This window comes from Suncus etruscus, chromosome 1 (assembly GCF_024139225.1).
Source record: "Suncus etruscus isolate mSunEtr1 chromosome 1, mSunEtr1.pri.cur, whole genome shotgun sequence".
Classification (NCBI taxonomy): Eukaryota; Metazoa; Chordata; class Mammalia; order Eulipotyphla; family Soricidae; genus Suncus; species Suncus etruscus.
Window position 1 is genome coordinate 193,144,866 of NC_064848.1, and position 68,924 is coordinate 193,213,789.

A 68,924-nucleotide genomic window follows, 5' to 3' on the forward strand; every position below is an offset into this window, starting at 1 on the left:
ATTCTAGCTATTAAAATGCATCGTAAAGAATATAAAATAAAAACATTTTCTCTGGGAGCTAGAGTGGATAAAGTGCTTTGTCTTGCATGCAGGTTCAATCTCTGACGCCCCATACGGTCCCCCCAATTCCTGTCAGGAGTGATTCCTGAACACAGAGCCAGGAGTAAGTGCTGAGCACAGTCAGATGTGGCCCCCAAATAAATAATAAGAAAACAAAGATGTATTTTGTAAAATACAAATATCTGTAAAGAATAGGCATCCTCTTGGGTGCCTGCTAACAGAGACTATTGTGATGATCAATTGTGACTGAGTTCACATCGGGCAAGTTGAACCCACAGCTAATAGGTCACCTTCTTCCCCCATTTAGGAATCCCATCAGGCAGGTCTTCATCATTATTGCAGGCTTCCAGAGAACATGTGAGTCCAGCCTTCCCCCAAGATGCTGAGTCCAAGTGATCCTTGCTCTTTTATGGAACCCTAGAGGCTTCCTAAATCTTTCTGATATAAATAACAGTGCAGAGAGCCAGAGAAAGAGCACAGCAGTAGGGCATTTGCCTTGCACACGGCCGACCTGGGACCGACCTGGGTTCAATCCCTGGCATCCCATATGTCCCCTGAGCCTGCCAGGACTGATTTCTGAGTGCAGAGCCAGGAGTAAACCCTGAGAACCACTGAGTGTGGCACAAAAAAAAGTAAAAAAAAAAAAAAAAGCAAAAAAACAAAACAAAACAAAAAAAAAAAACAGTTCAGTCCTTACTTTATTGAGCCATTTGAAGAGGATAAGACGGGGACCTTATCTTTATCTTTGGAGAGAATAATATGAGGAAGGAGCTTAGATGGAAAAGTACTTGCAAGAGACTTCCTTATGTGTGGGTACTTTGTTCTATTTCTGTATTCTAGAGACTTAAAACAACAACTGTCTGTCATCTTGGTTGTTAAACAGGTGGTTGAGTCAATAGACTCATGCTTGGAGAGACAATGAATGGATGGATAGATGGATGGATGGATGGATAGATGGATGGATGGATGGATGGACAGATGAATATATGGATAGACAGGTAAGTGGATGGATAATAGGTGTGTTGAAGGAAGGAAATACTGAGGTATAAAGGATGAATGGATGGATGAGTGGAGAGTTGAATAGATGAATTTTGGACAGTTTAGTGGTGAATGGATGGAAGAATGAGATGGAAGGTAAAGTGAATGGACAAACACAGGTGAGTAGACAGAAAAATGTACAAAAATAGATGCAAATGTATGCATAAATGTTTTTGTCCAGAATTCAGGCATAGAGCGAGAAGGAATAAATGAAAGCCTTCCAGCTTCCTGGAGCCTAAGTCCATGAGAGTTGGTCAGCAAAACCCGGGTGTTGAATGCATTCCACTTATAATCCAAGTTCTACCCTCTTTGCTGTCATTGTGATCACAGGTAACTTTCTCCCCTGAGCCTTGGTGTCTTCATCTGTGCAATGGGCACAGAGACCCTCACTGCAGAATTTCAAATAAGATCCCATCTAGGTGCCATTCAGTGTGTCTGATACAAGCCCAAGCATCAGAGCATTTGCTCACTCCTTTTTTGGATGAAGAACAACCCCAAAGGCCTAACACTGTCCCCTGTTTGCTTCCTTCACTCTTGTATCTCTAAAAGCGTCAAGCTGTTCCCTCAGATTCTGGCATCCTGTGGACAAGAGGAAAAGTCAATGAGTCCCCTTGGGCCCTTCTACACATCTAAAAGCACAGAGAGATTCAAGGTTGGGACCTGCTGACAGTGCCATTGGCTACAGTGCTGTGGACTCCATCCAGCCTCCATCTCTTTCATCCTCTGCCCCTTCCAGGACCCAAGAACTGCATTGGGGACCAACTCCCTTCCCATTTCCTCCACTTCCCAATGACAAGGAGATGGAACCCCGGGTAGAGACACAGTGACAGCTGCGTTTTACAATAAATCCCCGAAATTAGACCTTGCAAACAGCGAGGCTGTCGCTATCCTGATAGATGGTAGGAATGAGCTTAATGTCCCTGGCAACCAATTCTTGGACTAAAAATAGTTACCTTGTGGGTTTACCTTTCCCAGCTCAGCTTCCAACCTCTGCTTGGCCCCGGGAGGGATAAAGCCTCAGAGCAGCTGACCCCCAGGTTGGGTGCCACTGTCCCTGGCTGTTGCTGACGAGGCTGTCAAGGAATCAGGCCTGAGCTGAGGCAGACAGAGGCCCATCCTCTGGGGGGCGGGAGCCGGCTGCGCTGGTTTATTTTCATCCTCAGTCTTGTTGAGGAAGCAGCTTCTTCCCAATTCCCAGTTTTCCCACCAGAAAGCTCACTTCTTCCCCCGTGTCCCTCACCTGGCCAACATGAGAGAACCAGGAGGGGTCCCCGTGCCATGGGGCACCAAGGCCTGGTCATTGCCCTCTGGCTGGCAATTAGCTTTTCTGCAGCAGGATAGATGGAGCGAGCCCATCTGTGCAATGGGCTGCCCAGTGTCCACCAGCCATTTATGGGATCTGGTCCCCCATCCTCAAAAATATTCAGGTTCCTGGAATGCCAATTCCTCCCTCCACACCAGGCAGCACTAGACCCAGGCTGTACCCTGTGTTACATCTCAGGGGAGTCATTTTATCCTGACTGCCAAGCTCTAAACTGCCCGGTGCCTGTTAATGGCCAACAGTGAGACACGGGCCACCCCTAGAAAATGGGCAACTCGGAGCAGGAGAGATAGCATGGAGGTAGGGCATTTGTCTTGCATACAGAAGGATGGTGGTTCAAATCCCGGCATCTCATATGGTCCCCCGAGCCTGCCAGGAGCAACTTCTGAGCATAGAGCCAGGAGTAACCCCTGAGTTCTGCCGGGTGTAACCCAAAAACCAAAAAAAAAAAAAAAAAAAAGAAGAAGAAAAGAAAATGGACAACTCTAGAATGCATATTAGTTAGTCACATTTTAGTATAAATTATCTAAAGACTCTTGTCCTAGATAACAAGGAGGTACATGGTGAAGTTGGGGGCCATCATAGAGCTGTCAGGATATTGGAAGTTTCTCCACGGCCCCAAATTCCCTTTAGGAAACCAAGAATTCTATAAGTGTGTCTAGACTCACTCCAATCTCTCCCAGTTAGGCTGTTTCAGAGCAGAATCCCACCTAAGAGGACTTCCCCCTTCTTCCTTCCTTCCTGGGTAGGCAGAAATCTTACTCAGAGCTGAAAGCACAAAAGCCAAAGTCTCCTCAGTGCTGGAAGCAAGACCCTTCTTTAAGGTGTACCTGGAACCATGGCTGCTTGGTTCAAGGAGCCTCCAGTTAAGGAATGAGTTATACCAGGTCCCCAAAAGCTTTGGACTCTGACCCATGAAAAGAATTGCACTTTGGAGCCAGAGAGATAGTACAGCGGGTCAGGTACTTACCGTTTTAGCCTGGACAATGAGAGGTGGGAACTGTCAGCCTAAACATACCAAGCCTCGTTTCACTGACAAGGTGGGCAGCTCCTTTGGGCACATAATATTCCAGGCAAGGAGTGGATAAGTGCATACTCCTCATGGGGTATTGAACCCATCCCTTGTGGCTGCCCCCCCCCCAGTGCTGCCCCATCTCCCCTGCCCCCCAGAATCACCTCAAATACAGCATTTCAGAGGAGGAGTCTAAGGGGGCTGGTTGGCAGGAGCTGGGGCCTGGCCAGGGGTTATTCATTCATTACTGCTTCTGCAGATGTTATGGGGGTGGAGTGACCTGGTACGGAGAGTGTGGAAGGAACAGCAGACAGTGGAGTCCAGATAGGGGCCAAGGCTTTTTAGAGGGGCAAGTTTAGGGTTAGATTTCTAAAGAGAAAGCCAGGCATTTTTAGCGATGAAGCCTAATGGGTGCTGGAATGTCCAGGGCTTGGTGGCAGATTCTAGCCCCAAATGTTTGCCTCGGGGCCTCCTTTATTTCATCTTCTTACAGTAGGCTGGGACTCAGCTGGGCTGACTCAAGGGCAACCAGCCTTCCCAACCAAGATGGAGCCGTTGTCAGGATGCCAGTCTGGCTCTCTGGAGCGGAAGTGCGCTTGGCGAACTCAACCTCTCTGGCTGGCAGCCTTGAGATTGTGAACCTGGCCTTGGTCTCAAGCCCAATCACATCAACTCAGAAATTTTGCGTGAACTTTTAATCCTCTCTGAACCTCGGGCTCCTCTCCTCAAAGTAGCAACTGCACGGAAGACACTGCCTTCAAGCTGTTGCTTGTAAAATTGCTTCCTTGGTGCTTGAGTGTTTACACAGGCTAGTGGCTTTTTCCACATGTGAACATGTCATTTAATAGCTGATAAAAGCATCCAGCAGGTTTCCAAAGGATGAGCAGATGAGCCAAGTGAGTCTCCGCTCCATTCTGCTCCCACCTCCATCCTCAGCTATCCAATTCCTTTTTTGAAAACAACAATGATAACAACAACAAAAATCTATCTCTTAGTTTTGATTTTCCCCACAAAAGAAAAACAAAAACCTTCTTTCTATTATCAAAGTAACTCATGTTTAGGGGGAAAAAAATCCAGCCTAAGAACAGGTGTGAAGGGGAGGTCATGGGCATATTGCTAGGGGTGAAAGTATTGTAACTGTTTGCCAAAACCATCAGAGATAACACAATGGTAACCATACGACATAAACTACAATAAGACTGAAAAAAATCTTTTTCTTTTTTTTTTTTTTTTCAAATTCCAGGAGCCATACTTCACAGGGGTCAGGATCATCCACATCCTAACTTGAAGCACATAGTTCCTTTTACTTTACAGTTTCTCTTTTCTCTCCTCTTTACTACTTTAAATTATTTGGCTTTTAATTTTTTTTAATAAACCCCTCCCACCCCAGAACAGAAGAGGCTGGAAGGAACCCAGGTTCCTTCCCACAGGAGCGTACACCCCAGCAAGAGAAACTCTTGTTCTTTAGTCTGATCTGGCACCTTTTGAGAATCTGCTCGGGGGGGCCGGAGTACAGACGAGAACACTCAGGATTAGTCAGGGAGTGGGCAGAGGCGGCAGCAGGGGGTCTCTGGGGAGGGTACCTGCATTCTTTTCTCCTTCGAGGGGCACATGGATCACCCACCTGCCCACTCAATCACCCACATCCCCCCTCCCTGCTGGCTGGCCCTCTGTGGGGGACTGAGGGAGGAGAGGCCCAGCTTTTTTCTCTAAAGGCTTGAGCTGTGGACAGAGCACAGACTTTATGGGATGTCTACTTCTCTGGACAAGAAAATGGAGCTGAAGAGAACAAGGTTTAGGCAATCAAGGCTATGTGCTAGGGAAAGGTCCCAGGCAGTACTCAAAAGTACCTTGTTTAAAGGCACAGAAGAAAACAAATTGGAGGCCAAAACGATAGCACAGCGAGAGCACAAAACAGTAGGATGTTTACCTTGCACACCACCAACTTGGGATAGACTCCGGTTTGATCCCAGGCATCCCAGGTGTCCCCTGAGCTTGCCAGGAGCGATTTCTGAGTGCAGAGCCAGAAGTAACCCTTAAGCACCACTGCCACCAAACCCCTCCAAAATTAAAAAAAAAAAAAAGTAGACAAAATCTTCTTCTTCTTCTTCTTCTTCTTCTTCTTCTTCTTCTTCTTCTTCTTCTTCTTCTTCTTCTTCTTCTTCTTCTTCTTCTTCTTCTTCTTCTTCTTCTTCTTCTTCTTCTTCTTGTTTTTTTTTTTTTGAGTCACACCCAGCAGCACTCAGGGGTTACTCCTGGCTCTATGCTCAGAAATTGCTTCTGGCAGGCACAGGGACCATATGGGGTGCCCGGATTCGAACCACCGACCTTCTGCAAGCAAGGCAAATACCTTACCTCCATGCTATCTATCCGGCCCCCAAAATGTTCTTCTTTTATTTTATTTTATTTTATTTTGGTTTTTGGGCCACACCCGGTAACGCTCTGGGGTTACTCCTGGCTATGCATTCAGAAATCGCTCCTGGCTTGGGGGACCATATGGGATCGAACTGCAGTCTGTCCTAGGCTAGCGCTGGCAAGGCAGACAGACACCTTACCTCTAGCGCCACCGCGCTGGCCCCCCAAAATGTTCTTCTAAACCACTGCACCCATTACCCAAACTCTTCCACTTCTGGCCACACTCACCATGTTAACATCTGTTAACACTGAATGGATTCAGAGCAAACCCAGTCCTTAAGTTCACTTCAGACAGGTTCATACCGAGAAGTCAAACAAAAGCAGCCATTGCTGCACTTTCCAAACTCTAGTTCAGAATCTGCATTTCCAGCAGGCTTTTGCCCAAAAACCTCAAGCACTGAGCAGCTGCCTGACCTCTTCATCTTGCTCTGGGGTTTGTGGGTGTCCATGAAGGTCAGAATGGCTTCTCTTTGTGGATTTCTTTTTTTGTTTTGTTTTGTTTTTGGGTCACACCTGGCAGCGCTCAGGGGTTACTCCTGGCTCTACGCTCAAAAATCACTCCTGGCAGGCTCAGGGGACCATATGGGATGCTGGGATTTGAACCACTGACCTTCTGCATGCAAAGCAAACGCGTTACCTCCATGCTATCTCTCCAGCCCCATCTCTTTGTGGATTTCTTGAGGCCTGCAGGGACAGCTCCGGGAGCTGCAGGAGGGCTCTGTTTGAGAAGAAATACTGACCAGGCTGGGCTGAGCCACAGGGTTGCATTTGTGCCACCAGATGGGTCCCCTCCCAGAGCTGAGACCTATGCTCAAATAAGGGGCCTGATCGGAGTGAGAAGAAACTGCAGAAGGATCTGGTCTGGAGCCTGGAGCCTGGGGTCCGGTTCCACATCTTCCCCCACCTCCTAAGCCTCCTCTTGGGAACACTGACCCTTAACTAAGATGCTCCATTGGCATCTGCTGAGCTCACAGTGTCTGCCAGGGCCTGGAACTGCTGAGACAAAAAGGCTGCAGCCTCTGCCAGCCAGAGCTCCCAGCTCTCGGGGAACTGCCAGGCATGGGATGTATTTGACCTCGAGACTTCAATGTGCTTGTCAAGACACCAGAGTCACTCACGAGCTCCTTCTCTATTAGAGCAGCAGCTTCCTGAGTCTTCCTCCTTCTAAGTGGTACTTTATGAAGGGGGTGAGGGCATATTCTTCCTCTAAGAGAGCTGGCAAGAGGAGGGAGCAAGAATGTCCACAGAAAGCCCGGAGACCACAGGCTCTGCCCACTGCCAGCTGGTGACCTTAAGCAGGACCAGCCTGCCGTGGGGCCTTGGTATTCGGGAAATGCAGGAGTGTAGAGTCCTTGCCTTTCTGGATTTGCAGACAGAACAGAAGGTCTGAGCCTCAGGGAAAGCAGGGAGGGCAGTCTGCTGTTCTGTCACCAGCCTGAGGCAGCAGGAACCCCACCCCAGGGTCTAGGAGACCATTCCAGAACATTCTGTGGAGAGGCATATTGTTTCATTGGATGTGTGGAGGAGTTGGGCTACATCCAGAGTGCTCAGGCGCTACTCCTGACTCTGCACTCAGGAGTAACCCCTGATGGTTGTTGGGGGTGGGGGGGATGGCTAGAAGGCAGATGTGGTTCTAGAGATAGACGTCAAAGCTGAAATCACTGTGCACCAGGCACGTGATTTTCCTCTTGTACCATCCCACCTGCCCCTGTGGCATGCTCAACAGCATCTCTGGCTCTACCCAGAAATGTCAGGAGCACCCACCCACAGCACTGTCCAAAGTGTTTCTAAAAGTGGCCAAGTGCTTCCTGAGGGACCATTCAGCCCTAGGTGAGAATGGAGGCGATCTGAGGGTGTCTGCTGCTGGAGATTCGTGTGCCCTTTCTTTCACTGTGCATGTCTGGCTGGCACCTCTCCTGTTTGCACTTCCAGAATGTTCCCAAGAAGTAAAAGGTGCCAACCCCTCTTACTCAGTGCACCTTTAAAAAGTTTCCTTAAAAGAAAAAAACAATGGTGCTCCTGGCCACACTTAATACATGCAAAAATAGGTAGTGGTGCCCTGGGCAAGAGCACTTGGCCTGGATTCAGTCTTGGGGAGAGGAGGCAGGAAGGGAGAGAGAGGAGAGGTAAAAGAGAAGGGGGAGGGTCAGGGGGAGGAGAATGAAAAGGGGAGGAGAGGAGAAAAGGGGAAGGGAAGGGAAGAGGGGATTTGAAGAGGAGGAAGAGAAGGGAAGGAGAAGGAGAAGGAAGGAGGAGTTAGGGGAGGAGGAGGAATGAAGAAGGGAAAGGGAAGGGGAGAAGGACTGTGAAGAAGAGGTAAGGGTGAAGGGAGAGGGGAGGGAGAGGAGATGAGAGGAAGAGGAATGGAGGGAAGATCAGGGGAGAGTGGGCGAGGGGGAAGGGAACCCTCAATGACTGAGCAGCCCGCCAGTACCTGCTTTCCCTGCCAAGCTCTGTCCCATGCTTGCGTTGCTGCCTTGTCTACCCTGTGGAACAAGAACAAGGAGAGGTGGTTCCTCCCCAGGCGCAGAGCTCCTGTGGGGGGCTGGACTCAGGTCACCTCACCATCCTGTACCCTGGGAAAGCTCCAAAGTAGGAGCTGAGGCTATGGAGCAGGTTCCAGCCTGTGCTGAAGCCAGGGTGTGACCTTGGGCAGGGTATCAAGCTCTAAACTCAGCTTTTCTGCAGCTCACCCACGAATACCTCCCTCCTGGGCTTATGAGAGGAGTTCAATGAGAAAATGTATGTCAAAGCTCTATGGTCAGCGCAGAGCCGGGAAAGAGAGTGCCCTGCAAGTTGGTCAGCACAAAAACAAAACAACACTGCTCTGCACATTGTAGTCAGCAAGAACAACACCACAAATCCTAATCTCCATTATTTTTGACTTTTGCTGGACAACAACCAGTCGTGCTCAGAGACTACTCCTGACTCTGTGTTCAGGAATCATTCCTGAGAACTTGGAGGAGCATGTGGTGCCTCTTAATGCAAATCCTGTGCTGCAATGGAATGAGTGGCCTCAAGTTCTTGAAATCTGTCTCAGTCCCATAACTCTGCAAGCCTCCCCCAGTCACTGTACACCGATGACCTGTCCCCATCCCGCCTACATTATGTGTCTCCTCCAAAACCCCATACTGGCTTCTCCCATTGCCTGAGTGAATCTCCTCTTTGGAGGTCTCCCTCTCATCTCACAGCCACACCCCTTTCCTTCTTGCTTCCTTCCCAACCCGCCCTCTTTCTCCATCCTTTGCCTGACAAAGATGTAGGTAAGGTCACTTGGCCTTCATCCAGCCTCTGTTGGGACCTCCATAACCTGAGCCCACATCAAGCACAGTGCTGGGATCATAATCTGGATACCATTGATGCTGATGGTGACAGTGTTAATGATACTGATGCTGATGGGGAACTGATGGTAGTGGTGGTGCTGTGACGCTGTTGGTGGTGGCAAGGATGGTGATAACGGTGATAATGGTGGAGTTATTGGTGGTAAAACTGTTGGTGATAATGGTTGGGGTGGTGATACTGATGGTGATGGTGATGCTGTGGATGGTAGCAGTAGTAGTGATTGTGGTGACGAGAGTGATGCCGCTAATAGTGGTGATCATGGCAGTGATGTTACTTGTAATACTGATGGTGGTGAGGGTAATTCATTAGATTTTATCATTTAAAAATGCTAATACTTCTGAGGCTGGAACCATAGTGCAGTGGTATGGCACTTGCCTTGCAAACAGCTGATCCAAAACAAGAAATAAAGCCACATAGCATTATTAGAGTATATGGGGGCATAAGAACACGTCCAACAATACCCATGACTTGGTTCAAACATAAAAGCATTAAACTGAGGGGCCGGAGAGATAGCATGGAGGTAAGGCATTTGCCCTTCATACAGGAGGTCATCGGTTCGAATCCCGGCACCCCATATGGTCCCCGTGCCTGCCAGGAGCAATTTCTGAGCCTGGAGCCAGGAATAACCCCTGAGCACTGCCGGGTGTGACCCAAAAAGCACACACACACACACACACACACACACACACACACACAGCATTAAACTGAGGGATTCTTTCACACCAAATTTCATATTGAGCAGTTCACAAAGAGAAGATAAAAAAGGGGGGGGGGATCGTCACTGTATAAGAAAATATTCAGCAAAAGTTATAGGCGTCAAAAAAAACACCCATAAAATGTTGAAAAGACATACGTGTCCTTTTTATGCCTTTTGGAATAGTTGCTAATTCACCCAACTTTTAATTACTTATTTGAATGGTTATTTCCCTGACAGTCTGTGAAGAATCAAGTTATAACAGGCCCGGATGCTGTTATATGAATCTTTGTTAGCCTTCCCTTCCAACAATGACTGGGACATAGATTTTACTCGTTAAATACAGTGTTAAATAAATACACAGATGAATAAAGTAATTAACAGCACCCCCTGATCATCAGATAAACTGCCCGCCCCCCACCACCAAACCCAGGAGGCCATTCCTGACTTCATACCTCAGCAGTGCTCTAGACCACGGCTATTTTGAGTATGATCCATTAGCAAAATATCTGTTGTAGACAGTGAAAGGTAAGTGCAGAACTGAGAGGAAAACATTTTAAAATTTTTAAGCAATTTGTCAGAACAGTTTTATGCCCGATGAATCTAGTGGTTTTTATTGTTAAATGGGACTATATTTTGTCTGTCTTTTTTTTTTTGCTAATGATTTATTCCCGCTGCACTTTGCAATAATAGCAGTCTCCAACAGATTAGAAACTTAAAAAAAATTTTAAAACGGGCTCTTTGATGGTCTGAGAAGAAAGCTTCCAGACAATGTCCTCGTGGCCTTTCTATGGAGAGACCCAATGACTCCCGCTGGTAGAAGGGGGCAAGTTCAGGATCCCTCAATGAGTCCCACTTTCGCTGCTTACCCTCACTAGCTCTTTACCACTTTGGAAGGGGCTTGTTCTGGCCTGTCATTTCTTCTGTGCTCCTCACATTTCTTCTTTCTTCCAAACCTGGCAGGAATGAGGTTCAGGCATTGAAGGCTGACTCAGTTTTGGACCTGGAAAAAAAAAAAAAAAGAAGAAGTAGGGACCAGAGTGGTGGCACAGGTGGTAGAGCATTTGCCTTGCATGCACTAACTTAGGGCAGACCTAGGTTCGACCCCTCAACGTCCCATATGGTCCTCCCAAGCCAGGAGTGATTTCTGAGCGCGTAGCCAGGAGTAACTCCTGAGTGTCACCGAGTGTGACCCAAAAACAACAACAACAACAAAACAATGTAGTTCAGGAAGAAGTGTACATCTGGAAAGGGTCAGGTTTGGGGTCCTAGGCCAGATGAAAGGGAATGTGGCCTCTTCTGCAGAAGGAACTTTAAGCACAGAAGCTTCTAACCCCCTAAGACAGAAAAGGCTAAAACTATAAATAAGTGGGTCACAGAGCCATGCAATGTTCCTGCCCCTGTCTGCCCCCTGGGAGGGGGAGTGGAAGCTAAATTGGTGAAATCAACCCAGACAGCACAGGAAGGTTGAAATGTGCCATCCTGTAGGTGCCTCTTTAGAAAGAGAAGGTCTGGATCTGGGGCTAAAAAGCTAGGAAAAGCAAGACTTGATTACAGCCCAATCGATGGCATTAGCATATTTAAAGATCATGTCAAGGGGAAGGCCAAACTGAGCAGTATTTATTAAGCAGAGCTAAGAACCTGGAAATCTCTCGCCTCTGCTAGATTCAGCTCCAAGATTGGACAGTGGTGAGAAGCAGGGTCCCTGCAGGGTCTGCACCAGCCTCTCCTGGACCCCCACAGCTTCCTCTCCTCTAGTTCTGTGGCCTTTGCATGGAGAATGGCCTAGAAGGAAGAAGCAGGATGTTCACACTGCAGCCTCTCACCCTGAGGAGGAAGGGGAGAAGGAAGGAAAGGAGAAGGGTCCTGATTCTAACTAGGTCCTGGCCAGGCTCAGGTTCAAACCATTTACAGATAGAAATTACTTCCACTCTCTTACTAGCTCTCAACAGCCCTGTGAGGGAGCCCTACCCCCTTGCAGAGGTGCAAACGTGGAGGATCTGGTCAAGAATTTCCCTGTTCCGGAGCCTGAGCTCCACCAGACCACTTGTACCTCATTTGGCTCAGGATAATAAATCGTCAATCTGGTCGGTGCCTCCTTTGCTTGGGGAGAGTCAGTGCTGACTCAGCACGGCTGTGTGTGTGTGTGTGTGTGTGTGTGTGTGTGTGTGTGTGTGTGTGTGTGTGTGTGTGTGTGTGTGTGTGTGTGTGATAGTTCGAATCTCTTAAAGGATTGTGAGTCTCATGTAGAAAGAAAGTCCCACCCTGGGTGGCTGATGACAAGGAAAATACATCCCCAACACACACACAAGCTGCAGAACCCCAGGCCCTGGCCTTGAATAGGGAAGGGAGGCTGAGTTAGGCTTGCTCCTGTATGCCTCAGTTTCCTTCACCAACCAGCTGCAGTGGGGCACATTTCCAACTGCAGGGACCCCCTTCCTCTCTCAGTGAAGACTGGCTGGCCAGGCTTAAGGATACTGCAGGCCTTTCCTCCCCAGATGGATCTCAGGTGATAGGAAACCTCTATATTCCTTTTCTTGGGGGACGAAAGAGTCAAATCTTCGCACCTGCTGGGAAAGTTGGGGGAATCCGAGGAAGGGGCAGGGATCCCAGCAGGAAGAAGGCCTCCAGATCTGGCACCAGACCCTGGAAACTCAGCCGAGAGGGGGTGCTGTATCCCCACCGGCTCCGGGACTCTGCAGCCGCCCCGCTGCGCGCCCTGCTTTACCCCCAGCGGGGCTAATACATCCTGCAGGGCATAGCGGGCTCCCCAGTGCCCAAAGGCTCTCTGGAGTCCAGCCCTTCTGGGGTGGGGGACCCAGCAGGACAGCCACTTTAGCTTGCTGCAGGAATGAGCAGCCAGAGGAAAGAAAACGAATGAATAGACGAGGGGGGGGGGCTTCCTTCCTTCTCCGCTCACCCCACCCCAACGCGCAGAGCTTTGGCATCTCTGCGCGCGTCGCGTCGGGCGCGTCCGTGCCCAGGGGCGCAGGGGGTCGGGCCCGACGCCCTACGGGGCTGGAGTGGGGGCGGCGGCACCTGTGCCTGCCCGGACGCAGTTGCCAGCCAGCCTCGCAGTTGGCACGGCGGCTCTGCCAGTGTGCGGGCTTGCCGGGTTCCCCCCCCAAAAAAAGCCCTTAATTGCCGCTTTCTCGAGCCCCCTTCCCAAGTCCCCCCGAGACTCCTAGGCACTCCCAAGCCCCTGGACCTCATTTCACGCTCGCGGGAGGCGGGAAGCCGCTTCATCTCCCCGCCCCCCAAATCTCCAGCATCTGCCCGGGCTGCTGCGGCTGCTTCTGCTGCTTCTGCTGCTGCAAACCCGGGCGCGGGGGGAATATTTAGGGGGTCAGCGCGGGAGCCTTGCGGGGGGAGGCCGGGGGTGCGTGGAGGGAGCCCGGGAGAGGGGAGTGGCGAGGACGCAGGCGGTGGGGGGCAGCCCAGCGAGGCGGGCACCGGGCTGAGTCCGGAGGCGGAGAACCAGGAGCTCCGAGCTGCGGGGCGGTGGAGACGCGGAGCCGGGCACCTGCGGGCCTCGGAGGAGAAGGAACTGGGCGGTTCCCCCGGGGACCCCCCGAGTGTCCCCCGGCCAATCGGCCCCTCTGGAATGCCCAAGGGACCCGGGCGTCCCGCACCGGCACCGTGAGCGAGCGAGCGAGCGAACCCCAGGATGGGATGGAGCCGCCAGCCGCTCCGGCTCGTCAAGGTAAGAGCGAGCGGTCGGTCGGTGCGGGGATCGGTGCGGGGCGCGGACTTGGCAGGGCAGGGCAGGGCAGTGGGGGGTACGCCTGGGAAGGCTTGCAGAGGTTTTGGGGGGCTCCCAACTTCATCTCTCCGGCCACCTAAAGCGGCTGCGGGTGGGGGAATTCTGGTTCTGGAAGGGGGACCGTTCTGGTGCAATGGGAAAAGGAAAGGGTCCGCCCACTATGGGGGTACCAAGCTCTCTCGGAGTCGTGCGGGGCAAAAGATAGTGCCACCTGCCACCCCGACCACCTTGCATGCAGCACCCCCCACTCCCGGCCAGGCCGAGTCGCTCGCCCCCAAAACCCGCTTCTGGGTTGGGCCGCCCCGCAAGCCAGCCAACCCCGCAGCTCCTGCCCCCAGTTTAGGAAAATCAGGATCCCCCGCGCCTCGCCTTGGGGCCTGCGATTTCTATCTCGGGAGAGGAGGCTGTAGGTGCGGTGCTTTGCGGTGCTGTGCAGGGGTGCTGGGTGATGTGCCTGGGCCCGGACGGCTCCCGGGTACCCGCACTCGAGGCTCTCTGGCGCCCCGACTTTAGCAAAGTAACGCGGACGCGCGTCCCGCGCCTTGAAGGCCGAAGTTTGGGGGTGGGGTGCGGCGAGGGGCTGCGGGGTTCTGGGGAGCTCCCGGAAAGGGCTGGAGGGGGTCGCCGGCCAGGCCAGTGCCGGAGACAGGCGATGCCTCTCCAGGGCTGAAGCAGCCGGAGCTGCGGGGCTTGTGCGGGTTAGGGAGGCGGCCCGGCCAGGGAGAGCCCGAGGTGCCCAGCCGTGGCGGTGCAGGCTCCGGGGAAACGCTGCAGCCACCACCACCACCCCAGGCAAGACCCGGGGGAACCCCAGTTCAGCGCATCCTGGAGGCAAATGCCTTGGGGAGAGGGGCGGGCTTCAGCGGATTCGATGTCCCTTCAGTTATTACACCGGGTCCCGGAGTCCACCTGCAAGTTACTTCCAGCCTCTCCCTCCCTGTCCCAAATATTTAGATCTCTTGAGATTCTGTTTTTAATAAATGCTTGGGGTTGGAGACGGAGAGATAGCACAGCGGGTAGGACTTTTGCTTTGCATGTGACCGTCCAGGGTTTGATCCCTGGCATCCCATATAGTCCCCCTGAGCCTGCCAGGAGTGATTTCTGAGCGCAGAGTCAGGAGTAATCCAGGAGTGCCTCTGGCTATGGCCCCAAAATTTAAAAAAATGTCTGGAGTCAGTATTTGGACCTTTCTACTGTCCCTGGGGGTGAACCCCAGGGATTATTTTTCTGGGTGATCAAGAAGGTAGGAGAGAGGAAAAGAGGAAAAAAGAAGGTTGGATAAATGGCATGAAGTGAAGATTTTCCGAAAGGGCGGTGTGTGTGTGTGTGTGTGTGTGTGTGTGTGTGTGTGTGTGTGTGTGTGTGTGTGTGTGTTAAATCCGGTCTGAATTCAGAAATGAAAATGAGTTGATGCTTTTAAATGGACTCAAAGGACTGAATCCTATGATTGTTTACATTTGCATGGTGATAGGTTACGTGTTTCTTCTCCAGTCTTCCTTAAAACATGCAAATCTTGGCATACAATTTTTCTAGAAAAACATTTCCTGGTGTGTGGTGTGGTGTGGGGTGTGTGTTTGTGTGTGTGTGTGTGTGTGTGTGTGTGTGTGTGTGTGTGTGTGTGCATTTCTCCTAGGTTTAAGTAAATGCCCTTTATAAAGTCTGGCCTAATGAATTCTGAAAGGTACTCAAAAAATACACAAAGAGTGAGGCAATGATTGAACTTTACCTTTTGGGGGGGCGCACCCAGCTGTGCTCAGAGGTCATTCCTGGTTCTGTGCTCAGAAATCACTCCTGGCAGGCTCAGATGCCAGGGATGGAACCCAGGCTAGCCACGGGCAAGGCAAATGCCCTATACACTGTGCTATCTCTCTGACCCCAAATGTTACCTTTTTGTTTTTGGATTTACAAAGTATATACAACTTGCTTAGCACATACCATTGGATCCTCATATCAGTCCTAAGATGTGAGACTTAGTACTCAGAGAGACTAAGATGAATTATTGTCATAGAGCCAGTGAACCAGAGGACCAGAGCCCAGCCTCAGGGGCTCAGTCACTTCATTTATTAGTTTTCACCCCAAGATACCAAGTCACTTAAATCTCACCCCAGGGCTCTGCGAGCCAAGAACTTAGGGGAGTTTGTTAACATAAAAGTATGACTACAGAGGCTAGAGTGACAGTACAGCATGTGAAGTCTTTACCTCACATGTGACCAGTCAAGGTTCAAACCCCAGCACCCCCATGGTCTCCAAACCCTGCCAGGAGTGATCCCTCAGCACTAAGCCAGAAGTAAGTCAGAACACTTCTGGACATAGCCTAAAATTTACATGATGTGTGTGTGTGTGTGTATGTATGTGTGTGTGTTATTTAGTCCAAGTGAAGCTCTGTCCCCAAACAAGTAACCAGTGCTAAGAAACGCAACTGGCCCTGCAGGGGTACAATGCCCTGAGGAAGGGATGTGAGTTCTGGTGTGTGTATGTGTGTCTACGCACACATATGTGTGCACGAGGTGGATATGCATGTGAAAGTGTGTACAGGAGGCAATTGTGTTTGTATATGCATATGGCGTTCTTGGATTCAAAGCAGGAGACAAAATTAAGGCCTCTCCTCCCAGTGTCCAGACCCCTGAACAACCAGCCCAGCAATCTTAGCTCCATGCTGCGAAGTCCAATGTTACTACCCGGATGGCGAAGGCCTGGCTACATGAGTTTGTAAAGGAGAGTTCTGGGAGAAAATTGGTTTTATTGCTTTTCATATTATTATTAAAAAAAAAAAAAAAAAGCCTGGCGATGTTATTACAAAGTCTGGAGACCAGAGTGGGGAGAGAATTAGGCTCCTACCTCCCTGTACAGCTCCAGTTCCCACTGTAAGGACAATCTCACAGGCCCTTGGTCACATCTGCTCTCAGGCATGTGCCCTTTGTCCCAAACAGGTGGTGGCAGTGATGGCAGCTGCCTATAGCTAGAAGTGGACAAGTTTCCCTAGAATGGTGCACGATAGGGCTTGTGTGCCTGGTTCCTTTGACAGATAATATGGAGTCAGGTTTTTGAGAGCAGCATTGGCAGGAAGGCTGAGGAGCAAAACAGTGTAAGCCCATGAGAGCTGGAGTGGTAGCACAGTGGTAGTGAATTTGCCTTGCTCACAGCTTATCCAGGACGGACATGGTTCGATTCCCAGCTTCCCCTCTGGTCCTCCGAGCCTGCCAGGAGTGATTTCTGAACACAGAGCCAGTAGTAAGTCCTGAGAGCTGCCGGGTGTGGCTAAAACAACAACAACAACAACAGTGTGAGATTAGGTGAAGCTACATCCCAGCTGCCTTGTGGTACGGGGAGCCAGCTGGAGAGAGGCTGAGGCAAGTCTTCAGGATTCATAGGACTGCCCCACTCAGCGATCTGGCTCAGGTGGTCCAATTCTGAAGGACACAAAAGATCTATACATCAGAGTCCTGAGCCAGAGCTGACAAAGTCAGGCTTAAGTGGAAAGAGATTCCATTTCATACTCTCTCTCTCTTTCACCAACATTCAGCTCCCTAGAGATACTGCCAGTAGGGTCTAGCTTCACCAAAGAGCCTAGATGTTCCAGGCTGCCCCTGGGCACTACCCTATGTAACTATAGTACTTGCCAGGCTGAGGGTCCCTGGAATGGCAGACAGACTGGATTGGATACAGAGCAAATAATTTCATTCGTGGTATTGGCAAACTCTCAGTACCAGCAATGCTTCTAATCTGCTGCGTGACTTCAAGCAAGTCACCTTCCCTCTCTGAATTGCAGTTCGTTTGTGTACAAAGATATTAGCCAAGATCACCTTTCAGAGCTCTGTGAAAGGTCTGGAGGGCCAGGAAAAACAGATGCAAGCTCTGCCCTTTCTTAGGGAGCTCAGTGTCCTCTGTCAGACAGACATCCAGCCATAAAGGGCAGGGGGGGCCAGAACTATAGCACAGCATGTAGGCCACTAGCCTTGCATGCAGCCAAGCAGGGCTCAATTTCCAGCACCCCATATGGTCCCCAAGCCTGTCAGAAGCAATTTCTGAGCATAGAGCCAGACGTAGCCCCTGAGCACGGCCTGGTGTGCCCTGCCACAAAGAAAAAAAAGAAAGAAAGAAAGAAAGAAAAAGAAAGGGAGGTGGTATCTACCTAGCTCAGAAGGTTGCAGCTGGCATAAAACAGATAAAAAGATACACCACCCCCCACTTCAACTATCCCAGAGTTGCAGCCAAAGTTGCAAGCTCCAGAGGTCCAGGCCAATAGCCCATAGCTTATTGTGCACTCTAGGACAGACTCGCCTCTTCCCTCCTTGGCAGCACTGGCACTCATCCGTCAATGTGACTATTGCCTCTTGCCACTGAGGCTGATGTGGGCACTGTAGCCCCATAGCTTCAACACGACATGCCCAGGCCATATCCTAACAGAGAAGGCTGAGAAATGCCAAAACCAGAAGGCAGAAAAACACCTGCAGACATGGGAATCCACATAGCTGGCTGGTGAAGAAGCCTCAGCCATTCCTATGGTTCGGGGTGCTGCTAAGAGTGGGGAACTCCCATGGAACTCCCACCTAGGAGTGTTTAGAGGGGGACAGTCTGGGAGCCTGGATCTAGGCCCTTCCACATTTCTTCCTCCGTGGAAAGGAACTGACATGGTCTCTCCCAGCTCATGCTTCAGCTAGAGAAAACAGTGAGTCCCTTCCGGAGCAAAGGTCAAGTGGCTGCAGTTTCAGATCCAAAGTGGAAATTGGTTCGTTCTGACTCTGGTCTGCTTAAAGGTTCTGTCAGCTTTTGAGAGGCCCTTGGAAGTATCTTCAATGCAAGCTTGTCTTGGCGATCACGGCTCTCCAGGCGCCATCCGAAAGCTTGCATCACCCCCAACCTGCAAAGCAGGACCAGCAAAGGGAGCAGACGTGAGCTTGAACCCTGACTATGCTCTGACGCTCTGGGCCAGTGAGACTGCCATTCTCAACCTCTGCTTCTTCATCGTGATCATGACTGCAGGAGATTCTGTGAGAGATGGAGCACAGCCACACAGTGCCCGGGGCCTCATGAATATGAATAAGTGCTTCATAAATATTAGCTGTGTAGACACCCAATCTTCCCCAGCGTTCTGCATCCAAGGAAGACCATCAAAAGGAAGTTAAGGAGAGAGGGTGCTAGGCGGTGTGCAGTCTCCTCCTGCCCCTGAATCTTGGTCACAGTTCCGAAGGGGAAAGGATGGGGTCACCTCCTTTGGGTTGACCTAAAAGGTCAAAGGTCAAGAGCACTCACAATTTCCTCTGCCATGAAAAAAATAAATGGATAGTAAAAGCAAGCTATGGAGGGAGATTAATATGAAACTCGGAGCTCTGATGGCTTTTTTCTGGATTCTATTAATCGTTAGTTTATTTACCCCTTTTTTTCCTGGACAGATGATATCTGAGTGGCTGGGGGATGAGAGGGACAGGAAGCCGAGAAGGCTGAGTGGAACCCACATCCCTTTCCTGTAAAGTGGGGTATGCTGAGGGGCAGTTTGAGAGATGGGCCTCAAAATGCAGAATTGCCTGTTTCAGGGACTGGAGAGATAGAGTGGAGGTAGGGCATTTGCCTTGCATGCAGAAGGATGGTGGTTCAAATCCCGGCATCCCATATGGTTCCCAGAGCCTGCCAGGAGTGATTTCTGAGCTAGAGCCAGGAGTAACCCCTGAGCGCTGCCGGGTATGACCCAAAAATAAACAAATAAAAAGAATTGCCTGTTTCAGGGCTTCCACCAGTGTTTTCTCTCTTTGGGGATTAAGCCCCATGGCCATGAGCTGATCTTAGGACAGGTGACCATTTTCATGAGTGTTTTTCTGTCCTTTACGCCAGGACCCTCAACCTCTTGCACCATACTGCAGTCCCCAGAGAGGTGACTGGGGGGGGGGGTTGTTCCACTCACCAGCTGGTGCCCTGACAATCCTCCCCACCCCCCAGAAAATCTGGCCTGAGCCAGGCTCCTAGGTCAGTGTCTATGACAGAAACTCACCAGACTGGTCCAGTTGCTGCAGGGAGGGGGCTTTGTTCTAGGATGTTCTGAGTGCTTTGCCAATTCAGCACTAGATCTAAGAGGGAGGGGCCACTTTTTTTGGGGGGGGTCACACCTAGCTGTGCTCAGGGTTTACTCTGGGCTCTATGCTCAGAAGTCGCTCCTGGCAGACCTGGGGGGACCATATGGGATGCTGGGATTCCAACCACCTTTCTTCTGCATGCAAGGCAAATGCCTTATCTCCATGCTGTCTCTCCGGCCCCAGGAAGGGGCCATCTTAAAGCTGAGCAGGAACCTCTCTGGAATCTTCCGTGCTTGTGCTCAGGGTCCTTCTGAGCATGGGAACAAAGTACCCTGAAGGGCATCTGGGGTTCAGCAGCTTAAAGGGGAGCTGGTAAGGGACAGGCTGGGGCAGAAATCGCGGCTTGACTTATCCACTGGCCATGGGACCTACATTTTGCCTGTTTCCTGTTTCCTTGAGAGTACAAGGTTTTGTGGGGGCAATGTCTATGATCATTGCCCTACCAAGGAGACAGATGAGAGGGTGCTCTGAGCAGAAGGGGTGGGGAGTATCCCAGGTAATAGGTGGAGCTGTTCGAGTAGCAGGGGGCTCAGGGATCTAAGAGGGCTGGGTACCTTGGGGAAAGGTTAGGTCAGCTCTGGGCGGTTTCCCAGGCCCAGACAGAGATAGACAGTTGTAGGGAGCCAGTGGGCCGAGACTTGGGATTGTGTTAGTTTGGATCTTGCAGTGGAACATGAGACAAGGGAGAATCTAGAGGGAAAGGCGGAGACTGGCACTGGGAGATGTTGGACTGAGGGTAGGATGAATGGAAGTGTCTCAAAGAAAGAGGAAAGGGAAGGCAGAGAAAATGGATGGCTGACAGAAAAGAAGATATTTAAGCCTGCTATTCTTGCTTGGTACCTTCTCCCAGCACCGCAAAGACCCTGTGCCCTCCTATTCTTACAAGAGCACTCCACTTACACTCAGATAGAAAGCAGGGAGCAGTGACAGTGGTGGGGGAGGAGCGCCCCATGCCTGGACTTCCACGGGCTCAGAGGAGCCTGTAATCTTTTTGATCTTTTATTTTATTTTATTTTGTTTGGGGGCCACACTTGGGTGTTGCTCAGAGGTTATTCCTGGCTCTGCACTCAGGGATTATTCCTGGCAGTGTTTGGGGGACCATATGAGGTTCCGGGCATCAAGCCCATGCAAAGCAAATGCCTACCTGCTGTGCCATCACTCTGGTCCCGAACCCTTATAAAATTGGAACCCCAAATTCCACTTCTCCCTTTCTTCCTTATCCCCTTTTCTCTTATACATGCAGACACACAGAGTGTGGGAGCCACGGGCAGCCTCATGAAGCAGCTTCAAGGAAGCAGAGGCAGAACCTGGGCACCCTCACCAGACTCCGCCTTGCATGAGCCCCCTCCCCCAAGTTCTGGGCCTGACCCCAGAACCATTGCCTGCTCAGAGAGTCCAGAGTGTGGCCTGATGGAGAGGTCCAGTACCCACAAGTTTTAAGGAGACTCTGAGTGGGGTAGAGGAGTGTGAGGGGAATGGGGAGAAGTTAGGAGCAGGATGCAGGTTGAGGGCAGCCCTGTATCTCAGCCTTTTTCACAGCATGTGCCTCATGGGTGGGAGGTCAGAGACCTCCACTTCTTGGGGTGGAGACATATGGGATGAGAATAAGCACAAGACCCAGTGCTGGGCAAGTCTTGGGGAAATTCTGGGCTTCAGAAAAGGGACAGAGCACCCAGGAATCCTGCCCTTGGCAGACACCCCAAGAACACAGAAACCCTCACTGGAAGGATACACACATGACTCTGCCGGTCACAGCACTTCTTCCAGCAACTGAGATGGGAAACCACCATTCCCTGGTCTGTGAGCAGAGATAAAGATGTGGGCTTGGAACACAGCAGCTCTGCACTCCTGGAAGGAAGGAGGAGATCCCGCCTTTGCTGCAGCATGGATGGAGCTACAGGGGGTGTGTCCCGTGAAATTAGAGGAAGGACAGATAATGGGTGAACTCACTCACCTGTGGCAGCTACAAAGAACCAAGCACAGGGAGAGCCAGCATCTGAGACAATGACTCCTTGAAGTCTGAACATGGAACTGGATTACCAGGTTGTGGGGTGGAGGAGGAAGAGGTAGGTGCGCTAGAAGTGACATCAGGACCCCAGTACTCAGCGCAGGTCGTGGACATGCTGTTGGAGGTGGAGGGGCAATATTTTTGTACATCACAAGCATAAGAAACACTACTGAAACCATGTACCTGGGATGGGAGGAAGGAAGGAAGGAAGGAAGGAAGGAAGGAAGGAAGGAAGGAAGGAAGGAAGGAAGGAAGGAAGGAAGGAAGGAAGGAAGGAAGGAAGGAAGGAAGGAAGGAAGGAAGGAAGGAAGGAAAGGAGGGAGGGAGGGAGGGAGGGAGGGAGGGAGGGAGGGAGGGAAGGAGGGAGGGAGGAAGAAGTAAAGCAGAAGCAGGGTGCATATGTGAGGATTTCACTCCATGCTGCCCACCCCAGACCTTTCTTTAGCTCCACTCTGGAGTGTGGTGAGCACTGTGGTAGCAGCTAGATAAAGATAAAGAGCTTCTAGAAGGCAGTAAAGTGGGGGCCATAAAGGAAGCTCACCAACATGTCCCACAGTCAAAGGGGACAGAAAGGGAAAAATCCTGTATTCTCCTGTCCAATGACTCCATTGTTCAGTCATGACAACACAGGCTCCACCCTCTGGGAATGGCCTCCTACCCCACAGAGGGCTGGGCTCCAGTCCTCATAGCCCCTGGTTGGGGACAGGTCCCAAAAGAAGGCCAGAATTGGGAAACATTTAGGGCTAGCTCCTCCTCCTTCTCTGTAGGCAGGAGAGTTTTCTCCCCGCTTTTTTTCTCTTTGCACAACAGTGATTTAAGTTAATTAAATGGAACAATGCATGATTTCTCATCTGCCTAGAATAATTTTTCTCCTCTCACCCACTTTGGGGGAATGCACAGATTCTGGCAGCGGTAGGCACAGACTGTGGCTCTATGAGGCCACGGATCGGAGGTACTGGCTGGGAGTAGGATGGAGACAGGTTCTAGGCCACCAAAGGGTCTGATTTGCTGTTCTTTGTCCCAAGCCAGAGCTTTTCTGCAAGCACCAGTAAGACCATATTCACTCTTGACCTGGTGGACAAATAGCACAGGACTCCAGCCTCCAGTGCTGAGCCCAATCTTGGCTCCTCTGAACAAGACAGAAACTTCACTATTGATGCCTTTGCTGACCTCAATCACTCCTCACTGCAGACAGAGCCCCTAGAGGCAGGCAGGTCTCTAAAGAGCTAATCTCACACACTTTACTTCTACAAACTGGATCTTCATCTTTACACACAACTGGAGACCCAGATCTTTCAAGCAGACGACACTGGCAGGAAGCTCCTGATTTCTCCTCTTGATTTTTGCCTGAAACAGTTTTACCTGATCTGATGAAAGTTCATATTCAACCTGTCTACAGGACTCATACCACTTGGCAGTGAAACAAGCACAAACTATTCAATTTTTAAAAAAATAGATAAATGGCCCAATTCTTTTTTACTTTTTCAAAAAAAAAATGGACGGTAAAATCAACAACTAGATCCAAGACGTGGTGCTTGATCTCATTCACAAATCCTCAGGGACATGCAAGTCAAGACCCTTTGAGCAGAAACATGTGCGAACGGCTATTGTCAAAAAGACAAATAGCCACAAATGTTGGGAAGGTTTGGCGCAAAGGGCATTTGAGTGCACTAAAGTGGGAGTTGCAAATCGACAGAGATACCAGAGAAACAATATGAAAGTCCCTCAAAAAAGAAAACCTAAGACATAGCAAAGGATCTAGCAGTTTTACTTTGAGGCATATATCCTAAATAAGTGAAATCCTTATTTTTCTTTCTTTATTTATTTATGTTGATTTGGGGGTCACAAATGGCAGTGCTCAAGAGTCAACTCCTGATTGCACTTAGGAATCACTCCTAGAGGTGTGCAGGGGACCATATGAGATGCTGGGTATCAAACCCAGTTTGACAGTGCTCAAGGCAAACCTACCCCTTGCCTTGCTTCGACCCTAAAGTTCCTTTTAAATAGCTCTGTTTCTATACACACACTCTCTTTCTCTCTCTCTCTCTCTCTCTCTCTCTCTCTCTCTCTCTCTCTCTCTCTCTCTCTCTCTCTCTCTCTCACACACACACACACACACACACACACACACACACACACACACACGGAAAATCCTGCCAATTGCTATAGCACAGACCTCAAGAGCTATGTTAAGTAAACTCATTCAGAGACAGGCAACTAGTGTTTTAGATGTTTTCTAGAAAATAGGAAGCTAAAGAGTGGACTGATGTCTCCCAGGCCATAAGAGACTGTGTGTGTGTGCAAGTGGGTGAGGTGGTCAAAGGTTTCTAAAGTGAGCAAGTTCTGAACCTCTGGGATGGCTCCATGACTCGAGATGCCTGTTCGTCCTCCAAAATTGAAAATGGCTCACAGAAAAGGATTAAGATTTTTGCTTGCTTTGTTTTGTTTTTATTTTGGCACCCACCTGGGAGTGTTCAGAAGCTACTCCTGGCTCAGTGCTCAAGAATGATGCCTAGAGATTCTCAGGGGACCATGCAGTGCTGGGCTTGAACCCGAGCCTCCTGCATGCAGAGAGGTGCTCCTGTTTGTTGAACCTCTCTCCAGCCTAAGAGTAGATCTTGGGACTATATGAGATAGCTGTGCAGTAGATGTGTGTGTCACAACAAGCTCACACAAACTTATGTGTGAATCCAGAGGCAAGGCTGGTGTAGGGCAAAGAAGTGTCAGAGTGGTTCTGGATCAGCTCTGGGGGTTGTGGGGTCCAGGGACCCAGGAGGCAGCAGCCTGCCTTTGTTGACCAGCAGATGGCACTGCTCCCCTGGGGATTCCCTACAGAGGGGGCCAACAGGGGACCCTCTGGCTCTCTTGAGGATGAACTCCCAGTCTCCCAAGCCTAGGAGAGCAGGCAGCAAGACCCAGGCCCTTGACCTACTTCAAGGCCTCTCCCAGGCCACCCTTCCCCATGCTCTCTGGGCCTCAGTTTCCATACTTAGACCTGAGACAGTCCACGAGCTCAGGAGCCAACTGCCGAGGCATCGCCACAGACCCTGCAGACCTTGGGAACCCTCAGGGCCCCGCAGTGCCCCAGCTTCTCCACAGATGCCAGTGTCCAGTCCACCCCTGGGAAGCACTTCCTGCTCACCGTCCACTTGGCTTCTTCCAGCTCAACCTTGAAAGCTAGGCCCTACCCAGTGCCTGCAAGTGAGTGTGTGAATGTGTGACCATGTATTAACACATGTGGAGCATGTGTTTGTTGTGTGTGAGAGTGTGAAAGTGTAGGTATGTGGTTGTGTGTTTGTGTGTGAGTGTTGTGTGTAAGCAAGTAAGTGTGAGGTTGTGAGAATATGTGAACATAGGTAGGCATGTGAGGTGTGAAAGTGCGTATATTTTTGAACGTGTGTCAGTACATGTGAGTGTTTGTGACTCTGTCTCTGAATGAGAGTGTTGTGTGTCTATGTATCAGCATGTGTAAAAGTCTGACTGTGTGAGCACACGTTGGAGTGTGTGAATGCATATGCATGTGTGTGAGAGTTGTGTGCCTATGAATGTGTCTATGAGAATGTGTGTGTATTGTGAAAGTATGAGTGCATTTTTGAATGTGCAAGGGCTTCTGTAGTGGTGTCTGAGTGCATCAGAATGTACATAAGGCTCTCATCTCTCCCAGCCCTTTGGGTTGCTGGGAAGATTCTAGGCACAGAGCTTTGGACACTGGCACTTCGCTGACATTTCACTGTGTCCCTCGCTCTCTTCCCTTGGACCCAGGAGTGTGGTGCAGGTCAGGAGAGGCCCCTGAGACACCCCAACTGGGCTTAGAACCCAAACTCTGAGAGAAGGCATCTCACTCCCCTTGGCCTGGCCCCCACAATGGGGGGGGGGTCTTTGCCAAGATCACCTAAGATAGGGAAGATCTATCTAAGATAGGCCTAAGATAGGCCTATCAAGATAGACCCCTTCTGGGCCTCTTAGAACTCCCAAGAGGTAGAGGCAGCCCAGGGGAGCCTTGGGGGGGGAGGCTTGTCTCTCACCAGTGGCCCCCGGGGCCCTCCCTGAAAGGTTAATTACCAAATCATCCCATCAGAGAAAATTGCACTTCTGTGCCCTCAAGACCAGGCTGTGCCCAGCTCCGCAGTTATTTATGGTCTGTAATAAGCATTTCCCGGGGTGATTAACCTTTATGCCAGAGTCATACTGGGAATGGAGATGCCGCTTCTATTCCAGTCAGGAATAGTCAGAGTGTGTCCCCTCTCCTGTCTGCCCTCTCCTCGTGCCTGTTTTAAGCTCCCACCTCCACCCCAGCCATAGTCTGGGGCCTCCACTGTGCACAATAGAACATGCAGTGCAGGTAGTGACTCCATCTGCTCTGCATCTTGATTCTCTGTATCAGAAATCTATGCCCCAGGGATGTTGGATCAGTAGCTGCACTCTCAGGTCCCAAGGACCATCTGAGGTGCTCCGTGGTGAGTAGGGAGACTCACATGAGGTTTGGGGGGCTTTGGGATACCAGCTCTGATCATAGCTTCCTTGTTTGGGGATGTTAGTCATTGCTGGGACTTAGGAGAAAATGGTTTGTTGTTTTTTTTTTTTTTTGGTTTTTGGTTTTTGGGTCACACCCGGTGGTGCTCAGGGTTACTCCTGGCTGTCTGCTCAGAAATAGCTCCTGGCAGGCACGGGGGACCATATGGGACACCGGGATTCGAACCAACCACCTTTGGTCCTGGATCGGTTGCTTGCAAGGCAAACGCTGCTGTGCTATCTCTCCGGGCCCGAGAAAATATTTTCATTTGAATCAAGAGCCCTGCAGCAGGCAGCATTGAACCTGGGGGTCACACCCTGCTTTGTGGGTATGTCAACCTCAAGCAGCACTAAGTGGGGAAGGACATGGCCTGGAATGGGGGGAGCTGCAGGGAGCTGGGAAAGGACAGTCAGTGAAGGGAGAGAAGGTGCAGCCAGCCCTGCCTCCAGACAATGACCTAGGGAAACCTGAAAAGCCCTTCCAGACCCGTCCTCAGGGCAGGCGTGGGCTGGCACCAGCTGCTAACAAGCTGTACGATGGAGAACAGACTCTCAGTGGCTGAAAATGGCTTTATGAAACCATGTAAAAGGGACATCACTGACAGTCTGGGGGGACAAGCAGGCCAGGGTGATAGGCTGGGATGGCAGTCTGGAACAGACTTTACTGTGACAGGCAGACTAGGATGACAGTCTGGGGGACAGGCAGGCCATGGAGACAGGCTGGGGTAACAATCTGAAAGACAGGCTTGGTGATAAACAGGCTGAAGAGGGGACAGGCAGGTTAGGTTGACATTCTGGAGGATGGGATAGGTGACAGGAAGGCTGAGGTGACAGGATGGGGTGACAGGCAGGCCTGGTGACAGGCAGGCAGGGTGACAACCTAGTGACAGGCTATCTGAGTGATGGGCCACCGCTGAAGAGATACTGCCTCAATCTCTCGGCTTTCAACTCCCTGACGGGTCCCATGTGTCTGCACCTCTGGGGGCTACAAGACTTTGGGGTTTGGGCTAAGACCCCCCCTGGCCTGTGTCTTTGCCATCAAATGGGAAGCTTGGAGCTGGGTCCCCAGAGGTGGGTTCCACACAGCAGAGACAGGGCCTAGCTCAGGTCCCTGAGTCCAGCACAGACATCCTGCAGTCACAGGGCCTGGAACTGATTGATTTATGGGGAGAAGGGGTGGCTAAACCCCGAATAGGCAGAGGTATGTGGGGAGGATCTGTGACTTGGGGAAAGCAGGTTGGCATCAAATGGCTTCACTTGGGAAGGCTCGTCCTGTCTTTAACTGCCCCCCTGAATGAGCTGCCCCAGGGCCCCCCACTTCCTATATGTGTGTATATGTGTCATGTGAAGTGTTTGTCTGTCTGGGTAACATGACTTGTGGTGTCTTTCTGGGAATATGGCTCATGTGTATGAGTAATGTGTCTCGATAACGTGACTGTGTGTGTGTGTTGGGGAGCCGCAGGGGCAGGTGGGAAGTTGGGGCTACAGTCCTCATTCAAGGCAGCCACTGTGGTGGCACTGAGGATTTGGCTCCACTTCTTGAGCAGCCCAGCTGGCCCAGGGACTGGCCACAGCATTTCTCCTAGACGATGAGGCAGAAGCTCTTTCTCTGGCTCTCTAGGGCTTCCGGAAGTTTAATTACTGAATAATAAGTGTTAGAAATTGCTTGGGGCTGGAGAGATGCACCAGAGTGTTCTAATCACCCCTGCGCCCTGAGAGCCAGTTAACCCCAGCGGGCTGGTCCAGTAGTGCATGTGCCTGACTCAGGATGGGGTGCAGGGATGGGCTGCATTCAGGGCCTGGAGCTTGACCTCAGGCATGATCACATGCATGAGATCTTGCATGACCACATGTAGAGACGCCCAAGGACATGCCAGATATATGCCGGGGAGGAAAGTGTGGCTCTGTGAGACAACGTGGGTGAAGGGTCGAGGGTAGGAGACACTTCCTGCAGGGAGCAGGGCAGCCTCTGGCCCATGTGGAGTCCATCTCACCCTGGACTGCAAGTGGGCAAAGGGGGAACAGATCTGCCTCTTAAAGGGTCAGGAAAGGAAGGAGGGGATGCCAGGGACCATGAGTGTGTGCTGAGGGACATTAGTGATCAATAAGCCCAGAAAATTCAGCCCTGGAAAAGGGCAGGTTAGTGGCCAGAGTGATAACACAGTGGGTAGGGTGTTTGCCTTGCACACGGCTGACCTGGGTTCAATCTCTGGCATCCCATGCGGCTTCCTGAGTCTGCCAGGAGTGATTTCTGAGCTCAGAGATAGGAGTAACACCTGAATGCTGTTGGATGTGGCTCAACCCCCCCCCCCCAAAAAAAAGGCAAGCCAGTTTGCATCTAAAGAGGGGGGTTAGGACTGCTGCCCTGAACAGATGGGTAGGGAGAAGTTCATGGCAAGGGACCCTATAGGTGCATTCATAGTACATATGAGTGCATGCATGCATATGTGTGTTTACATGAACACACATGTCTTGGCATTCTGTGCACATGTCTTTGTATTGTGTCCATGTGTGCATTTGTATGCCTATGTATTTGGTCATATGCACCTTGGTATTGCATAAGTGTGCCTGTGTGTATATATGGGTGTCTCGTGTAGACATATACATACTTGTCTCAGCATTTCATGCATGTGAATATATGTATGAGTCTGTCTCATACATGTCTCATATTGTGTGAATGTGTTATATATCTGTATGGATACATGCATAGATATGTGGATACATGTCTTGCATTACATATATGGGTATCATTTGTAATTGTGTCTCAGAATGTCATACATGTGTGTTTAATACATGTATTGTTGGGTGTGGGCATTGTGTACATACATCCCCCACCCTTTCTCCCTAGGTAACTTGACCTTACCTGCAAGACCTCGCCCATTCCTGGGAGGGGTCTTGGAAAAGGTAGATAAGGCCTTTGACCTAGGGGATTAGGGATCTGGCGCTTCTGGTCTTTGGCCAGCATGGAGGTGAAAGGGAAGATGGCTGAAAGGAGTTAAGATGCAGGGCAAGCTAAGAATAGCAAACGCTTAATAGGTTATGATATAGGCCACACATGTGGTGAATAGGGCATGAATAAAGTTGATGCTTCTTGATGCCTGTCTCTGGATGAGTCTGATTCCGCCGTTCACCTAAACCTGGGACCCGCCAGCTGGATGGGGGTTGCGGAGCCACGTGGCATGGAATGGCTTCCACCTCCATCCAGCACCATCGTTAATTATTTAATGCAATAGTCTCAGCATTTCATGCATGTGAATATATGTATGAGTCTGTCTCATACATGTCTCATATTGTGTGAATGTGTTATATATCTGTATGGATACATGCGTAGATATGTGGATACATGTCTTGCATTACATATATGGGTATCATGTGTAAATGTGTCTCCGAATGTCATACGTGTGTGTTTTATACATGTATTGTTGGGTGTGGGCATTGTGTACATACATGTCTTGGTGTTGCCTGCGTGTGTGTATATGTGTGAAGATGTGTGATACATGTCTTGGCTTTGCCTTACAAACCTGTATGTGTGTGGGAGGTGGCTTGCTCAGTCATGTTCTCTGTCAGCTCTCTAGCCCCCTGTAGCTCCTGACTTTCCTGACCACAGGGACATGTGGGTGGAGGCAGGGAGTGTCTGGAGAGGGTGTTGGTGGTGGGAGCCTGCAGGCCAATGGCTCAGGCACTGGCTCACATGCTCTTTGCCCCCCTGTGCCACCAGGCCCTCCTGCTGCTGGGACTGAACCCCGTCTCTGCCTCCCTCCAAGACCAGCACTGCGAGAGCCTATCCCTGGCCAGCAATTTCTCCGGTGAGTACCTCCACCCCCTCCACAAGACTCTGGGTACCCCAACCCCAGCCCATCCTTGATCCCCATCTTCTAGGACCTGGGCAAGAGCCTTGACTGCAGTTAGGAATTTCAGAGCCCTCTCAAGGCCCCCCCAGATTCCTCTCCCTGAGAGCTGTGAGGACAGTTCAGCCATGGTCACTGAAGGGAAGTGCCAAGAAAGCAAAGTAGTCATCCTGACTTCTGGTCGCCCCAACCTTGGCTCTGGGAGAACCCAGAGCAGGGCTTGCCTTTGGGCAGAAGTAATAGCGAGGGTAAAGGTCACTCTGTCTGCTGCCCATAACAGGGTGAAAACTGCCATTTCTGCTGCTGTGGCACTCATGACCTGACACCATGAAGCTAAACAGGTGCCAGACCCCTCTGAAGATGTCAAGGACATGAAAACCCAGTCTTCATATTGGCCTTCTGAGACCCTGGACCTCTGGTTCACACATAAGGAAACTGAGGCACAGTTTCCTTACTCCCGCCACAGCCCAGCTTATTCTGGGTTTGCGCCTCAACACTAGTTCTGGCCCTGCCTGAGTGGAAAATGCTGCATAACCACAAATATTATTGATTCTTGCATAGCTTTATAACTTCATTGTGAAGTACTTTGGAATAATTACCTTATCTCATCCTCACAAGCATTTCAAACCCAAGAGAGGGACCCAGAGCAATAGTACACAGTGGGTAAGGTGTTTGGCTTGCACATGGTGGAACCAGGCAAGGTCCCAACATCCCAAATGGTCCCCCAAGTGTGCCAGGAGTGATCCCTGAGTGCAGAGCTAGGAGTAACCCCTGAGCACAGCCAAGCGCAGCCCCCAAACCAAAATAAAAACCTGACTGGGTACTAAACAGAGGCAAAGTAGAGTTCCCTATGACCCCTTGGACACAGATCTTGTGTTTGGGCCTCCAAGGCCTCCCTTGCTCCCTCCAGCCAGGTCTGGGCTGGAGCTGCTTCCATCAGGGAAGTGTCTTGGGGGTTGCTGTGCCCTGTGAGACCTTCAGGTCTCTTCGGATCCATCCACCCCTGTTGGGCTCTCAAGGAGCAGAGCTGTGCCTGGTTCCTCCCAGCAGAGCGTGTGCTGGAGAAACGAGGTTGGAGCAGGAAGGAGGTGGTTTCTGCAGCCTAAGCCGCTACCTCTGGCTGTGGGCTTCCAGTAAGAGGCCGGGTGAGGGAACACTGCTTCTGGGGGAGTAAGAGGGATGGCCTGTGCTTTCCCCCGATTCCTCATTTTGCTCAGATGTAAGTTGGCAAGGGGGAGGAGAGACCCGCCTCTAGAATCTATTAGGATTAGACACACTCAATTTGATAGCAATTGTATAAACCCTGGCATCCCTCACAGTTGCTACAGTTTAAATTTTATTGTTGGTGGCAGTGACAGGCTTTATAGAGATTTCTGTGTCACTGGAATAAGGGGAAAGCACTGGCCATGGATTACACTCATTGGGGGTGGAAGATAGGTCAGAAGATGGTGTGGGGCTGGAACACTAGTGCAGAGGTAGGGCATTTGCCTTGTATGTGGCTGACCCAGGACAGACCTGGGTTCAATACCTGGCATCCCATATGGTCTACCATATGAGATGGAGATACTTTTGAGCGCATAGCCAGGAGTAACCCCTAAGTGTCACCGAGTGTGCCCCCCCCCAAAATTAAAAGATGGTGTGAACTTAGAAAGGATTCCTAAAAGAGGAGGAGGAGACACTTTGAGCTTATACCAGTCCAAAAGAACCACTGCTCTGAGCCAATGCAATTTGACTAGGTTCCAAATCAGCAAGTTTAGTAGAAGGACAAAAGACAAGTGAGGAGCCGGAGAGATAGCACAGTGATAGAGTGTTTGCTTTGCATGTTGCTGACCCAGGACGGACCCCAGCCAAGAGCAATTTCTGAGTGCATAGCCAGGAGTAACCCCTGAGCATCACCCGGTGTGCCCCCCACCAAAAAAAAAAAAAAGACAAGAGAAAGAAGAGAAGAGTAGTGAGCTTGGGAAATTACTGAGAGCAGGAGGCATTTAATTGCAAAATGGGCCAATATGGGCCAGGAAATTGGGACGTTCTTGTGCAAGAACCTGTAGCTCTAGAGCCTGGTTCAGCAGATTGGAGCACATGTGGGAGCCCTGAGTTCAATGCCCAGCACCACATGGTCCCCCAAAAGCTGCTGGGAATGACCCCAAGAGCTGGTGTGGCCCTGGAAGCAAACAGCAGGTGTGGGTATACTAGTAGAGTGGGAAGGAGATCCCTGAGCAAAGCCCCCAGATCCATTGACTTGATTCTGCTCAGAAGAAGCAACACCTGGGAATCCACTAGGGTGTCCCCTGTCCCTGATAAATTGTGCCTCTTCCCCTTCACTGTGTCCTCTAGGACCAAGCCTTGTCCCCCATCCCATCCCAGCCTGCCTCTCTTCAGGGCAGACAACCCCTCACCCTCTCCCACAACCTCCAACAATGAGCTATTTCTCTCCCGACACCAAGACCTGCCTGGACCTATGGGCACTGACAGGGACAGATGGCGAGGGTGGGGAGAGGGATGGGGACAGATGGACGGCGCGCGTCTGCCTGGGACAGCTGGAACCGAGCCGAGCCTTGGGGCCTCTTGCCTGCCTCAGGATCAGGGACAGGCCCCTTAGGCTTCATCTCCATCTTATGGCCTGGAACTCACGGGATCATGACACTGATATGACAAGATGAGGAAATAAGCATTAATGACACCACAGAGCAGCAGAGTCATGTTGCCGTAGGCCGCTGTCTTTGGGTAATGCAGTAAAGAGGGGACCCTGTAGCACGATCCTGTGCCAGGTTCCCTTCCAACTGCTTCTGTCTCCTTCAGTCCTCACAACAGTATCATTAGAGACTATATCTGTTTTGCGGAGGGGAGGTGACTTGCCCCTACACAGAGAGACTCAGCAGTGACCCCATGACTAGAGCCAATTGGATCTGACTCCAGTCACCACCATTCCCACCACCATTCCCTGGCTTCCCAGAGAGCTGGGGTACCACGGTTTCCACATATTCAGGCACCCAGAGGTACAGCGTTTCCCTTGCTACTTGCCACTTCTCATCTCCATGCTGGGTTTATACACCGCCCCCAATTTTCTTCACAGCCTACGGGGTCCTTGGTGCTCTACTATGAGCTTAGAATGCAAAGGGAAACACCTACAGAATCACAGAACAGGTCTCCTATTGATCCACAAAACTACAGAACACATGGCCACATGTGGCCACTGAACCACAAAACAGGAGGCTGTGCACTGGCCCACAGGACCATAGAACAGGAGGTCACTAAGATGCTGGTTCTACAGGTCATAGACCCCACAAAGTTCTCTTTCTTCTTTATCCCAGAGGATGCAGCTCACCCACAAGTTGGCTGAGCACAGAGCAGGACTTTTGCCTGCCCCTTGCCTCCTCCCAGGAGACACTTGCAGAAATGCAGCCCATGTCTTTTTGTTTTGTTTTGCTTTTTTTTTGTTTTTGAGTCACACCTGGCAGCGCTCAGGGGTTACTCCTGGCTCTATGCTCAGAAATCGCTCCTGGCAGGCTCGGGAAACCATATGGGATGCCAGGATTTGAACCTCCAACCTTCTGCATGCAAGGTGAATGCCTTACCTCCATGCTATCTATTCGGCCCCAACAGACCCATGTCTTGTTGCCAACAGCTGCCATCTGAATAGGCAACAGTGCATGTTTTAGAAACTGCCCTTAAGCTGTTGTCTTCTCATGAGACATCCCTTTCTCAGGCTTAGACCAGACACGGGTGAGAGTCCTGCCCTGTCTAATGAGAGAGGCCTAGGGGAGGAGCAGGTTCCATTGCCCTCAAGAGTTATCATCACAGGGAGCTGCTGATTGCTGGTTCCCTCCAGATCTGCTGGGAAGGGGTATCTGCTTAGCAAGGAGATATCCCAAACCCCCATCCGTACGTTCCCTGTGCTCCTTTCCCTCTTGGAGGCTTTGCCTCAACTGGATCCTCAAGAGCTGGATCTGGGCTTCACTTACAGGGAAGCTGAAATCTGGGCAGGAGGCAAGATTTCAGGCAGGAATCTGGACAGGTGGCAGAGCCTAGGAAACAGCTGAGCTGGGAAATACAGCAGGAAGCAGCACTTTCTGGCCAGAATGTTCGTGCCCCAGTGGGGCCACCCCCTCTCATCCTGCACTTCAGGGTCCACCCTTCACTCCTTGCCACCTTCTTCCTCAGTTTCCTTGTCTAGAGGAAGCACTGAGGCTGCATGGTAGTGAGGACGGACAGGAAAAGAGGCCCATGATGTGGTCTCTCCCTTGTGCCCTCAGGGGCCCTCTGGGCACTGTGCCAGGCACACTAGCTTTGCAGCCCTGCTTTTACACCCAGTGTACCCCAGTGTGATTCCTTCTCTTCTAATGAAGCACCATGGTTTAAGGTCGCCACTCTGCCACCTCGATTCTCTTGGCTACCCCTTGGGTAGGTTTGGTTTAAAGGGTAAGCCCAGAAAGAACAGGCTCAGCTCAGCCAGGGTCTCAGCAGGAGTCAAGGGGTTTTGACTCCCACAGGCTGATCTGGAGGCACAGCTGGCGGTCCACACTGGGCCCCTCTCCCTGTCCCTAAACCCTCTCAGTGGACAGTTTACCTCACCAGGAGGGAGTCCTGGGAGGTGTCCCAGATTGTCCTCAGCTCAGCTCCTGCCCTTGGAAGGTCAAAGCCAGCCCATCTCCTGAATTATCATGGGGCCCAATGCTGCCAGCTCCCCACAACTACACACACACACACCCTCCCTTGCACACTCACACAGACACACTCATACACACATTCATTCACGTATATTCACATAGACCTGCACACATTCAAACCACCCCTGCACACCCATTCACAAACCTGCACACCCACATACTTTTCTAGTTCAGATCTCTACCCTTGGGGGTTCCTAGACCCCATTGAGAATCTAGTAAAAGTCACGGGTCCATTCCCAATTCAACTGACAAGTATAGACCAGTTTTTCTTAGATCTCAGATTCTGTGAATCTCTAAAGCTTCCAAGTAGACTGAAATTCCGAATTCTGGACTGGTGCAGATTCCTTTTTTTGCACAGAGAAAGAAAGACACAAAGGCTGCGAGTGAATGAGGGCAGAGGGCAGTGGTCACTGGTGTAGGCTGTGAGCCACAGACTCAGTTTCCTGTGTGTCCAACTCATTCCAGACAGCCCCTCCTCTTTCTCCAAGAGAATGTCCACCCCAGCTGCTGTTCCCACCTCCCACTCCAGTTTTCCTTTTATATTTGTTTTGAGGTCGCACGCAATGGTGCTCAGAGGTTATTCCTGGCTCTGTGCTCAGGAATCACTCCTGGCGGTACCCGGGGGACCATATGGGATACCGCAGGATGGAATCTAGGTCAGCACATGCAAGGCAAGCACCTTCCCTGCTGTACTGTCTCTCCGGCCCCACCTCCCACTCTCTGTCCCCTTCTTCCCTGGGGTCCCTCCTGTCCCGGTGTGTGTCCTGTGTGAAGTTGGTGCTTACTTGGGGTGCCCACTCTACCTCAACCCCTTTCTCTACCCCCAGGACTGCAGTGCAATGCCTCGGTGGACCCCATTGGCACGTGCTGGCCGCAGAGCCCGGCGGGGCAGTTGGTGGTGCGGCCCTGCCCTGCTTTCTTCTATGGCGTCCGCTACAACACCACAAGTGAGTGAGCATGGGAGGGCCAGGGAGAGGACAGAGAGGTAGAAAACAGAAACAACCTGCCCTGAGCCACAGCCATAGTCATAGCCATAGTCAGCACAGGCATAGGGTGCTCTACTGGGCCCCATGCACCGTAGGTATAACTGTGCAGCAGAGGAGACATGGAAGAACTCGGTCCTCACTGCTCCTGGGAAATGGCCCAGGTCAGTCTCCTACAGGAGCAGCTGGGTTTACCCCAGTTCTGATGTCACCTTTCTCTGTGTCCCCAGACTGTTCCTTAGCCTGAGCCAGGAGAGTCACCAAGCCCCCAAATGAGCATGTGTCCCTGGGCTCGCAGCAGCTCTGAGCCCCCTCACCCCTACTATGTGCCCTCCTTTCAGGACTCAAGGGCCTGTGGTGCCTACAGGTGGGGGTGAGCAGGGGTGAGCTGGGATCTGTGGACACTCGATCTCCAGTAAACACCTCGCTTCCAAGAGGCCCCAACCTCTACCTCCGGGCTTTGCAGTTCCTTGTGATACCACCTGTCACCCCAGAATTAATTCTATGTCTCCTGTTAGTGACTCACCCCCTGATTATTGACAAAGCAACAGCTGCAGACCAGGTGCCCCCACAAATCTAGGAAAAGGGGAGTGCTGGGTGGGCCTGAGTTCAGCATCCAGGTGGGTGTGAAAACCAAGCACAGACATGGGGGTCCCCACTAGCTCAAGCTGCTGTGTGTTCCCGGGCCCCTAATGAATGATGTGCAAAGCCCAGAACCACCCAACAGACCTCCTCCACTCTATCCTTGGCCTGGTGGATAATGGGATCAGGTTGGGGTGGGCACAGCCACAGCTCTGGGCTTCTGTACCCCTGTCCCGGGGTCAGAAGAAAGGAGGCCACAGGGATGTAGATGGGCAGAAGGACTCAATAGGGTTAGGTGCATGGTTGAAGAGCCTCTTGACAGTGGGGAAGGTGAGACTGAGGCCCTATATAACTGAGGCTGGCTCAAAGTAGGGGAGCTGAGCCCTCTGGTCCAGGTATTCCAGGAGAGACACAAGGAAAAGGCCCCCAGGAGGGACTCAGAGAAGGGGCCTCCAAGAAAAAACAGGCCAGATACCTCAGAAAGGCAGCTCTGAGATGGGACATGGGAGAGCCTCACCCTGAATCTGACACATCACCCCAATAGCTTATCAATTTATTCTGGCCCCTCTGCTATCCATCAGGACCCTCTACCTCTGACCTTGTCATCTTCTTCTGAGGCTTCCCATTTTGTCCACAGTCAAGCCCACACCCCAATGGGAATCTATGTGCCTGTCCCCAGCCCTGACCATTCACTAGCCCACCAATAAACAGGACAGGTTGGACTAGTGCCCCACCAGGTACCTTTGCCCTGGGCCTTTCTGCCATTCGCATGCCCGTATGCAGGGGTAAGATGAGGGGTTCTCTGCCCTGTGGCCTGAGGAGAGAACTCCAGGAGAGGTGATAGCCCCATGAGGTGGAGACCCTTTAGATGGCACCCCCTTCCCAGGTTCCCCTTGCTGGAGTAAGAAAGACCAGGAACACACGCGAGTAATCAGCCACGCAGGGAATCCGGGGCAGAGACTCATCATTAGGCCCTAATTGACTCGTTTACTGATGAGGAGCTGCTGGGATGCTGGGAGCTGCTTCTTGCCGCCCTCCTGCTGCAGGCAGGCACCGGGGCCACCGCATTTCCAAAAATACCCACATTCCCGTGATCCCCTGCATGCGAGCTCCACTCGGCAATTAAAGACGAGGGAGCGCATCCTCCTGGCAACGGGGGCGCTGAAGTTGGCCCTTTATCTGCAGGGCTTTCTCTTCTCCCCAACAAAGCCTGGGAGGAAACTCACTTCCACCCAACCATAGGCAGGGGTGCCTGGACCCAGGGGTCATGCCCCATTTGAGAGGGACAAGGGACACATTCGAATCTTATGTAAGATTATATAAATACACCCCAAGATAATAATAAATGATAAAAGCAGTTGCTTGCCTTGCACACCAGGAAAGCCCACCAGCTGCTGCGCTCAGGCTCCCAGCCCTCCCTACACCTGCAAAGGCAGGAGACCTGCTAGGATCCTCCACACTGGAAGAGCCCCGAGAGGTTCCCCAAAGTCAGCTCCTGCTGGGTGGAGCAGCCTGTGAATCTAGACTCGCTGCTGCTTCTCCTACAGCCAGACCTTCCCCCACACACCCCAGACTGCTGCTCCCCAAGTTCTGCATTGGAGAGCCCCACTTGCAATAAGGCCTAAGACTCTGCATCTCCCCACATGGTGCCTCCCTCCTCCCCAGTCTGTGCCCAGAGGTTCAACTCAGCCAAGAAGAGCTTTCAAAGGCATCAGCCTCATTTCCTACCTGCAGGGACTGGCTTTGCTAACGAGGAGTCTGGAGGACCCAGTGGGGGAGGCTTAGTCTTGGGTCTTGGAGGCCAAGCTGGAATGGGGGGGCTTCCCTGGAGGAGGCAGCAGATCTCCCTGCCCCCACCCCTTCTTGTTTTGAAGCCTTGGTACATGGGAAGCTCCCAGGCTGATGGCCCCTCGAACACACATCTCTGTGCCCCACTAAGACGGAGCCTGGAGACCAGAGACAGAGTCGAGGCTAGCAAGGAGGTCCAAAGCAGAGCTGTGTCCACTAAGCTTCAGGCTCAGGAACTGGGGGGGACTCCAGCTCCTTCCTATCCTGTCAGGGCTCACTGTTCTCCCCACCCAGCCAGCCAGAATGAAGGAATTCAAGGAGATGTATTTAGAGGTACCCCTGCCTGGCAGGGTTGCAGGTTGAGGCAGGTGACTGTAGCTGGGACAAAAGAAAGTGTGAGATTTGGAAATGTTTTTGGTGGGTTCTGCCCCTGGTAGATGTCAGCACTCAGATTTGGATAGGAAGAGGGTCATGGTGGACAGATGACAGGAGGCTGCAGGGACCCCTCATGGGCTGCTTTCAAGTCTTCCTCCTGAGCATAGTGGGTCACAGAGCCCCTTAAAGATGTTCTGAATGATGAGAGGGGTCAATCTGAAGGCCCAGCACCTCCACACTCTCAGCTCCTCAACTTTGAGCCCCACATTCCCAGAAACCACACACCCAGACACCCACTTCTAGTCCACTCCCTCCCACTGACTCCTGACCCTCCATTCTGTCCAGAGAGACTAAAAGTGTGGACGTACTCTGAGGTGGGCTATGAAAGGGTCCCTTGGAGACCTGCCCAGAGTCAGCCCGTGTCTCCCATGTTGTCACATGAGGACCCCTACAGGAAGTCCTGCACAGTGAACCTGTCATTTCAGGTGCCTCAGCCTGCACACAGCCCCCAGATAGAGCTGGGATCCTGGAGCACATCCTTCTTTTCCTACAAGACACTCTCAGATCTCAGAAGCCCACACACCATCTAAGGCTCATAGGGAGACAGCCCAAAGACTGCTGAGGCCAGTCCAAGGACCATGGCAGTACTGCTCAGTGGGCAGAGCTAGAGCCAGTGGCAGAGAAGAAGGAAGATTGGGGTTAGGAGAAGTGCCTCTCCCCTTTATGCCAGTGCCCCAGCAAGCAGGCCTGTGCATGAGAGAGGCATGGACTGACAGATGCATGTTTGGATGGGAGGAGGGAAGTATGGAATGACTGGGGACTGGCTGGTGCCCCACTATGCCAAGGAGGCAACTCTTCTCTCTCTCTCTCTCTCTCTCTCTCTCTCTCTCTCTCTCTCTCTCTCTTTCTCTCTCTCTCTCTTCTTTCTCTCTCTGTCTCTCTCTCACTCTCCTCTCACTCTCTCCCCCCCCTCTCTCTCTCCTCTCTCCCTCTTTCCTCTCTCCCTCTCTCTCCCTCCCCCCCTCAGATAACGGCTATCGCCAATGCCTGGCCAATGGCAGCTGGGCTGCCCGCATCAACTACTCTGAATGCCAGGAGATCCTCAACGAGGAGGTAAGGCTTCACCCTGGGCTTGGCTGGGCCTGCTCCCTCAGGGCACAGGGGTGGGAACCTTAAGACTGACACAGGACCCTGTGCAAGAGAAAGAGCCAGCAGGTAGCCTGTGGATGAGCTGGGGATGGTGGGGGCAGCAGGCAGCCTGGGATGAGCCGGGAAGTATAAGCAGGCTTCCCCACGAGCTGGATCAATGATTCCAAAGTGGTAACATCTTGGGGATTAGAAAACTGCAGGGAGGTCATAGCCTGGGTTTAGTTAAAGGGAATTTTGTTTATTCCCTTACAGAAGGTAGATTTCCAAGGGGCTGAGTTCTCTCTGCAGAAGGACGTCTTTTCTTTTGTTTGTTTGTTTTGTTTTTGTTTTTGGGTCACACCCGGCAGCACTCAGGGGTTTCTCCTGGCTCTATGCTCAGAAATCACTCCTGGCAGGCTCAGGGGACCATATGGGATTCCAGGATTTGAAACACTGACCTGCTGCATGCAAGGCAAACGCCTTACCTACATGCTATCTCTCTGGCCCCGTCTTGTTTCTTCCTTCCTTCCACATGCATGGGGGGGACTGGGGTCTCAGCTCTGTCTTTTGTGCTCCTAAGCCCCATGACGAAGGAGAGCATAGGGTGAGCCAGCAGCACTGTTCCAGGCACTGTGGGCTTTGAGTACATATGTGTTCTACTCACACAGAACACAGACTCAAAAGGGACAAGTGGGATCATGGGAAAACCATTTCATCCTGTCCCAGGAGCAATCTTCTGAGGTTCCCTCGGTGCTTTTCCAGAGACGCCTGCATCCCGAGGGACAGCTAGCACAGTGCCTTTCCCTTCACTTACACCCAAAAGCTACCTGTCACACCTGCTACAATTCCTTCGTTCCTTCTTCCTTTCCTTTTTTTTTTTTGTTTTGTTTTTTTTTTGTTTTTTGGGCCACACCCAGCGGTGCTCAGGGGTTACTCCTGGTTGTCTACTCAGAAATAGCTCCTGGCAGGCACGGGGGACCATATGGGACACCGGGAATCGAACCAACCACCTTAGGTTCTGGATCAGCTGCTTGCAAGGCAAACACCGCTGTGCTATCTCTCCGGGCCCTTCCTTTCCTTCTTTTCTTTCCTTTATTTCCTTTCTTTTCCTCCTTTCTTTCCTTCTTTTCTTCCCTACTTCCTTCCTTTTTCTTTCTATTTTCTTTTCCTTCTTTCTCTATTTTCTTTCTTCCCCCTTTTTTCCTTTCTTTTTCCTTTCCCTCTGTCTTTCTCCTTCCATATTTCCTCTCTCCTTTCCTTTGTTTCTCTCTTTCCTTTTCTTATTTTTATTTTTATTTATTTATTTATTTATTTATTTTTGGTTTTTGGGCCACACCCAGTTGTGCTCAGGGGTTCCTCCTGGCTGTCTGCTCAGAAATAGCTCCTGGCAGGCACGGGGGACCATATGGGACACCGGAATTCGAACCAACCACCTTTGGTCCTGGATCGGCTGCTTGCAAGGCAAACGCCACTGTGCTATCTCTCCAGGCCCCCTTTTCTTATTTTTAACATTTTTTTAATTTTATGATTTTTTTTGAGGGATGAGGCATTCCTGGCTGTGCTAAGGGACCACTCCTGGCAGAGCTCAGGGGATCAAATGTGGTACAGAAATTAAACCCAGGTCAGATGCATATAAGGCAATCTGCTAGACTATCACTCTGGCCCCTTTTTGTTGTTGTTGTTGTTATTGGTTTTGGTTTAGGTTTGTTTTGTTTTTTTGTTTTATGGACCACATCCAGCAGCACTGGCTCTGCACTCAGAAATTACTCCTGGCAGGCTTAGGGGACCATATGAGATGCCAGGGATCAAACCTGGATCAGCCATGTGCAAGGCCAATGCCCTACCTGCTGTGCTATTGCTGAGGCCCCTGGGGCCTCAGTTTTTAATATTTTATTGATTGAGATTGTGATTTATAATACTGTTTAATGATGGTTCTTCATGTGCTACAATGCTTACATTTTCCACAAAACCCCTGTTTCGAGGATCAGCTCCCTTCAGCACATGGAGTGCCTTGTTCCCCCTTGTGTGGGCACTATGTCCATAAGTTGACCCAACCCAATGCCATATCTCTAGCCTCTGCCCTCACCGCAAACAGCCACAGACAGTGACAGATTTCGCATGGGTGGTTTAGGGTAGATTCGTGGAGAGATTTGCCCCTGTCCCACTCTCCAGTCTGCATCCTAGCAGGAGTGAGGGCATGGGCAGTGGACTCAGAATTTTGGGGTATAGAAGACAAGACTGGTGTGGGCAGGACCTGGAAGATGTGAAGAGAAGAGGCTGTAGACACCCCATCTACATGAATGACCTGCTTTCATGGTCACCCAGAGCAAATCCCAGGCTGTACCCCACAATCCCAGGTCCCCTATAAGCAGCCCATTCACTCACCTTTCAGACTGGGACACTGAGACCAGGAAAGGAAGTGACCTCAGCACCTTTACGCTTGAGTCCAGGCCTTGTGGCTCTCGTTTTGGCCCAGAGGCAGGCACTGGGAGTGAAGCAGACAAAGGATGAAGAACAGCTTTTCCCACCAAGCAGATGCCCCGCCCTGAGCTTCATTAAGATGCTGGGGTTCAGTTGCTTCATTCCAGAGCTGCCAGACTTGGGAGGGTAACAAGAAAGTGGGGAGGTTTGTGATCCTCAGTGGTCAGATAGCCTGATGAAGGCAGGAGTCCCTCGGGTGGCAGCACCCACACAATGAACCAGCATGGGATCGCCTTGGTGGGGTCTGAAGCTGTCCCACTAGCCTATCAGGGGCAGCAGGGAGCTTCCAGGGTCCTAGACAGGAAGGGAGGGAAAGGTTGGAGTACAGTAGGATGCCCCACTGGGGTCCAGGTCTCCACCAATGTTATGGCGAATTTGTCTGAGCCTTTTGAACCCTTGCCTCTGTTCCTTTTGATCTGTATTCTCCTCCCCCTCTCATTGTGATGGGGCAACTACACATTTGGTTATGGTACACTCTCTCAGTTGAGAGTGATGCTCCTGCTGCTATGTGTGATGCTCCCTCTCGGTTGTAGGCGGTGCTCCCACCGTTGTGTATGATGCTCTGGGTGGTGCCCCCCCCCTCAGTTGAGAGTGGTGCTCACACCACTGTGGATAATGTTCACACCCCACAGGGTAGCACACCCGGGGTGGGGCAAGGGAGCCAGCCACTTACTACCACCTTGGATCGGGAAGGATTTGGGGATGGCGGAGGCAAGAAGTATGGTTCCTAGGGCTACTAATATAGGGGCTTCCACCCTGGCACTCCCCCACCCCACGGTCCAGGGTCTGGAGTCCCTGTACCCACCTGCCCTTCTGTCAACCCCAGCCTCCTCAGATTCCCCCATCCACTGCCCAGCCCCAGAGCAGCTGCCAGGGTTGGGGGTGGCCTTGTACAGCACCAGGAGGCAAGGACCGGGCTGTGAGAACCAGAGGGTGCCCATGCCCCAGGTCCGTAGTGACGGAACTACTATCAAGATACCGTATCTAGGGTCCAAGAGATAGCATGGAAGTAGGGTGTTTGCCTTGCATGCAGAAGGACGGTGGTTGGAATCCCAGCATCCCATATGGTCTCCCGCGCCTGCCAGGAGCGATTTCTGAGTGTAGAGCTAGGAGTAACCCCTGAGCGCTGCCAGGTGTGACCCAAAAACACACACACACACACACACACACACAAAAAGATACCGCATCTGTCATCTAGTGATGGAGCAGTGGAGCAGGGGGCCAGCTCGGACTTGGGATGGACAGACAGCTGAGGACAAGGCTGTGCTCAGGGGAGCAGGGGCTCGGGCTGGGGCACCCACGCTGTCTTCCCTCTGCAGAAGAAGAGCAAAGTGCACTACCATGCGGCCATCATCATCAACTACCTGGGCCACTGCATCTCCCTGGCGGCCCTTCTGGTGGCCTTCATGCTCTTCCTGCGCCTCAGGTGAGCCCTGGACAGAGGGGAAAGAAGGCAGGGGCTCCTGCCCCAGGGAGTGGGGTCTGACAAATACAGGATGCTCTTGGAAATTATCAGGATCAGGGCCACTTAACACCCCGGAACTGTGCTGGAACCCCACAAGAGAGCCCTGCAGTTCTGAGCTGGAGAGGACTCAGCCCTGGGAGCCTCGATATTTTCCCACCCTCTACACCCTGGGGCTCTAGGGGAGGTGGAGTGCTCATGAGAGAAGGGGTACCCCAGGGCACAGGAGGCTGCTCCTCCCAGTGAACCACAACTTTAAAGTTTTCTTCTGAGGATGGGGCCTTCCAGAAGAGCTCTGGGGCACCTGGGGAGACCCAACTAGGCAGCCCTGTGCCCAGCCTCAGTTTCCCCACTCGCACATCTGGTGCTAACGAGGTTGCTTGGCACCAGGAGCATCCGGTGCCTGAGAAACATCATTCACTGGAACCTCATCTCTGCCTTCATCCTGCGTAACGCCACGTGGTTTGTGGTCCAGCTCACCATGAGCCCAGAAGTGCATCAGAGCAATGTGGTGAGTGAGGGGCAAGGCTGCAGGGAAGGGGGACTTGGGCAGGCTGCCCCGCCTCCCCCACTCAGCTCATCTGGCTGGGACCCATGGCAGGGCTGGTGCAGGCTGGTGACTGCCGCCTACAACTACTTCCATGTGACCAACTTCTTCTGGATGTTCGCGGAGGGCTGTTACCTGCACACGGCCATCGTGCTCACTTACTCCACAGACCGGCTTCGCAAATGGATGTTCGTCTGTATCGGCTGGGGTGAGCTGTCTGCCCTGAGGTGCTGTGGGTGCCTTAACACCCAAGGGGAGGCATTTAGCAGAAGCATGTTGGAAGGGGGAGTCCTGGAAGTTCCAGTCACCTCTTGTTGTTGTTTTTCTTGTTTATTTGTTTGTTTGTTTGTTTGTTTTGATTTTGGGGCCACACCCGGAGGTGCTCAGGGGTTACTCCTGTCTATCTGCTCAGAAATAGCTCCTGGCAGGCATGGGAGACCATATGGGACACCGGGATTCGAACCAAACACCTTAGGTCCTGGATCGGCTGCTTGCAAGAAAAACGCCGCTGAGCTATCTCACCGGGCCCACCTCTTGTTGTTTTAATATAAAATCTAATGTCTGGGCTGGAGAGAGAGCACAGCGATAGGGCATTTGCCTTGCATGAAGCCAATCCAGAACAGACGTGGGTTCGATTCCCGGCATCCCATATAGTTCCCCAGCCTGCCAGGAGTGATTTCTGAGCATAGAGCCAGTCTGGCCCAAAAAATTAAAATAAAATAAAATATAATATCTAATTGGGCTGGAGTGTAGGCACAAACGGTAGGGCGTTTGCTCTGAGCACATAGCCAGGAGTACCTCCTGAACATCACCGGTTGTGGCCAAAAAGCAAAAATAAATAAATAAATAAATAAATAAATAAATAAATAAAAATAATGTCTAATGTCCACGTTTATCTGGGGTAAGGTCTTTCTTGGCCTGGCACACCTTTATTCCCTCCTTTGGATGGATCTGAATATTGCAGGGTAATGGTGGAGAGATTAATTCACAAGCAAAGTTTCATCAGAGTCAGCCAGCTTTATTCCAAGGCCCTATCCGCCATATGCTTTTCCTCACATGGCTTCTATTTTAAACTTATTCCAAGCAGCTTCTTCTTTGCGGCTTCTCCTCTGACTCACTGCCTCTTTCTCTCAGGTCTCTGTCTCCCTTTCAGCTGCTCTCCATGCTTCCTCACTTCCCTCTTCTTTCTCCCAGCCAACACCTTTTATTCTTTATTCCAAACTGCAGACCCCTCCCAGGTGTGGGTGGGTCTGACATCCAGGTGAGATTAACATTTCAATAGAAAGTTTAGGGCATTGGGAGAAGAGCTACCTCAAAACCTCTCAGCTGTGCTGGGACCCCCCCCAAAAAAAACCCTCAGAAGATAACAGACTGCCCCCCCTACAGGTGTGCCTTTCCCCATCATCGTGGCCTGGGTCATCGGGAAGCTGAACTATGACAACGAGAAGTAAGTCACCCCCTTCTCCTCCCTGCAGGGAGGGTCCCCTAAACCCTAGGCCAGACTCCCAGTTCTGTGCTGTCTTTCACCCCAAAGCTCTTCAACCAGGCCCCTGCCTCCCCAGACCATAGTTTCTTCTCAAAGAATGGGGCCAGAATGGAGGTGCTCTGTCTGAGGGATGGGGTTGGATAACATGTCTGGGATCTCTGCTCTGTCCACACACCATCTTGGGGTGTGTCTGCATTGTGGTTCTGTCTCTGCGGAGTTTTGTGAGCTGGGCTGGCCACCGTGGCCTCTGCACCCCTGAAAGAGGGCATCTGAGGTAGTGCAGGGTAGCGGAGGCCCTTTGCATAGACAAGGCTCCAGTGCAAGTCAGGAAAAATAGGCATAATATAGAGACACAAGTCTGAGGCCTGAGCAAGCAGACAAAGATCCTATGAAATTTTTTTTGGTTTTGGAGCCACATCTGGCAGTCCTCAGAAGTTACTCCTGGCTGTATGCTCAGAAATTGCTCCTGGTAGGCTTGGAGAACCATATGGGATGCTGGGGATCAAACCCTGCTCTGTCCCAGGTCAGCCGTGTACAAGGCAAATGCCCTACCACTGTGCTATCTCTCCAGCCCCTTTATGGATGTTTCTGGAATGGACTGTAAGCAGAGCCCAAGGGATCTCATCCCAACTCCTCCAGTCTTGGAGCTCTGCCAGCTTTGCCCTGGGGTGCTCCTGCTGTACACTCTAGGGTTCCCCACTAGATCCTGTCAGTATTCATGTTAATTGCTCCAGAGTGTCAGAGATCTAGGGCTTGGGCTGGAGGCATTGAGGAGGAGCACAGGAAAGGCACAGAATAGAAGGCGACCTTCTAACCGGGGTTCCAGCCACTGGCACTCCGGGAGAAGTCTGGAATATGACATGCTTTTCTGCAGGGGAGCAGACAGATCCCAGAGGGAGGCCTGGTCCCCACACACAGGAGCATTACCCGCACAAGTGTGCAGGTGTGTTAGTATCACAGGCAGCTGTGATGTGAACAGGAGGGGAGAGAGGAAAAACAGGCGTGTTCGTGAGTGCGTGTGTGAATGTTTTCTGAACGGCTCTGGATCTCCACCTTCTGGTCATATGCTGACACTGCAGCGATGGGGATCCAGTTATGAAGCCCAGGACTGGATAGGAGTTGGTCTGCAGGGTGCTTTTGAAAAACTGGAAGTTGTTGTCAACCTTTAAGAATTCAAATATTAGGGACAGACAGATAGCACAACGGTAGGGCATTTGCCTGGCATTTGGCCAACCCGGGAGGGACCCGGTTCGATTCCCAGCATTCATGCTTTGCATGCAGAAGGACGGTGGTTGGAATCCCAGCATCCCATCTGGCCCGCCAGCCTGCCAAGGGTGATTTCTGAGAGCAGAGCCAGGAGAGCCAGGAGTGGCTCCTGAGTGTCGCCAGGTATGACCCAAAAAAACTCAATCAGTCAATTACTCAATAAATAAAGTTGGGGTTTTCTTGTTTGTTTGTTTGTTTTTGGTTTTTGGGTCACACTTGGCAGTGCTCAGGGGTTCCTCCTGGCTCTATGCTCAGAAATCACTCCTGGCAGGCTCAGGGGACCATATGGGATGCCGGGATTTGAACCACCGTCCTTCTGCATGTGAGGAAAACGCCCTACCTCCATGCTATCTCTCCAGCCCCAATAAATAAATTTAAAAAAAAAATAAAGAATTCAAATGTTGGAGACAGAGTGATAACAGAGTGCCTTACATGCAGCCAATCTGGGACAGGCCCAGGCTCAATCCTTATCTTCCCAGAAGGTCTCCTAAGCCTAGGAGCGATTTCTGAGTTCAGAGCCAGCAGAGCCAGGAGTAACCCCTGAGCACCTTCGGGTGTGGCCCCCAAACCAAACAACAACAAAAAGAATCCAAATCTTATTGCATAAAATATTGTCTCTCTTGTGAGCACAACACGAGTTGAAGGCATTGAATCTGCTGACTGTGCAGGACTTCCCTGTGTCCTGTGTGGTCTCACTCCCCAGACCCCACCTTGGACCACTGCGGGTAGAACCAGGAAAGTTGTCTGGGTGAGAATGGTGGACTCCCTGAGGGGCTTAGAGCAGGGGTGGCGAACAAGTTCGACACAAAGAGCCAAAATTTTAAACTGTGAGAGTCAGAGAGCCACACCACGCAGTGACCTGCCAAAACAGACAAACACACAAAAGCATATAATTTTAACAATAATATATTAAACACATATTGCATTTTGCCATTTTGAGTGAGGGTCAAAATCCTGCAGAGATGGTGAGGGTGTGCTGAGTCCTCCACACTAAGAACTAACGGCAAGATGTGACCCAACATGTGACACACGGGTCCACTGCTCGCTGGCCCGTGCAGTTGTTTCCAAGGATGGGAGACGGGATGACGCAGCCTGGTGGTGGGACTACACGCTCGAAGATCTCTCCTCAGAGGTCCCTCCTCAGAAGCAGCAGAACAAAATTCAAACTTGGCAAAGAGCCACAGTATACAAAATCATGATAAGAGGCAAAGAGCCGCATTCATTTTGGCTGGGAGCCACATGCTGCTCGAGAGCCGCATGTTCGCCACCCCTGGCTTAAAGGATCACTCAGATGGACAAGTGCAGTGTGGGGCTCTGAGGGAGACTTTCTTCCCTACTTCTCACACACACATACACACTCAGTACCATTGTGCCTATGTAGAGCTACAGGTTTGAGGTGGGGTATAGCTAGGCTTCCGGCACTCTGGGATCTCTCCGGCAGTACCACTTGACTAGCCCGGCCCTCCTGGACCTCTCAGGACCAACCGTGCTGCCTGTTTTGCAGATGCCAAGGGTAGACTTGGATCCTGCTGGTGTGACTTGGTCCTCTTCCCTACCACTGACCCCCTCCAGACGCCACTTTCTCCTCTTCCTCTTCTAGGTGCTGGTTTGGCAAAAGGCCAGGGGTGTACACCGATTACATCTACCAGGGCCCCATGATCTTGGTCCTGCTGGTATGTACCTGGGTGGGTATAGGAGAGGGAGGTGGGTGGGGAGGGATGTTGGCACTCACTGCAGGAATGGGCTTGGAAAGGAAGATGGAGGGAGGCCAGGGGAACCCAGCGCAGACTCGGGGCACCCTCCTGTGTATCCTCAGATCAACTTCATCTTCCTATTCAACATCGTCCGCATCCTCATGACCAAGCTGCGGGCGTCCACTACGTCAGAGACTATCCAATACAGGTAGCCTGGCTGGGGGGATTCAGGATTCCCAGCAATGGGGTTCTTACTTGCCTGTGCCCCACTCTCTTGACTGGAACTCTGCTCCAGGGCTTGTGGCTCTGCCTTCATGGCTATGACTTCGCCCCATGGCTGTGACTGCTTCCCACTACTGTGACTACACCCCTTGACTGTGACTCTGCCCCCACGGTTTTGACTCTGCCCCCCCCCCCCAGGAAGGCCGTGAAGGCCACACTGGTTCTGCTTCCACTCCTGGGCATCACCTACATGCTGTTCTTCGTGAACCCCGGGGAGGATGAGGTCTCCCGGGTGATCTTCATCTACTTCAACTCCTTCCTGGAGTCCTTCCAGGTACTCTGCCCTCCACTGCTCCCATGGGCATGGGGTGGGCACCTCAGCCTCTGCCCCTGTCCTTGACCTTCTCTCTCTCCCCCCCATGCCAGGGTTTCTTCGTTTCTGTCTTCTACTGTTTCCTCAACAGCGAGGTAAGGAAAGGCCCAAGACCCAGTGATGAGCTCTGCAAGTGGGTCCCAAACCAGTGTGCTTCCAGGCCCTCCTGCCCTTCCCAAACTGCCCTTTGCTCCTACCTGTCCCTGCTACCCTCACCCCAGAGACTTCATGGAAAGTTCTCCCTTTGCATGGCTATGGTGACTTGTCTTGTGGATGAATCAGTGAAAATGGGCCATTTAAACCAGAGCCAGGAAGTAGCTTAGATGTAGCTTCATATGTAGAGGCCCTCTATACCCAAAACCAAAACAAGAAAATAAAAGCGGGCCCGGAGAGATAGCACAGCGGTGTTTGCCTTGCAAGCAGCCGAACCAGGACCAAAGGTGGTTGGTTCGAATCCCGGTGTCCCATATGGTCCCCCGTGCCTGCCAGGAGCTATTTCTGAGCAGATAGCCAGGAGTAACCCCTGAGCACAGCTGGGTGTGGCCCAAAAACCAAAAAAAAAAAAAGAAAAGAAAAGAAAAGAAAAGCAGGAAATGGGTCTGGGGCAGCAGGAACCTGGGGTTGTGACCTTAGAGGGAGGCTCTTATTGGTCAAGGGCTCGAGACACCAGCCAGGTAACTAGGACAAGGAACCCTTGTGACAGGTCACAAGGGTTATGCTGACCATGCAAATCCACAATGTTGAAATAAACCCCCAGTGTACCCCTATATTCCTCATCTGTTCAGCTGCTCACATGGACGGTGCTCCTCAGTGCATTAGGTCCACTGCACTGTGCCCCCTTCACTACCTCCCACTTGGAACTGTCCCCCTACACACACACACACACACACACACACACACACACACACACACACACACACACACAGCTCACCTGCACAGCCTTATGCCTATTTGGAACCTATTGCAGCCCTGGGGCTGGGGGTCAGGGGGTAGACCTCAAACATGCTTTGTTCTGTCCCCAGGTCCGCTCTGCCATCCGAAAGAGGTGGCACCGCTGGCAGGACAAACATTCGATCCGTGCCCGGGTGGCCCGTGCCATGTCCATTCCCACGTCCCCCACCCGAGTCAGCTTCCACAGCATCAAACAGTCCTCGGCAGTCTGAACAGGTGCCGGGCACCACCGCCAAGAGCTGCCATGAAGAGAGGATGGCCAGGGTTTGGCCAGTGCCCTGCCCATGCAGGGGTTCCCTTCTTTCCACTCTCTGGACCCCAGGAACAGTTATCCCTGATGGCCTGGGGGCCCCTCCTGATCTTCTATTTGAACAGATGCTGCTGGAAGGACAGAAAATGAGCCAGAGGACCTGGCTCCTGGGGTCCTGATTCCTGCTCCCCAGATGATGGATGTGCAGTGACAAAGTGGAACAGAAACCCCAAAAAGTCTAGTCTATGACTGACTGTCTTCAGCTGTGGATGTTCATGGACATCAAGGAAGCCCTGGGAAGTTGGGTGCTCTTGGCCTCAGCACCCCATTATTATGGACAAAGCCCTGGTGACATCACCAGGCCCCTCACAGGAAACTCCCAGGAACCCCCTTCAATGACAACACTATGGGAGGTTCCCTGCCTCGCTGCCTTGTCCCCTGGGCTCTAGCACCCTTGGCCACATGATCTCCCACCCTGAGCACCCACATTACGCTCACTTGGTGCCTCCCACCTCTTGCCCAGTGCCCCCCACTCTGTGAGAAGATGGGAGGTGTGGGTGACCCATGGTTTGAGAACCAGGCAATGCCCTAGTTAGAGCCTTTGGAGGGGTTAGTCGATCTCCCATGGGACCCAATGGGGCCAGCCTCAGTCTCCCATGAGGGCAGCAGCGTTTGTACAAGCAGGAAAGTGATCCATGAGGTAACTGGCCCTCAGTCAGTGTTCATAACCCATTGTGGATTGTTCCCCTGAACTCATGCTCTCCAGAATGGGATTTTGGGGTGCTGGCTGGAAGATGGGGGCACTCATGTAAATAATACTATTTATCTTTTCAACCACACCTGTGTCTGGCTTGATCTGTGGGTGCCTCAGGAATGTGGGTGCTACAGCCTTTGGAGTGATTGTGGGGCTGGGAAAGCTGATTTCACAGAGGAGTGCTAAGTAGGCCTGGGGGCAGGTCCCTGCTTTGGCTGGACTGAGGATGACCTGGAAGTGAGGTGACCTGTGGTGACTGGGTTGGGGTTTGCAGTGACAGCAAGGGGGTGGCCACAGGGTTAGACAGGAGGGTGCAGCTATGAAGGCACAGGAGTGACAGATGTGTCCCCAGTGACTGCAGCCTCAGATTGCAACCCTGAGCATGCCCAGGGAAAGTGACCTAAGACAGTAGGGGAGAGGGACAGGACATCAGAATGTGAAGATGGTGGAGCCGAGCGGCGGTGCAGCGGTAGGGTGTTTGCCTTGTACACAGCTGACCTAGGACAGACTGTGTTTCAATCTCCAGGTGTCCCATAAGGTCCCCCAATCCAAGAGCGATTTCTAAGTACATAGCCACTGAGCATCACTGGGTATGGCCCCAAAACAAACAAACAACAACAAAAAATGTAAAGATGGTCGCTACTGCTGCCAATCTGTCGCCTGAACTCCACAATGATAATGAATATGGGGGGGGGGGGTAGGGAGAAGACGAAGGAGAGAAGACAGACGGGGCCATCTGCAGCCATGTGGGGTACAGCTAAGAGGAGCTGGACAGAGGCACTCCAGGATGAGACTCACTCCTGCACTGCCATGGGTGAGGGGTGCCCCAAATTGAGGAAGCAAAAACTCCAGGAACCCCTCCAGAGAAGGCAGAGACTTTGCCCCAGCCTGCAGTGACCCTGAGGGCCCAGGCCATGGCTTCTGTGGTAGAAGTAGTGCAGACACTGCACATTCAGAGGGGCCCTGGAAGAGAGGGATGAAATCTGGGGGCTGGTAGAGAAACACAGTCCAGGTTCTAACACCCTCACTTACAGGAAATTTGCTGCTGGCTCCTGTGATTGTTCCCACCAAGCATCTGTGGGCACTACAAGTCACAGAACACAAAACACAGGCTCTGTCAGGAGCCTACCCAGAGGGCTGGCCGTGCTATTACACTCAACATCCACTCTCTATTCCTGGCTGTGCTTCTGACAAGAGCTTGTTGCTGAGATTTACTGTTTGTGTCTAAGCCAAGGCTCCATCCATGTGTCATCCACAAGCATGCAGCAGAACTGTGTGAGACCCCGACTGAGCCAAACAGTAAATGCTGTCAAGTAGCTGTGAGCAAGACACTGGTCCAGAACCGAACTGGACAAGACAGTTCTGTCTCCACTGCCAGCCAGCTACCCTGCAGGCTCCTCAGTTCACCTCCTGCTGGCAGAGGCATCTCAAGTGTCACAGGAAAGAGATTGGAGGAATAGTGTCTCTTTCTAACAGGAAGAAGCTTCAGAAGATGGACCTACTCCCCAGATTCCTAAAACCTTTCTTCAATTTATCCATTCATTCATTCATTCATTCATTTTGGGCCACACCAGGTGGCTCTCAGGGGTTACTCCTGGTTCAAACTCAGAAATCGCTCCTGTCAGGCTCCTGGAAGGCTTGGGGGATCATATGGAATGTAGAGGATCGAACCCAGGCTTATTTTGGGTCTGCTGTGTACAAGGCAAATGCCTTATTGCTGTGTATCACTCTAGCCCCTCTTAAAAGCTTTTAAGGTCCTTCCTCCTAGATGAGGACGTTTTGGAGGAAATGAGGGAGATGGAAGATAATCAAGTCTTCAAATGAATCCTCTTACACATCCTATAAGGGCATATGGAATTTGATTGGTTGGCCTACAAAATCTTATTTGCATAAGGGTATATGCAAGCATTTTAGAAATCCTCTAAGGGCCTACGAGATCTGATTGGATGTCCTACAAACCTTATTTGCCTAAGGGCATATCCAAACATCTTACATTATTATTATTATTATTATTATTTGTTGTTGTTTTTGTTTTGGGGCCACACCCGGTGATGCTCAGGGGTTACTCCTGGCTATGCATTCAGAAATTGCTCCTGGGGGCCGGAGATATAGCACAGCGGTGTTTGCCCTGCAAGCAGCCGATGCAGGACCTAAGGTGGTTGGTTCGAATTCCGGTATCCCATATGGTCCCCCCCCCCCCCCCCCCCGTGCATGCCAGGAGCTATTTCTGAGCAGATAGCCAGGAGCAACTCCTGAGCACAGCCAGGCGTGGCCCAAAAATCCAAAAAAAAAAAAAAAAAAGAAAAAGAAAGAAAGAAAGAAATTGCTCCTGGCTCAGGGGACATGTGGGACTCCAGGGATCAAACCCAGATCTGTCCTGGGTTAGCCGCGTGCAAGGCAAATGCCCTACCTCTGTGCTATTGCTCCACCCCAAGCGTGTTATATACATTCTTAATGCAATCGGAGTGGTTGTCCCACAGTCACCAATATCCTTATTTACTCACACCCTATTGCTTTTCCTAATGGAATAACCAATCAGATAACAGAAACAACTAGGGGGCAGGCATTTGTTATACAAAGGTCATTGTAGAGCAGAAGAGCAGAGGGCAAGGAAAAAGAGGCAAAAAAACAGGAGGGGCAGTGAGGAATTGAAGAGCTAAGTGAGGAGCAGTAGGTAGTGAATGGCAAACGACAAGAAAAGGGTAAGAAAAGGAGAAAAGGGACAGCAATTGGAGCTGCTGTCTGGGATGTGAAGGTCCCAATGCTGAGTTAAACCAGAGTCAACTCATAGAAAAGTGCCTGCATGAGCTGTAAAATAAAGAGTTTAAAATAAGTCTTCTTATACTAGATACCTGTGCTGGATATGCTGTCCTTATACACTGTGCACAGAACCAGGGGCTTATATGGTAGCAAGAGCTGGAGGGCAAGAATCCAGGGGCTGTAGAGAGATAGAGAATAGAAGGAGACCAGGTAGCCTCATTGGCTTAGGGACTTGGGACTCAAGTAGGTCCAGAGAAGTGCCCCACTTGAGAGAGCTGACTGGAAACAGAACCATTCTAAACCCCAGGCTGGTTGGGAATGACATTCCAATCATTCATTGGACCAATGGGGTTCTAGTGGGAGGCACCACGCATAGCTAAATGCATGCAATAACACCTTTCAGAAGTGATGTGAGTGCATATAAAGGAGCCTAAATTCCATGCTCACTAACCATGTGGGACGTCCTGGAGGCCATTCCAGCACTGGAGTAAGGACCTAATTTCTCTACAGCTAGAACAGGCAGAGAGGCAGAAGCATCGCCTGACCTGCCTGGCGGCTGAGGGGAACTGAAGAGTCATGCTCTCTAGGAGATTGGTTGAGGTTTGATTCGCACCGAGCTCCCAGACAGGAAAGGCAGTTCCCATTCGGACAGGGGGAACAGTTCCAGTTCTAAAGGTCCACAAAAAAAAATAATAATCCACACAGTGAAGAGGTAGAAGAATGGGTTCAGGAAACCCAGTGCTCAAGTAATGAATTCAAACCACGCAAGCTTTCTGCTCCTAAGATGAAGTGCACCTCAGTGGAAGATGACTGAGTATGAGCCCCTGCCTTCCCCAGACCCCTGCTTTTATTGACAAGAATCAGGTCCCACCCTAGGATAATCCAATATACTATCCCAGATCACACCCTAGGGTGGAGTACAATTATTGATTAGAGTAGAATCAGTAACCCAACAGGGGACCAGAGTTTCCTACCTTCAGTTCCCAGGATTGGGCACAGCCCACAGAGTTGGGTCAAGAGTGGGAATCAGAGCCAGCCACAGACACAAGCACCTGAGGCCCAGCTTTGTGATGAGGTAGGTGTGGCCCTAGTTTCTGGGCTGAGGGACCCTGCTGCTCTGTAACAATGGGCCACACCCAGCCTGGGAGGGGAACCAAGACCCAAAGGTGCTGCGCCCAGACATGAAGCGGTGGTAGGAGACCAAGGAGGATGGTGCACCAAGGCCTCGTCCTCTTCTTCCTGCTCTTCCTTCTTCTCCTGGCCCACACCATGGCCCGGGGGGAGTATGGCGTGGTCCACGTAGTGGTGGGAACATGGAGCAAGGACTACTGTGTCCTCTTTAACTCCAGCCAACATACCACCCTGCCCAGGGACCTGCGCCAGGCCCCACTCCTGCCTCTATACGATGCCACCACCTCTTCCTGGTGTCCGGGGGAAGCCTCCACCCCTCAGGCCCAGGCCGACAGCCCCCGGCCTCTACATGGCACCACCGCCATGGTTATGAAAGGCAACTGCAGCTTCCATGCCAAAGGTTGCCTGGCTCAGGACCAGGGTGCCCATGGGCTGCTCATCGTGAGTCGGGCCAGCAGCCAGCAGTGCTCCAAAAGTCTTCTGGACCCCCAGGAGTCCCTAAAGTCCCTGGACAACCTCAACATCCCCGTGGCCGTGCTGCGCTATGCCGACATGCTGGATATCTTCAGCCACACGCACGGCAGCGTCCCAGTCCGCGTGGCCCTCTACGCACCACCCGAGCCCATCCTCGACTACAACATGTTGGTCATCTTCATCCTGGCCGTGGGCACCGTGGCTGTGGGCGGCTACTGGGCTGGCCTGACCGAAGCAGACCGACTACAACAGTACCAGGCCCACAGAGGTAGAGGGGACAGACCCCCTGGCCACTCCCACACCAAAGTCACAACGGCCCTGTACGGGCAGGAGGGATATGATGAAGATTGGCTTATGGACTTCACGCCAGCCATGACTGGTGCTGTGGTGACCATGTCTTGCTCCATCATGCTGCTGCTTTACTTCTTCTATGATCTTTTCGTCTATGTCATGATCACCATCTTCAGCCTGGGCGCCACCACCAGCCTTTATAACTGCCTGTCACCCCTAGTCCGATGTCTGCCCCTGAGGCCGTGCCAGTGGGTCCTCGCTGGCCAACACATTCGCCTGCAGCTCCCGCTGCTGCTGCTGGCCAGTGTCTGCATCATGGTGACCGCCCTCTGGGTCTCCTACCGCAACGAGGACAACTGGGCATGGCTGTTACAAGACACACTGGGAGTGGCTTACTGCCTCTTTGTCATGCAGCGAGTGAGGCTGCCCACGCTCAGGAACTTAACTTCTTTCCTGCTGGCTCTGCTGGCTTTCGACGTCTTCTTTGTCTTTGTCACCCCCCTGTTCACCCATTCGGGTGAGAGCATCATGGTGGAGGTGGCATCGGGCCCAGCCAACTCCCTGAGCCAGGAGCGGCTGCCCATGATGCTCAAGGTGCCTCGACTCAGGTTCTCTGCCCTCACCTTGTGTGATCAGCCCTTCTCCATTTTGGGCTTCGGGGACATCGTGGTCCCTGGCTTCCTGGTGGCCTACTGTCATCGCTTTGACATTCAAATTCACTCCCGCCAGGTCTACTTTGTGGCCTGCACCGTGGCTTATGCCGTGGGGCTGTTAGTGACTTTTCTGGCCATGCTGCTCATGCAGATGGGCCAGCCTGCCCTGCTCTACCTGGTCTCCAGCACGCTGCTCACCAGCCTGACTGTGGCAGCCTGCCGCCAGGAATTCACCCTCTTCTGGTCGGGCCAGGCCAGAGCCAAGCCATCAGATCCATTCCCAGCCAGGCAACATGGGGCCCCTGCAGTGAATGCTGGGCAGGAGGGTGCACCCAGCCAGCTAGAGGACTCCACTGAGCACTTGTCAATGGATGCAGATGACAATCCGGAGGAGGACACAGACGAGATCGTCACCATCTCTGAGGATGACATCAGCTGTCGCTTGAGCCCCAGTGACAGCTCGGAAGGCTGGAGTGATGCCAATATAGACTCTGAAGAGCTGCCTCAGGCCCCAGCCAGGGCCTCAGAGGACCGGATGCCGCTGGTGCCCGTGGCCATGCTGATACCCTCGGAACTGGGACAAGCCCACCAACAAAGCCAATCCCGCAACACCAGCTTTCCCTGGATGTGCTTCCCAAAGAGAAAGGGCTTAAAATTGAAGAAGAGCAGGTCAGCCCAGGCTCCCCTATGAATAGAATAGCTGCCAGCACCTCTGGAAGAGCAGGTGGGACGTCACGGAGCAGAGCCTTGTGGCCGAGAGAAACCAGGACAGTAAAGACATTCTCTCTCTGCCTGCCCCTATCTCTTTGCTTGCTATACAGGAAGGGTTACCACCTGAGCAACATCAGACTGCCACCATTCCCTAGCCCCCACCATGCAGACAGGGAAACTGAGGCTCAGTGGGGCACACACATTATTTGCTTCCAGAACTTAACATACAGAAAGACACACACACACACACACACACACACACACACACACATATCCTGGCAACCCCACCCCGTCTACCCCCAGGCTGTCCTTCACCCTCACCTTGTCCTTCCACGGTCTGTCCTTCCTGCAGCCTCAGAGCCCTTCTGCTCTTTGTGCCCGACAGAAGGTCCCATCCCAGCTTCATTAGAGCTCGAGAGTGGGGGCCCACCCATCCTCTAAAGCCACCCCCCTCCATGCTTCCTGATACCCAACGAGTGCAGAGGCTCCAAAGCATGCATATGCATATATGTAAGTGAGCATGTGTGTGCATGTTGTGAGTGCATGTGTTAAGTCCAGGAGAACGATGCGCCGTTCAAAGACACCAAGACCACAGTCTCATGCAAAAACAGGGGGTTTATTTCTTTTACAAGCATATGCAGGGGCTGTTTAGAATCCAGCATAAGCCAGAAACTGCCAGCCCTGAGCCATGAGCTTACAAGCTGTATATAGTATTTCAAACAATAGAAAGGTACAGTAGATTGATTTGCTTTAGGAAGTACATGACAACTGGCATTTGCTCAATCACATTTTTGCAAGGTGCAGGTGCAAGCTTACAGGGTTAACATGACCAGGTTAAAACCATGTAGGAACAGAAAGAAAGTTAAACTATAACTGGGTCTACAAGTTCCCACAATTGTGAAGGGGAGTGAGTGATCAGGGCAGTCAGGAAACTCAGGGGAAACTTAAATTCCCAGAATTGTGAAGTGGGGGTAGGTGATCAGGGCAGTTAGCAAACTCAGGGGAAACTTTTCCTTTACACATGTGAGCTTATGAATGAAAACACGTGTCCATGCAAGCATAAATGTGTGTTGCGTGTATGCGTGGGTGTGAGCATGTAAGCCTGCATTGTGTGCATGAACTTGAGTGCATGGGTGAATGTGTGTAAACATAGATAAGTGCATATGTGTGCAGGTGTAAACCTGTAACTGCATGTGTATGAACTTCCTGGCCCCCGCTAGTCACATGAGTTGCCAGATCAGGGAGCTCTCCACCTCTTGGTTTCATGGGTTTGGTTCTTTTGTTCAGACCCGGCAATGCTCAGGTTACTCCTGGCTTTGTGCTCAGACATCGCTCCTGGTGGTCTTGGGGGACCATCTATAGACTATTGGGGATCGAATTCAGGTGGGCCACAGGCAAGGTAAATATCCTACCTGCTGTGATAGAGCTTCAGCCCCAACTTACCATCTCTTTCTCTGCCTGATAGGCTGCATGTGTTTTTTGGTGAGTGTGGGAATGTTGGGGCAGTGAATAGGTGGGTGATCAGGTCTCTATGCCAAATAAAGAGTGAAGGCTCTGAGTCAACCCCTCTGTAGTGCCCCCCTGTGCTCCTGCAGGCCCTGTGTTGTGTAGACAAGCGCCTCAAGATCTGGTAGCATCCTGGAGTGGGGGTACAGTGGCTGTGTGGGATGAGCCTGCAGCCCCAGCTTGGCTCGGAGCCCCAGCCTGACGGGGGCAGCTCTCCCCTGCAGTGGGCACCATCTGGCCTAGACACAGGCTCACCGGCCTTGGCATGGGCCCAGTCTAGGCAGCCTCCCCACAGCTGACCTGCGTCACCCAGCCTGCAGGGGCTCCTCCACAGACCCAGGGAGGCCTGCACAGTGCCAAGATGCCACCACTCTCACATAGCAGAAGGACTGGGGACTCTTCGGTCCCAGAAACTTGCAGGTAAAGACAAGAGTGTCCTGCCTGGCCCACAAAGCTGAGGAGGGAAAGGCCAGTCCCAATTCCTATCCATCCAGGGCTGAAGGGACAGGATGATGAAGAGGTCCCAACCCCTATCCCCTCACACAGCATGATCTGTGTAGGAACAGAAATGGGCTGGAATGGCCCCTCTTGGGGTCCTGAGATCAGAACCTGGTAAGAAAAAAAAAGGGGAGATAGCAAGTGCCAAGGTGGCAAACACTGCCCCCAGCAAAGCCTGAGGTCTCTGTTCCTAACCATGCACTGGTCGGGAGCCTGTGCACCCCACACCAGCACCACAGCAATGCACACAGAGCCTAGGACTCCCCATATTCTATGCATCCCACCCAGGCCTTTCAAGTGAACCAGAACTCAGTTTTTATATGCTTTCTTGACACAGAGACAAACACTGCCCAAGGCTTCCAGGCTTTGGGCCTGCTAAGAAACTGTGCTTTTCTCTGTGACCTTCAATCCCAGCAAGGACCTGGGACTGTGGTGAAGAATTCAGTTGCCTGAATTTCTTAGTGGTTCTCAAACTAGAGCCCGTAGGCCACATTTTATTGTATTGGTTCATGTTTTGTTTCTTCACTTCAAAATAAGATATAAGCAGTGTGCATAGGAATTTGTTCATAGTTTTTTATTTTACTATAGTCCGGCCCTCCAAACAGTCCAAGGGAGAGTGAACTGGCCCCCTGTTTAAAAAGTTTGAGGACCACTGTAACTCTCCAGGCAGTGAAAACCAGTCAGAGACCCCCCACAGACACTCTAGGGGTCTCAAACTCAATTTACCTGGGGGCCGCAGGAGGCAAAGTCGGGGTGATCCTTGAGTGCAAAATCAGTAGTAAGCCTTGAACATTGGGGGGTGTGATCCAAATAACTAAAACAAAACTAAACAAAAAAAGATTCCTCTACAGCAGGGCCACAAAATGTTGTACGAAGGGCCATTTGCGGCCCACGGGCCACAAGTTTGAGACCCCTGCTTTGGCCACCCAGGCCAGCTGTGCACCCAGCTCCCCGTTTTCTCTCCCTTCCTCTGCAGGCCAGGCCTCCTACGGGCTCCCACACACTCCTGGAACAGCAGTCTCTCTTGGCTATGCAGCTGTAAGCACTGACAGTGAAGGTCTGTGCTGCAGAAAAAGAATCACCAGTTGATACAGGAGCTGCAGCTCCCAGTTCTGTTGCTTGCCTGGAGACACCAATAACTAAGATCAACAAGAAACCGGCCTTTCTGGGACCGGAGTGGTGGCGCAGCGGTAGGACGTTTGCCTTGCATGCAGCTGACCTAGGACGAACTGTGGTTCAATCCCCCAGCATCCCATATGGTTCCCCAAGCCAGGAGCAATTTCTGAGCGCATAGCCAGGAGTAACCCCTGAGCGTCACAGGGCTACCCAGGACCTTCACTCTGAGATCTCCACTTTCTCTTCTGTTAGATGGGCTGTGAGATTGTGGCAAAGTAACATGGACCTTGCTGAGCACTATCAAGACCAGTCCACCGTGATCTCATTTTCAATACTCAGGACAACCTTGACACACCCCCAAACGCCAGCATTCCTACATCTCACAGCTCCTAGGTGAGCAGCCGGAGGTGGATGGAGTCTTTCTCTTCCTTTGGTCCCACTCACGCTCATGGGAGTGCAGTGCAGGGTGGTGGAGAGGTGAGCAAGGATCTTCCTGTTTGCCTGAACCTACGTTTGCTGTTTTTTCCACACCTGCAGCACTGAATGTGGTTGCACGTACCTGTGCTGCCCTCTGCTGGTTTGAGAGCAGATCGCACCTCAGATCAAATTAAACCTCAGAAGGAATTGATTCTAGTAGAGATGATACCCAAATATATACCCCCAGAAAATTCGTTCTGAGACCCTAATGTTCCTAATGTTACTTTTAGACTCTCAGGAAGTATAAGTGTTTTGTTGAGGGACCAAATATTTCCCATTTCCCAAAAGAAGCAGCACTGAACGTCCTTCGCTGTTTGAAGATTGTGCTGATGTCTATCCTCCTGCCTTCGAAGTCAGTCAGGGTTCAGGGCTGGGCCTTCCCAAGAGAGGGGCTCCCCATGACCTTTTCTGCCCCAAGACTCCACACTTGGGGCCGGAGAGATAGCATGAAGATAAGGCATTTGCCTTGCATGCAGAAATGTGAAATGTTGGGTGTGGAGAAAGAAAGAAAGTGGGTGCTAGATGATGGCGCTATTGGGGCCTCCAGATCACTTTTGGGAAGGGCCAGTGCTTACACAGTGCTTACGCTATTGGGGGGGAGGGAGATCTGGGAAATTGGTGGTGGGAATGTTGCACTGGTGAAGGGGGGTGTTCTTTATATGACTGTAATCATACAACTATAATCATATTTGTAATCACAGTGTTTAAATAAAGATAATTAAAGAAAAAGAAAGAAGAAAGAAAGAAAGAAAGAAAGAAAGAAAGAAAGAAAGAAAGAAAGAAAGAAAGAAAGAAAGAAAGAAAGAGAGAGAGAGAAAGAGAGAGAGAGAGAGAAAGAAAGAAAGGAAAGAAGAAAGAAGAAAAGAAAAAAAGAAAGAAAGAAGAGAGAAAGAAAGAAAGAAAGAAGAAGAAAGAAAGAAAGAAAGAAAGAAAGAAAGAAAGAAAGAAAGAAAGAAAGAAAGAAAGAAAGAAAGAAAGAAAGAAGGAAGGAAGGAAGGAAAGAAAGAAAGAAGGAAAGAAAGAAAAAGAAAGAGCGAGAGAGAGAAAGAAAGAAAGAAAGAAAGAGAGAGAGAAAGGAAAGAAGGAAGGAAGGGAGAGAGGGATGAAAGGGAAGGAAAGGAAGAAAAGAAAGAAAAGGAAGGAAAGAAAGAAGAAAGAAAGAAAGAAAGAAAGAAAGAAAGAAAGAAAGAAAGAAAGAAAGAAAGAAAGAAAGAAAGAAAGAAAGAAAGAAAGAAGGAAGGAAGAAGGAAGGAAAGAAGAGAGAGAGAAGAAAGAAAGAAAGAAAGAAAGAAAGAAAGAAAGAAAGAAAGAAAGAAAGAAAGAAAGAAAGAAAGAAAGAAAGAAAGAAAGAAAGAAAGAAAGAAAGAAAGAAAGAAAGAAAGAAAGAGAGTGTTGTATGAAATAAAAAACGATGGGGCTGGATGGCGATGGATGGAGGCCTTTGTGCTGAGGCCCCAGCCACGTGGCTTCATCCCCCATCCAGCTGGCGGGTTCCAGGCCCAGGTGATCGGCGTAATCAAGACTCACTCACAGGCAGGCTTCAGGAAGCATTAACTTTATTCATGCCCTATTCACCACATGTGTGTGGCCTATCTCATAACCTTTTAAGCACTAGTTATTCTTGGCCCTGCATCTAAACTCCTTTCAGCCATCTTCCTCAGAGCGCCCAGCAGCGCAGCAAGGGCCAAGAGCCAAAGGGCCGAATCCCCTTGGTTCCGCCTTATCTAACATTTCCCAGACCCCTCCCAGGAATGGGAGGGGCTCGCAGGTAAAGTTACACCTATTATCCGGTTCCCAAGACCCCTCCCAGAAAAGGGTGGGTCTAGGGTCTTAAATAGGTACACCCACAAGAGAGAGAGAAAGAGAGAAAGAGAGAAAGAAAGAAGCGAGGGAGGAAGGAAAGAAGGAAGGAAGAGTAAAGGGTAGAAAGAAACTATCGATTGTGCTACTGTTTGTCACACAATATAAAGTAGAGAACTGGGGTCCTAGTGTATTTAAGCCTGTAGGTTGCATATTTATAAATATGACTATAAATATATGCACATATTTGCCTTTTATATCTATTTCTTTTTTTTTTTTTTTTTTGGATTTTGGGCCACACCAGGTGACGCTCAGGGGTTACTCCTGGCTATGCGCTTAGAAGTTGCTCCTGGCTTGGGGGACCATATGGGACGCTGGGGGATCAAATCGCGGTCTGTCCTAGGCTAGCGCAGGCAAGGCAGGCACCTTACCTCTAGCGCCACCACCCGGCCCCTATATCTATTTCTATATAGATATAACATATATGTATGTGTGTATTTTCATAGGAAAACAAAGGCCAGGAATATGGCTCAGTGGCAGAGCAGTTGTTTCACCTATGTGAGACCCTGTGTTTGTTCCCTTAAGCACAACCAGAAGCAACCCCAAAGTACCAAGTCATGAGTAGCCCCCAAGTACTATTGTGTGATCTCTCCCTAAAATATATACTTATACAGAAAAAAAAAAAAGAATTGAGGGGAGGGAAAGAGAGGAAATGCATGTTCAATAAAGAATACAACTTCTCCGGAGTGGAAAAGGCAAAAGGAGATTGAGACAAGCAAGAAAGACATGCTCAAGGGAGAATTGGGACTTAAAGAGCAAGCCCCCCACGAGGGACAGCTCTGAGGCTTTCCAGAAGGCAGGGTCCCCTCCATTTGTCAGACGTCCACAGATAGGACATATGTGATGTCACAGCTATCTGGATAAACCACGCCCTAGCCACCATATCTTCAGACTCAACATATCTTTCAACTGGATTAAATCTTCTTGGAGCTTATGGGGCTTCTGCAGTCAGGAAACTTGAACTTGGCCCGATTCAGTGTCAGTCACATGCTCTTTATTCTGCAGCTGGGCACAGCTGAACATCAGGGCTCCACCAAAGTGAACCTTGAAGCATACCTGCTAGAATCCTGAAATTGGTCCAACATGAGGGGAAATGCCAAAGTCCATGGGAAAGGGAACCCCGAGGACCTTCCATGCTGTCCAGAAGCCACAGACGCCCCAGGAAAGCACCTGCAGAGCCTTTGTACTCAGTGGCCCCGCATAGACAGAGCATGGTCAGCCTTGATAGCCTGCAGATTCCTCCACTTCTTTGGGGGGGGCCATACCCGGTGACACTCCTGGTTTGGGGAACCATATGGGACACAAGGGATTGAACTGAGGTCCTCCCTGGGTCAGCCACATGCAAGGCAAATGCCCTACTGCTGCTGCACTACTACTCCAGCCCCAAAATGTCTCCTTCCTACAGGCTTTATTTTGGGAGGAGTCACACCCAGCTTTTCCTTCTTGTGGGATTTTTTTGTTTGTTTTGGTGACACTCAGGAGTCACTCCTGGCTATGCACTCAGAAAACACTCCTAGCTAGGTTTGGAACCATATGGGACACGGGGAATCCAACCTATTGACCCGTCCTGAGTCAAGGCATGCAAGGCAAAAGCCCTACCTCTGTTCAATGGCTCTGGCCCTTTTCCACTTTTTCTTAAAGACGTATTCAAGACCTCATCCCTCCATGGGGAGGCAAGGATCTTAAGCTAGCAGCATAGAGCTAGTCTCCATCATTTCTACCAGCTGAAAAGACTGAAGATGCACCCTCAGCCTGACCCCTCACCCCCAAACTTTCAAGGCTCTGACCAGCTGACTGTCCTCACTAGAGTGGCCATACCTCCCAAAATTGTGCCCATGTGCTCCTGTGTGTCTTTGTGCATGGGGATGGATATCTCCCACTCCCTTTAAAGCCAACCCCCTCCATTATAACAATGGGCATTGACAACACTGAAAACAAAGAAACCCATCTTGGTCCCTGGCTCTGTCCAAGGTGCTGCATTGCAGCCGGGCTCCGGATGAGCTCCCAATCAGAGCCTGGGTGGGCATCGGTGTCTTGTCATTAATAAAAGCTCTTTTGGCTTCAAGGAACAAGAGCTGGAATTCAAAGAACCTTCGTCCTGAAGACACACTTCTTGGAAAGAGGCAGGTTCTCGGAACCCAAGGGCAAGCAGCCCAGCAGAAGCTCCTGGGACTCAAGTAATGCCTTGGCCCGGCCTTGCCTGCTTCCAGGCTCCAGCACCCGCTTCCTCCTGGCTGCTCCCGGTGGAGGATGCATTTGGTTCTCAGCCCTCCTGGCTCCATTCCAGGGCTGCCTCTTGGCCTCTCGCTGGGCAGTGATCTGCAGACATATTCATCATGGCCAGAGGCTTAGATTCACTGTCTGCGGTCAGGGGTGAAGGATCTCGGGGCCCTGGGGCAGGGAGAGCGGGCTCAGAGCCTGCACAGGACAGAATGAGTGATAACAAGAGCCTTTGGTGTTTGGTGGTTAGAGGCCTGAGCTGAATAGAGAGGACACAGGAGCCTGATACAGCAGCTCCAGGAAACCTAGAAAGAGGCTAGAAAAGCACATTTTGAGGTGCTCAGAGTACACCCCTGCCTCTAGCCTACAGCTCTGCATGTAGGAACCATCTACTTCTTTTTGGGGAGAAGAGCCAGCATCCAGCCTGCACCTGGCATGGGCCCCCAGTATAGCCAGGCTCCAGCCTGATTTCCTATAGAACAACAGGGCCATTGGTTTCTGTATCCTTGCTGGTGGAGAGGTCCAACCCTCCCCTCCATGTTGTTTCCTGCAACTGGCATGAGAGCCCTCTCCCCAATGGAGCACTTAAATCCCATCCTCTGGGTGGCATCTGCAGTAGGGGGCCAGTGGCAGGTCTCACTCCACCACCTTCCCCCCGCATTTCTCCAGCTTCCAGAACTATTATTTCTTGCATGTGGCCACTTATTCTGGCTCTGCCCCCCATCTGCACCTCTCCTCTGTGTCTCCAACCTCTCAGGATATGCTTGTCACTGGATTTAGGGACCCACATAATCCAGGCGACCTCTTTTTAGTTCTTGACATTGACAAAGACCTTATCAAAAGAAGGTTGGGGGGGGGGGCAGAAGGATAGTACAGTGGGTAGGGCATTTGCTTTGCATGTAGCCACCCAGACTTGATCCTCAGCATCCCATATAGTCCCCTGAGCACCTCCAGGAGTGATTCCTGAGTGCAGAGGCAGGAGTAATCCCCGAGTAGTACTGAATGTGCCTCCCAAAAAAATCAAACAAAATAAAACAGTAGTAAAACAGGACCAGTTTACAGATTTTCTAGGGAGGATTTTTTAATAGAAAGACATATTAAGGGGCCCGGAGAGATAGTACAGTGGCGTTTGCCTTGCAAGCAGCCGATCCAGGACCAAAGATGGTTGGTTCGAATCCCAGTGTCCCATATGGTCCCCTGTGCCTGCCAGGAGCTATTTCTGAGCAGACAGCCAGGAGTTACCCCTGAGCAACACCGGTGTGGCCCAAAAACCAAAAATAAAAAAAAGACATATTAAAATGTAGAAGGGAGAGGCCAGAACTATATAATATAGCAGGTAGGGCATTTGTCTTGCACTGGTAGATTCGGGTTTGATCCCCAGCATTCTACATGTTCCTCCCATAAGTCTGCCAGGAATAATTTCTGAATGCAGAACCAAAAGTAACCCCTGAGCACGCCAGTGTAAGCAACAACAACAAAAGAGTAGAAGATAAAGAAAAACTCCCAAGCTGGGGAGGAACTTAATGGAGGACTAAGTTCTGTGGGGACCTTTTTTCAGGAGGGAGGCATCTCCTTGGAGACAAAAGTTTGGGTGTCCCTTCCTCACCTCCACCCTTTAAAAATGCTTTATTTACTGATTAATTAGTTGGTTGTTGGGTCACACCCAGCGGTGCTCAGAGGTTATTCCTAGCCCTGTACTCAGAAATAGCCCCTGGCAGGCTGGGGACCATATGGGATGCTGGGAATCGAACGAGTCCCTCCCGGGTCTGCTGCATGCAAGACAAATGCCCTACTACTATGCTATCTCTCCAGCCCCTCACCTCCACCCTTACCCAGAGTAACTACAACAGCCAAGGTGGCTAGTGAGCCTATGTTGGAACCAGAGGGAGAGGTATGACAGTGGGGTACCACTTTCCCCCTGACCACAACCCCACCCTTTCTCAAACTGCAGCTGGAGGAAGAGAGAGCCTTGAGGGGTCCGAGCACTGCAGCCTTGTTGGATGAGAGAATCTCAGCCCTGCTATATGCATTTTGTCCCATTGGGAGGGTTTCTACATCACCAGCTCGGCAATGAGGCAGGACCTGGCAAGCCAGCTGGTGCATCGCAAGTATCAGCAGCGAGCAAGCTGTGAAGCCTGTGTCGAGCCAGGAGAGATGAAACATTCAACAAAGGTCCACTGGCCCTGAGAGAGTAGAGCCAGCACTAATGGGGCAGAGAGGGAAGAGCAGACCCCACCCCACAGTCCTTATAGGAGAAATGCTATAAAGAGTGGGGCTGTGGCCAGAGAGACCATAGGGGTGACAGCTCTCATCTTTTTTTTTTTTTTTTGGTTTTTTTTGGGCCACACCCGGCAGTGCTCAGGGGTTACTCGTGGCTGTCTGCTCAGAAATAGCTCCTGGCAGGCACGGGGGACCATATGGGACACCGGGATTCGAACCAACCACCTTAGGTCCTGGATCAGCTGCTTGCAAGGCAAACACCGCTGTGCTATCTCTCCAGGCCCGACAGCTTTCATCTTGCATGCAACTAATCTAGTACTGATCCCCAACCCTGCACAGGGGTCCCGGAGCTCTGCCAGAAGTGATCCCTGAGCACAGAGCCAGGGGTAAGCCCTGAGCACCACCAGGTGCAGCCTAAAAGCAAATAGACAAGGAGACATGGTATCTTCCTGCAGTCCCCCACTGTGCGCTTCAGGGAAGAAGGCACATGAGAGGTGGGCAGAAGAGAGGGGCAGGCAAAATCTGGCCTCTGCATTCCTCACCCAGCAAGGCCATGAGGGCAGGCCATGCCAGTAAAGAACCTCAGCAAAGCCTTAGAGAAAGAAAGACGAGTAATCCAATGGGCAAAGAATTTGAACAGGCCTTTTCCAGAGGAAATGCAGATGGCCCAAAAACATGCGCAAAGATGTTTAGTCTCTCTTCCACAGTTGGGGCGACACCATGGCAAAGAGCCATTACTCAAGTGGGCGGACTGTGGAGCTGATCGCCCTGCCCAGGGCTTGTCTGATCTTGAGGGGGCTGCGGGTGTTAACTTGGAGCAGATGCACAAGGGGGATGTGTCTCCACGACTTTTTGGTTAGCCTCCACTGAGTTCCAAATAAAAACGGGAGGAGGCCAGAGAGATAGCACTGCGGTAAGGCTTTTGCCTTGCACGGGGCCAACGCGTGACAGACCTGGGTTCGATTCCCGGCATCCCATATGGTCCCCGTGCCTGCCAGAAGCGATTTCTGAGTATAGAGCCAGGAGTAACCCCTGACCGCTGCCGAGTGTGGCCAAAACAAACAAACAAAATAAATAAAAATAAAAATGGGAAATGGCAATCACCTGGCAGGTAACAGGAAACAGCAAAGAGATGCTGAGTCCCACAGAGAGTCAAGAGCCTTAAGACAGGGGCCGATGAGGTGGCGCTAGAGGTAAGGTGTCTGCCTTGCAAACGCTAGCCAAGGAAGGACCACGGTTCGATCCCCCGGCGTCCCATATGGTCCCCCCAAGCCAGGGGTGATTTCTGAGCTTAGAGCCAGGAGTAACCTCGAGCGCTGCCGGGTTTTGGTTTTTTGTTCCTGAAGCCAGAGTGGTAGCACAGAGGTAGGTGTTTCCCTCCCTCCCTCTCTCCCTCTCCCTTCCTTCCTTCCTTCCTTCCTTCCATTTTTCCTTCCTTTCTTTTTTCCAGTTTTTTGAGGAATCTCCATATTGATTTCCATAAAGGTTAGACTAGAAGGCATTCCAACCAGCAGTGAATGAGAGTTCCTTTCTCCCCACCAGCACCAGCACCTATTTTTCTTGTTCTTTGTGATGTGTGCCAGTCTCTGTGGCATGAGATGGTACCTAATAGTTGTTTTGATTTGCATCTATCTTTCTGATGTGGAACATTTTTTCATGTGCTTTTTGGCCATTTGTATTTCTTCTTTGAGAAATTGTCTGGTCATTTCTTCTCTCCATTTTTTGATGGGGTTAAATTTTTTTTTCTTGTTAAGTTCTGTCAGTAACCTGTATATATTAGATATTAACCCCTTGTCTGATGGATATTGAGTGAATAGTTTCTCCCATTCTGTGAGTGGCTTTTGTATCCTTGGCTCTGAGCTCAGAAATCACCCCTCGTTGGACTTGAGGACTGTAGTGGCACCTGAGATCAAACTC

General features: G+C 51.3%; 2 protein-coding genes across 2 annotated transcripts; both read left to right on the forward strand.

Annotated features, from left to right (window-relative positions):
• Positions 1-13,237: 13,237 nt before the first annotated feature.
• Positions 13,238-51,173, forward strand: CRHR1 (corticotropin releasing hormone receptor 1). The gene is made up of 13 exons (XM_049780131.1): positions 13,238-13,585; positions 29,952-30,039; positions 35,576-35,695; positions 39,504-39,589; positions 43,405-43,511; positions 43,938-44,058; positions 44,149-44,302; positions 45,481-45,541; positions 48,447-48,519; positions 48,663-48,748; positions 48,961-49,096; positions 49,189-49,230; positions 50,158-51,173. Exons 1-13 carry the CDS (start codon positions 13,550-13,552, stop codon positions 50,296-50,298), a joined length of 1,251 nt encoding a protein of 416 aa, XP_049636088.1. The 5' UTR covers positions 13,238-13,549; the 3' UTR covers positions 50,299-51,173.
• A 3,886-nt stretch (positions 51,174-55,059) lies between these two features.
• On the forward strand, positions 55,060-57,090 carry SPPL2C (signal peptide peptidase like 2C). The gene has a single exon (XM_049768223.1). It carries the CDS (start codon positions 55,060-55,062, stop codon positions 57,088-57,090), a length of 2,031 nt encoding a protein of 676 aa, XP_049624180.1.
• The last annotated feature ends 11,834 nt before the right edge of the window (positions 57,091-68,924 follow it).

Excerpts from the sequence above, each read along its gene's own strand:
- CRHR1 (XM_049780131.1), top strand. The coding sequence starts at position 13,550 with ATGGGATGGAGCCGCCAGCCGCTCCGGCTCGTCAAG. Across the intron at positions 39,590-43,404 it reads AGGAGATCCTCAACGAGGAG|AAGAAGAGCAAAGTGCACTA; the intron begins GTAAGGCTTCAC and ends TTCCCTCTGCAG. Across the intron at positions 49,097-49,188 it reads CCTTCCTGGAGTCCTTCCAG|GGTTTCTTCGTTTCTGTCTT; the intron begins GTACTCTGCCCT and ends CCCCCATGCCAG.
- SPPL2C (XM_049768223.1), top strand. The coding sequence starts at position 55,060 with ATGGTGCACCAAGGCCTCGTCCTCTTCTTCCTGCTCTTCCTTCTTCTC.